The sequence below is a fragment of the Arachis ipaensis genome, chromosome B7, assembly GCF_059453495.1.
Source record: "Arachis ipaensis isolate K30076 ecotype BB chromosome B7, ASM5945349v1, whole genome shotgun sequence".
Lineage (NCBI taxonomy): Eukaryota > Viridiplantae > Streptophyta > Magnoliopsida > Fabales > Fabaceae > Arachis > Arachis ipaensis.
The window spans coordinates 68,036,718-68,108,806 of NC_142442.1; the positions used below are offsets into that span (position 1 = coordinate 68,036,718).

Genomic DNA, 72,089 nt, shown 5'->3' on the forward strand with positions numbered 1-72,089 from the left:
AGCAAATCATGGATTACAATCATAGAAGGAGAACATTGCACACAAGAAGGAAGATAAGTGGTTATAAGATGTAACCACACAATTGGCTCAAGTCTCACTTGCTTGTGTTCTCAACTCTAAACCATGTTCCAAAATACATCCCCCAAGCAAGTTTGGCAACAAATTTTCAAATTGGTAGGGTTGCCCCAAAAATTATAGTTGCTTGGAAAGAAAGTCATTACACTAACCAAGTAGACCTAACAAGAAATACTAATCATGCAAAAGGTGTTCAAAAAGCAAAACCTAACCATGCAATCTATCCTAATTACCTAAAGAAAATCAAGGTTTATTTGGGTGTTACCTACGGAGACCGGTCGAACGACCTCCCCACACTTAAGAATTTGTACCGTTCTCGGTGCTATTGGTGAGGCGCAAGGGGCGATCGGCCTTGGGGCTTCCATTATCCATTCCATCCAAGCTATCTTCACTCAAGTTCGAGGTGGAAGTGGAAATCTCCGGTTCCTCCATAGGTAGGGTCACAAAACTCAAGAGCTTCTTTACATAAGCAAACCGGCGTTAGTTCCGCCGTTCATATCGGTCCATCTTCTTATGGAGATCCTCAAGATGTTGGTAGGATGATCTAGGTGGTGCGAATAAAGTGGCGGGGATGCCCATGAGGACGGCTACGTCAAGATTTCTGGTGTCCGCCGGAGGCTTGAGATATTTTTCGGATGGGACGACATCGCCATCTACCAGAATTAGTGCCTTTCGGTCCTTGGTCTCCCGAGGGACACCAGCAGCAGCAACTAACTCAATCACCAAAGCAGGAAAGGGTAGGTTTCTTCTAGCATGGACACAACCCATGGCTTGTCAGATGAGAAGAGGGAGATTGACCCGTTTCTCTGTAAGTATGCACCAAACCAACAAGGCTAGCTCTGCGGTGATAGATGACCCGTGGGTGCTTGGAAGATCATAATGGGATAAGGTTTGGGCCCATGCTTGAGCCTCCACAGTGAGAAAACGTGCGTCAATACCCTTGGGTCGGGGTCTCATTCTTCCTTAGATCCAAAAAGATTCCGGGTTGGCAATGACTAGGAGAATGGCATCCCAATCGAAACCATATTCACTAAGTTAGTTTCTAGAGAGAGAAGCTCTCACTTTTCTCTAGAATTAGGATTAGGTTAGATCTAGATTAGGATTTCTTAAATCTAGGTTAATTTCATGCTTAGATTTACTCTTCCTTTTGTAATTCTTCTTCTTCTACATCTCCTCTCTCTAGTTTAGCATATAATTCTTGTAATTCTTTACTTTTATATTGATGCATTTTTGTTTCTTCTATTTCTCTTTTAATTCAATTTATGATTCATGTTCCTTTATTGTTGAATTGCTTTGTTGTTGTTTAATTCCTTTTATTTTCCTTTTATGCATTCCAAGTGTTTGATAAAATGCTTGGTTGGATTGTAGAATAGATTTTTCTCCTCTTGGCTTTGGTAGAGTAATTAGTGACTCTTGAGTTATCTAACTCCTTTGTTGATTGATAATTAGAAGTTGTTAATTGACTTGAATGCCACTAAAGCTAGTCTTTCCTCTAGGATTTGGTTAGGACTTGTGGAATCAAGTTAATCCATCCTCTTGACTTTCCTCCATGGTTAGGGGTTAATCCTCATGTAACCTCAACACCAATTCACCTCTCTTAACATCAATGACGACTCTTCCAGTGGCTAGGAATGGCCTTCCTAGGATGATGGAATCATCTGTATCCTCTCCCATGTCAAGTATCACGAAATCTGCAGGGTATAATAGCTCTCCAACCTTGACCAGTACGTTCTCCACTAGCCCATATGCTTGCCTCAGAGACTTGTCTGCCATTTGCAGGGTTATCCTTGTTGCCTGTGCTTCTTGGATTCGCATCTTCTTCATCACAGACAAAGGCATCGAATTTATACTTGAACCAATACCACACAATGCTTTCTCAAAAGTAATATTCCCAATAGTACAAGGAATTAGGAATCTTCCTGGATCAAGCATCTTCTTGGGTAGCTTCCTCTGTATTAATGCACTGCTATCTTTGGTCAAGACCACAATTTCATCTTCCTTCAAGGCCTTCTTCTCAGAGAGTAGGCTTTTCATAAAGGCTATATAGGGAGGCATCTTCTCCAACACCTTAGCAAAAGGAATATTGATGTGTAACCTTTTAAAGATTTCCAAGAACTGAGCGAACTGCTCATCCTTGGTCTCTTCTTAAAGCGTCTGAGGGTGTGGTACTTCAGGCTCCTGTGCCACTAATGTGGCGTGTACGAATGTACTTCTAGCCTCTTCTTGAGTCTTTTCTTCCTTCAATTCCTCAACAGCATGCACCTCCTTAGGCTCGGCATCCTTGGTCATGGCAAGGGCCTTACATTCTTTTCTTGGATTTACTTCTGTGTTACTAGGAAGAGTGTTAGTAGGTCTCTCAGGTATCCTCTTGCTCAGCTGACCCACTTGTACTTCCAGGTTCCGAATTGAAGCTCTTGTTTCTTGCATAAAGTTGTGAGCGATCTTGGAAAGTTCAGTAACTATTGTGGCTAAGTCAGGAGTGTCTTGACTCTGAGAGTGTTCTTGTTGCTGCTAAGAGGGATGGAACTGTCGGTTATTGATCCTATTCTAATTGGATCCACCCTGGTTGTTGTTGAAGCTCTATTGGGGCTTTTGTGGCTGCTCTCTCCACCCAAAGTTAGGATGATTCCTCCATCTCTGATTGAAAAAATTCGAATATGGATCATTGTTGGGATTTCTAGAAGAGTTTCACATGTAATTAACTTGCTCAATAGTGGGTTGAGCATGGCCACAAGCATCCCTTTGGTTGTAGCTTCCATTCATGTCATAGGATGCATCTTGAGTATCGACAGCTGAGACTTGCATCCCACTCAAGTGCTGAGAGATCATGCTAATCTGCTAGGACATGATCTTGTTCTGAGCTAAGATGGCATCCAGTGTGTCCACCTCCATGACTCCTTTCTTCTGAGTAGTCCTAAAGTTCATAGGGTTCCTCTCAGAAGTGCATAGATATTGGTTATTGGCAACCATCTCAATAAGCTCATTAGCCTCTTCAGGCGTCTTCTTCAAGTGTAGGAAAGCACCTGCAGAGTTGTCTAGTGACATCTTGGCCATCTCAGAAAGGCCATCATAAAAGATCTGCTACCTGGTCCATTCAGAAAACATGTCAAAAAGGCACCTCCTGATCATCAGGTTGTATCTCTCCCATGCCTCATAGAGGGACTCTCTATCTCTTTGTCTGAAGGTTTGGACATCCACCCTAAGCTTAGTCAGCTTCTGTGGTGGAAAAAAATTGGTCAAAAATCCAGTGACCACCTTGTCCCACGTGTCCAGGCTCTCCTTAGGCTGAGAATCAAGCCACTACTTTTCTCTAAGGTATTCACTCCATTTGTTTTCTTAGTGTCACAGATCTGCAAGAAGTTAGAGATGAATAAATTAGGATCCTCTTTCGGGTGTCCATGAAACTGGCAATTATGCTACAATAGAGTGATCAGTTGAGGCTTAAGCTCAAAATTATTGGCACCAATGGCAGGTACAGCTATACTGCGCCCATAGAAGTCAGCAGTGGGTGCAGTGTATGAGCCAAGTGTTCTCCTTGCATTCTCATAAGTGTTAGGGTTTCCACCATTAACATCCACAGCTTCCTTCTCAAAAGTTTTCTCGAGGTTCTCTCTGCCTTTGTAAGCTCTAGCTTGTTGCAAGCGCCGCCTCAAGGTCCTCTAAGGTTCAGAATCAAACTCAAGAAGTGGTTCTTTATCCCTGTTCCTGCTCATAAACAAACAAGAGAGAAAGAAAAGTGGGAGTCTCTAAGTCAAAGTATAGACAGCTCCTAGTGAGATATCTAAAAAAAATAAGAAATAAAATAAATTAAAGCAAGCTATTAAACTAAAATTTTCAAAAATAAGAATGAGAAAATAACTTAAAATTTTCGAAAACTAAAAACAGAAAAACACTAAAAATTTCGAAAAATAAAAAGGGGAAAACACTAAAGGGACACGAAACTTAAAATCATAACTTAACAGAAAATAAACAAAATTAAAAATCAAAAATTAAAAGGAAAAGAAAATACCCGATCTAAACAACTAGACAACTAGTAGTTGTCAATAAAAAACAATCTCCGGCAATGGCGCCAAAAACTTGGTGCGGGATTTAGAATTCTCACAACTTAACTGGCAAGTACACCGGCAAGTAATACCTCAGGTGAGTGAGGGTCGATCCCACGAGGATTGATGGACTGACGAACTGGACTTTCCGCTAGTAAAGAATTTTATAAAAATAATCACGTTGTAAGTATAGTTTCTAAACTAACAGAGAATCCTTTCGTACAAAAGTTTGGTTGTCACAAGTAATAAAACCCAATAAAATTTATAACCGAAGTATTTAAACCTCGGGTCGTCTCTCAAGGAATTGCAGGGTAGTATGATTTATTTTTGGTAATGGAAAAGTATCGTTGGGTTTTTGAAATAGGGAACAAGTAATTTAAATGGCAATAAAGAAATAAATTAATAATTAGAAAAACTCTTGGCAAGGTATAAAAACTGGAAATCCATCCTAGTTATCCTTATCAGGTGTGATGAGAATTGTTATTGCTCCCACTTAGTTAACCCTTACTAAATAAAGGAAAGTCAAGTCGACTAATCAATTTAATTCCTCAAGTCCTAGTCTACTCCTGTGGAAAGACTAGCTTTAGAGGGATCCAACTCAATCAGCAACTTCTAATTTTCGATCAACAGCTGAGTTTGACAACTCAAGTGTCACCAATTACTCAACCAAAGCCAAAAGGGAAAAAATCTAAATTATTTATATCATAAATAGAAGAAAGCAAATATAAATCTGAAATACCTCAATTTGTATTAAACATAAATTTAAATCTAACATGGGAAGTTCATAAGCCAATTTAGCTAAATAAGTAATTACCAAGAGAAATAGAGCAACTAAAGTAATATAGTAAATAAAAGTAGAAGAGAAACTAAAATTAAAGGAACATTGAACCTAAAATGAAGAAATAACCATAAACTAAGAGAAATCCTAATTCTAAAACCTAAGAGAGAGGAGAGAACCTCTATCTCTAGAAAACTACATCTAAAATCTAAAATTGTGAATTATGAATAATCGTTGAATGAATTGATTCCCCCCAATTTATAGCCTCTAATATGTATTTTCTGGGCCAAAAACTGGGTCAGAAACAGCCCAAAAATCACCCCCAGCGATTTCTGATACGTCCAGCACGCGGCAAAGTCACGCGTACGCGTGGATTGAATTTTCTCCAGGTCACACATGCGCGTGATCCACGCGTGCACGTCTCCTATCTTCGGAGAATCTATGGAAAATTATATATCTTTGCGAAGCCTCGGATGTTAGCTTTCCAACGCAACTGGAACCGCCTCATTTGGATCTCTGGAGCTCACGTTATGGTCGATTTAGTACCAAGAGGTCAGGCTGGACAGCTTTAGCAGTTCCTTCAGTTTCTTGTATTCCTTCCACTTTTGCATGCTTCCTTTCCATCATCTAAGCCATTCCTGCCCTGTAATCTCTGAAAACACTTAACACACATATTACGGCATCGAATGGTAATAAAAGAGGATTAAACATAGCAAATTTAAGACCAAAGAAACATGTTTTCAATCATAACACAAAATTAGGAAGGAAAATGTAAAACATGCAAATTCTATGAATAAGTGTGAGTTTAGTGGATAAAATCCACTCAATTAAGTACAAGATGTACCACGAAATAGTGGTACATCATGGACTGAGCAACAATGGTTATCTAACTGGCTTAGTCAGGCGAACAGAAAAAGGTTGCTGATGGTTGAAAATGCATAAAACAGTAATCAAGAAAGTAAAGAAAGCAATTAAGAGGTTTGGTGTAAAATAGTGAGAGAAAAACAGTTAAGGCTTCGGAGATGTTTACTTTTCTGGTTTAAAAGTTCTTACCAACTATTTTAACAATGCATGATTTATTCCATAGCAAACTATAAATATCTAAACCCTAATCTCTTAGTGATTTAGCCTCCTCCAACCTTCATTAACCGCCACTCTCGTGGTCACTTAATTCCGATTAGAGAGTTAAGTTCAAAAAATAGTTTATGGCCACAAAAACACTTATTACCCAAAGCTAACAGGATTATATGTTACATATCCCAATTAGTTCATGTAATTAGCAATTTAGGAGGAATTTCTTTTCAAGTTGTTGTTCAAGCGAGATAACTCTCTCGAGAATCACAAGAACTCATGTAGAAAAAGGGGTCATACTCTCGTTCCACTAAGATTCATAAGATTAAGAACGAAAACAATCCTTAAAATTGAATCAGTACATTAATTAAAATAGAAAAATAATAGTCTTAATCCATATAAATAAATAGAGCTCCTAACCTTAAGCAAAGAGGTTTAGTTGCTCATGACTTACAAACAAAAATTAGGGTTCTGAAAAGTGCGAAAAAGATAAGATACAAGAGATCTTTTCCCTTTTATACTAACCTAATTTGATTCAGAAAAATAAAATAAAATAAAATAATAAATCCTAAAACTAAAAGATATTGTTTGTAAATAAAAATTACAAAAAAGAGAGGGAATTCGGACTGCTTGGTTTGGCGCTAAACATTGGCCGGGCATTTATCACCCTTGAGGGGCAGCAATGCTTCTGATTTTAGGTTTTGCTAGCGCTAAATGTTGGCTGGGCGTTTAACGCCCAGGGGGGGATGCTGCCAGCTTCTCCTTTTCAACTCAAAACTCTGCCAAATTACTCCGAATTTTACCTGAAATTATAAAAATACTAAAGCAACTCAAAGTAGCATCCAAAGAGGATTTTTGCACTAAAATTAAGTAAAACTAGATAGAATCTAACTAAAAACAACTAGAAAATGATAAGAAAAAAGGTACAAGATTCTCATGCATCAATGACAGTCAAGGGGCTTCGGAGATGTTTATACTTTTAGAGAAATCAAACCTTATTTACTTATCTTGAAGTTTGCAAAGATCTTTCACGACAAATCTTTAGTAACTGATTTTGAATTCCTTGGTTCTTAGTTTTTCAAGCATCAATTAGTCGTCAATTAATTAATCAAGAGATTAAGCATAAAAACTAATTTAGTTTTCTAATAAGATTTAAAATAGTCCTTAGGTCGAATTATATGTCACATATTCAAGCTAGTCCTGTCTAGTTAAATATTTAGAAGAAAAAATACAATTTTCAAAAGTTGTTCTAATCCAAATTATATGTCACTTATTCAAAATTAGAGTGATTGAAAATCATGCATGTGTCGCATACTAATTGAACCACTATTCCTCAAATTGTCATGTGAAAGAGTTTTCAAGCTTTAATTATTCAAATATCAAATTTTTCAATTATAATAAAAGAATTTAAAAGAGATTAGCATATCTTTCAATACCACTAATCTGAATGAAGAACGAATAACCCAATCATGAACTAGATTAATACAGAACTTTAAAATAAAATAAACGTAGATTAATAATCCATAGAAAACATAAACAGAGCTCCTAACCCTTTTGACAAAGGTTTAGTTACCCATTGAAAAGTGAAAGAAAACAAGAAGAAAAAACTATGATGAGGAACTAAATGTGTCCCTCTGTGAACTATGTTCACTTATTTGTATCCTAAATCTAGAATTCAAATTTAAAACTATCCTAATCTTATCTTTTAGAAAGAAAGATAAGATAACTACTTACTGAATTTAATTTCAAATTCAAAAATAATAATTCAAATCAAATCGTAACAACCAAATCTCTTATTATTCTAGAAGGAATTAATAACTAATCTTCTAGAGTCTTCAATATTTTTGACATGATTAAAGCTTCCAATGATATTGATAATTAAGCTTGGGCCTTAGTTGTTAGTTCTTGAGAGTTGTAATTGTGTTTAAGTAGGCTTGTATTAGAGAAAACTGGGCAAAAAGCCCAAAATTCACCTCCAGGATGTGCACATACGCCGGGCGTGGAGGCTAGGCTGCCGGGTGTGGAGAAGGCATGGCTGGGAGTCCGCCGGGCGTGGAGTGAAGAATGCCGAGCACGAGCGCAGTCCACCAGGCGTGCTCCATTTCCTTGATCCTTTAGGGCATGCTTTCTCTTCTTTACGCCACGCTTTTGCTGTCTTTATGTTTTTCTGATGAAAAAGCTTTAATTTTTGTTTGCTTTTTGAGTCAAAAGCTCCTCAAAACATAAAAACACTATCGCAACTCCAAATATTTGATTATTATTAAATTTATTTAGAAAACATAGTGAATTTGATTAAAACTAAAGAAAGTAAATGAAAAAGAACATAAAAATCGCTTAAGATGACGTGTCATCAGCGTACACTTGCTCTCATACTACGGGGGTAACTGTTCTGGTCCTGGGGTCTGGGGCCCCGAACGGCCCGACGACGACCCAAACCCCAAACCTAAGTTATCCTTACTGCCCAAACTGCCCAGAAAGCTGAGAACCAATAACTAACATTCAAATTCAAATACATCCCTTATCTTAGCTAATTAATAAGATAAAATAAGATAACAAAACAAACTATATAATGGGAGTCAAGAATTCCCTCGGATACGTTACACACTTCTAACTCATACTTATATCTCCTAGACTCATTCTGATTTGACTATCAGAATATCTTCTTAGGTACCATCCTCCATCATTTTATAGGTCCAATCACGTCATCACCAAAACCGACAAATCTGTGATCCTTTCCTCAATCCATACTAATGAAATCTCGTACACAATTAAAAGCAAGTCATATGGGGCGTTATTTTCTCGGAGGTATGTTGATCCAACAAATCTTATTCTTATGAAGTTCTATTCATTCATTGGTTCCACTAAAGTATTTATTATTAATTCACTAACGCAAGTCACAAACAATTTTTTCATCAAATGTGAAAAAGAAACATCCAATTATTCTAAAAAAAAAACATCCAAAAAATCAATTAAAATTTTTAGTTGCAAGAGCACCTAGCATCAAAATCTAATCAAAACAACCAAAGTCTCCTATCTAGCCCCTTCTATTTTAATAATAAATTTGTAACCAAATAATAATTCAGCAGTTCAACTGATTTTCTTATTATCATTTAGTGAATTTAGTAATACAGACACTCCAAGTTATCATGGTTATCTTTATTATTAAAACTAAATCAAAATCATTGCTATATTCTTTTTTCTTTTTATTTCATTTCATATATTGGTTTTTAGAGTAGGTAATTTTGATCATCCGCAAAAGCTGATATGAACAAAGGCGCAGCGTGGCAGAATAATATTGTATTCTAAGAGATGCATGGTGTGTTCAATAATAAAGATAAATTTTTTAACGTGTTGAATATAAATAAAGTTTTGTAGGCTTGCGCTGTTATAACGATCAACCAATTTAGTAGTCAATTCGGCAGCCAAATAGATCGACAGCGTAGGCAAGTATAGTTTTGGAGGATATGGATGCAATTAAGTAATCAATAATGAATGCTTGAACGTACTATGCTCTACTTTTACAACGCCGGAAAATGGTTATTCAACCACCAGAAAAGTGGGTCAATGTATATTATATTGCCACATTCCTTATTATTATTAGACTAATTTTATAGTATTTTTTGTTTGGTGTCTAATTTTTGTATAAATTATTTTTTATAATAATTTTTAAATATTTAATTTTTATAATTTTTACTTTTAAATTTAAAATTAATTGTTTAATTTATTTTAACAATTTGACCATATCTTTTAACTATCATAGCAAACACCTTATTATTAGAAGCAAACGGAAGTTTAAAAAATTATATTTCCTTCCTAAATGTTTTAGTAAGGACGAATGCTAATATATTCAGATAAAATATAGAATGCAATACTTCTTATTTTATAAAGACTGTTTAAAGGCAAGATTGCTATTACAAACCTGTCTTCATTTATAATGTTAATTAAACAACAAAGGTGGAAGCATAGAAAAAGAGGGATAGGGATGATAGATTGCTTACATAGAGGGTGCTATTTTGGGTAATTAATAAGTGAGGAAAGATGAGTACGGTATGCATGCATAAGATAGAAAGTAGCAGTTAAGTTTTAGCAGTGGAGTTCTTCTTGTAGTTGGGTGTGGGAACATGGCCAGACTCAATGTGTTTGATATCCTCCAAGAGGATCTCATAGTGCCTCTTAACCTCCTCAGCTGTTTTATTCCCACCAACTTCCCTTGCCACATTATGCCACCTATCTGGTGTGTCCTTGTCGTACTTGGCAAGCGCCTTCTCGAACAGCTTGTTCTGCTTTGGGGTCCATGATGACTCTCCTCCACCACTGGAGTTTGAAGAAGCAGCCATCAACACAACTAACTCAGACAACAACTACACAAACTCGATCAAACTTGTGTGTGTATGTTGCATGGATATAATGCATGCATGTTGTGCTTAATTTATAAATGAACCTTTGGGAATGATGAGGAGTCACATATATGCGAATCTCAAACACTGGTACGCCCAAGGGTCGGATTGGGAATATGAGTTTCAAAATGAATCTGGTTCCGCTTCCAGATTTCAAATTAAAATAATGTTATTCCTGGTACAGTTCAAATAAAAGTTGTGTATGGTCAACTTGTTTTTGTGGACAAGGAACTTCCTGGTTTGATTGATGGGCTCTATATGTGGATTATAACTTCCTGGTACTCAAGAATTTTAACATTTCTGCCTCAAACACACACACCTACCAACATCTTAGCGTTTTATATATTTCAAGTGGTTTATTATTAATGAGATGTTTTATTTTAGAAAGCATCAAGCTGGCAGGGGAACGGACAGCATTCAGGACTATATCTTCTCTCTCAAGCTATGTGTGGATTATTCAAGTGAAAATTCTAACACTTTCTATCTGCAAATGCAATCCATATAGCACATAGCTGTATGTGCCTGCCTTGTGCTGATTTTAGTCTTGGTTTTACTATTTATAGTGCATCTATATATACAACCACATATGTTCATGTTAACGCAGAATATTTCTAAATCTGGTTTTCTCAGGTGACATCTACGGAATTGTGATAATCATAGTAGAGTAGGCACACTCTACTTTTCGTTGATTTTGATGTACGCGAAGATGACCACCAACAATAATATAATAACCATATATACCTTTTGTTTCGTTTTGTTTTCGGTTAACCAACATTCCAAAAGGTTATAATACTACTACTGCTGCTACTACCTTTATTCCTCCACTTTCAAACATTTATTTAATTGTTTGTGCCATTTATGGTATTATTGCACGCATTATTCTTATAATAACTCCACTGAGTGAGTGCTTCGACATGTATAGTATAGCGTCACAAAATTAAAAAGCAATTGAGTGAGACAATTCAGACCCGTTTGTTACCCTATAGAAAACAATTATCCCAAACATGATATATAGCGAGATCAACCCACTTATTGTGTCTCAAAAAAATGTTGGCTTTTGTATATTATAAACTTAAATGTTATAACAAGAATAGTAAAAATAATTTTGGTGAAGAAGTAATTTGAATAAATGATTGGAGAAATTTAATAGTTATATTATTGATAGTTAAAGAGTATATAAAAATTAGTGAGACTTGAGTGTGAGTCACCAAACACATGATACTCAAGAAGATGGTGAATTGAGTATAAAAAACAATCATAACTTTTTACAAAATTTAAATGAATTTGAAATAAAATGTACAAATAAATTTGTATTGGTATTTTTTCAAGAACTTAAGTCACTTCTTAAATATTTACAAGAAGCTTTTACTTTTTATACCACTTATCAAAATATAAATAACAATGAATATAAAAGAGATCGAATTTAGAGAGATTGCAAACGGCGATATGTATTCTGGTTTGGTGTAACTTCTTTGTCTACGTCCAGTCCCTCTACTAAGGTGTCAAAAATTTTTACTATATTACCAATCATCTAGAATGCTTCACAAACTGCTATAATAATGAGCACTTGATGTATATCTCACGGTATATCATTACCACTTGTATATTAAGCCACTCCACCCAAAACTACCTTCTCTAAGAATTTCTTGAGTGCTTAATATACCTCTTAGGTATCCTTAACGAATATAGTGTATAAACAAGAAGTCTAAAAAACATGGAGAATCACACACCAAATCACTCAACAAAAAAAGCTACAAAATTCTGCTTTCACAATATCAAGAAAAAGCATAAATTGACACTACAAAATTCTTGTTTGTTTGTGGAAGTTTTTTAGTGGGAGTTATTATAAACCTCCATAATATATTTTAATGGTGACAATTTATAAAACCTCCCTAAATCATTAACAATAACTCCAATCAATACTCAAAAAATTTCTAGCCCAAATAAATATTAGCCCATAACAAAAATTGTAAAAAAAAGAACATTCAAAAGAGGGACTTTGAGCAAAAACGAGAGAGAGGGAGAGAGACCTCTCTGAAACCCTAAAATCTCGAGGTCATTGCTGCCGCCATTCATCTCCTTGTCGCCGTCGTCTCCTCCGTTAAAGCGTTATGAACGGAGGACGAGGTGATCATGGAGCCTATGAATTTTCGTTGACCTCTCAGAGTGACGATTTGATTCAGATTGTTGAAGTAATGCTTTAAATCTTCCACTTCTGCGTCGTCTTTCACCGCGGGTTGTGCCGCTGGTTCTGCTTTTCTTCTGGCTGCTTGAAGCACTCAAAGTGCAGTCTCGACACGAATTCAATGGTGTGGTTTGGGCGCGATTCGGTGGTGCTAGCTGAAGAAATCAAAAAGGCGAGCTAGCGAGTCTCTGTAAGCTTCGATTGAAGCTACGTTCAAAGCTATCAGATCTCGTTGAACTATGAGGATTTGTTCCTAATTTTTTCTTGTTCTTTGCTTTCCTCAATTCTTCAATTCTTCAAATTTTTTCAAAGATATTATTTTTTGTGATAATTTGATGATATAGCTTTGGCTTTGTAGCAAGAGTCCTATAAACTAAGCAACATCAAAGGCTATGCTGACATAGATGATCAGCATCATCTTTAGGAGAACAGAAACCAATCCGGTGGGGGCTTATTTGATATAATAATATTCGATTGTGTCTTATACAAAATTAAATTTTAGGAGGTTGAGTTACTTATCTTAGACAAGTTTGATGAATTTTGCAGCCCCACATTTTCACAAGCAGCAGTAATTTTGTTCTTCAATAGTCTTGCAGATGGTGGCTTGATGGCTTCATTGCTGGTAACTTTCTTACTTTTCTCTAACAAGATTAGAGTCCATAGAGTAGTTACGGTAAATCTTGTATAACAGAGATTAGATTAAAATAAATGAAATTTGCCATGGGATGCAGTATTTTTTGAAAGCACATTTCTAATTCGACAAGAACCAGTTTGCAGATTTGATGATGATTTCAGGAATAGGAGCAACTCTTACACAAGTAATTAAGCTTTAATTAGTACTCACACCCTCTTAATTATTCAAAATCAATAATTAATCATTCCCTAATAAATTTCACTTTGGCATGCAGCTACTTTTAATGCCAATATTAATACCTACTCTAGAGAAGAGAAGTTGCTCTCAACAGGGCTCTTAGTTAGCTGCATCAATGTAAGTTTAATTTCCACATATTTCTTGTTTGATTTGTAACATTATATAATATAATACTAACGAAGTTTTATTAACAATTAATATATGGTTATGTAGATGTTTGTGTACAGCATATCTTGGGCAGGATGGGTAATAATATTTTTCTTCCTTCTAAAATCTTCTTATTTTGCTTATAGTATTATACATTCAAGAACAATCGTTGAAAACCATGCAGGTTCCTTATGCTCTAGCAGGTTGTTCTATTTTTGGGGTTTTTGTGCGCCCAAGTGTAAGTATCCGTTCCTATTTGGTAACTTATAACTAACTTTGAAATAATAATTTCATATCTCACATTGTGCTTGGTACAGATATACAGCATTGCATCCAAACAAGTTGGTCCTAATGAACAGGTACCCTTACTCAAGTTCCTTATTTATGTCTCCACCCAAAGAAGGACACCATAAAAAAACATTGTTTATATTATCTTGATTGTTGGTTTCCCTGGGAAATCATCATTATATTATTTATTAATGATTTCGAAAAGAAAAAAAACACAAGAATTTTGCAACGAAGAACCATAAATTTATAAGTCTTAGATAAAAAAATATTACAAAGTTTTAAAAAAAATTGCTTTACTCTGGACCAAGTTACAGGTCCATTTGATTTTCCGTGATATACTTGGTCCATTAGATCTACAAATGTAACTAATGTCAAGATAATGTAAAAAAAAACTTACATATCCTTTTGTTTTGATGCTGATATTTGTATTTAATGCTGTTGTTACAATTCAGAGAAAGTCTCAAAGTATGTGTCATATCTTTTTGCAAATCTCATAGAAGTTTTTAGTAAAGACCACTGTTGATTTAATGTGTTTAATATGTTTCTGCACTACTCTTTTTGTTTTCAAGGTAAAATAGACATCTTTTTTCCACTGATAGTGTTTAGACCACTGGACAGTTTAGAGTTTTCCATCGACCAAAAGTTAGTGTTCTTCGGTATGATGTTCTTCCTGTTGATTAAAGTTTCTTGTAAGATAGGTTAAAGACCTTAAATGATATGTTGTTTTTCCATTGTTTTTTTTTGGTATGATTAATTTGTTTTAGTGTTGGTGTTTCGAGGGTTACCTGAAACAGAGTGGTCGATCTCGGGTGAGACCTTCTAGTCTGGTTATAGCTGTCGCATCCGACTTGTTGTAGCGGAGGAGTTGCTCAGTCCTCGATCACCGGTGGGTGGTGGTACCTGCAAGAGACTCCGATGCTTAAGTCAGTACGGGCTTTAGGCAGGTTCTTTGTAGAATTGGAGTATGAGTTATACCTGGGTGCTTCAATGTATTTATAGTAGTATTTGGTGATCTTCCCTTGAGATAAGTTTGTTATCTTATCTTTATCTTTCGTGGGTGAGATCATTATCTTTGGCTAACCGCCCTCTAGTGGGCGGTGATTCTTTTACCGTGGGCCTCTGTGGCGATTCGTCCAAGCTCTTTATGAAGAGGTCGGCGGTGGACAAACCTTTAAAGAGGTCGGTCGCTTTGTTTTTGTCCGACCCGGACCTTATAGCTCGGTCCAAGGTATGAACAGTGCCCCAGCTTTGAGCTTCGACCTTTCCATAAAATCGTGCTTTCTGAACCTCGATCTCTTTGGCGAAGTCGTGCTCAAGCATCTTTCTTGGTTGTTCCCGGTTTGCTTCCTTCTGGTGCAATTTTCGCGTTCTTTGATGCTTTCGAAACGTGAAGCGTTTTTGCTTTTAAATGCGGCATTATTTCTGAGTGCATTAACTTCTTTGGGAGCGTGCGAGTGCTTTTAAAGCCTATTGATTGGGCTTTTATCCCCTTTTCCGTTTCGTTTCTCTCTTTGCTTTTTGATTGAAATCAAAGGGGTTTTCTTTTCTTCAATTTCTTTTGCTTTTATCTGTTTCACTCTGTCTCTCTGTGAAAAGCTTTTTCGTCTGGCTTTTTTGATTTTGATTCAAGCTCTCTTCTTTTCTGAAGTCTTTGAGGCGCTCATGGATCGTTCACATCTTTTGCTGGGAATTTCGTTGCTATCTCTCCTTTCTTCATCGCAGGTTGGTATTTCTGCTTTGCACGTTTTCACGTTCCCCATCCTGGTCATGATTTCTCCATTTGATGTTTTGTTTTATGGTGCATGCTTCTGTTTTTCTTTCAACATTTTGATCTTGCTTTGTTTTTTTGGTTTCAAAAAAGGTTGAAGCTTTTTTATTTCCTGTTTGTTGGTGGGGCTAGGGTTTTTTACTTTCTTTTCTTTCTGTATCTGCATTACCTCCAAAGGGTGCCTCTGGGTTTTGGTGGTGATCCTTGAGTTTGATAAATCCTTGGTGCGCCCTTTGTTTGTTACGTTTGCTTTTTGTTGGCTATATTTTCATCTCCTTATTTGTGGCCGAGTTATTTGGTAGTGACGCCCCTTTTGTTTTCTTGCTGTCGGAGTAGTTTTTATGTCTTCTCGTAGAAATATTGTTCAAATGTCCACAAAGGTTCCTCCTGGTATGGCTGACTGGTTAGATTCCATAGTTTTAGGGTGTGTTTTTGTAGCGGATCCGGAATACTATGAGAAATTTAGGAGATTTCATAGGATGTTTGAGAATAGGGAGGACGAGAAAAACTACAAGCTGGTGTCCCCCGACCCCGAGGAGAGGGTTAGTTTTCCTCCTTTAAGTCGAGCGGAACGTCCCTTCTTTTATACATATGACTGCTTCTTCACCAAGTTAGGTGTTACCTTGCCCTTTACTGAGTTCGAGTCCGACCTCCTTTGGAACTGTAACCTTGCCCCTTCTCAGCTTCATCCTAACTCTTGGGCTTTTATGAAGATTTTTCAGCTGCTTTGCCAGGAGTTGGGTGTCCGACCTTCCCTTAGTCTTTTTCTCTATCTGTTCGTGTTGACCAAGCCGGGGGAGGCCAAGAAGAAGGCTTCTTGGATCTCCCTCTGGGCTACCCAAGAAAAGAAGGTGTTTTCTATTTTTGATGATTCCTTCGATGATTTTAAAAACATCTATTTCAAAGTCCGAGCTGTTGAGAAAGTTCACCCCTTTTTCCTGGATGAGAACAATGAGCCAATCTTCCCTCTTTGGTGGCAAAAAGAGCCTGTAGTTTTTAAGTATCCTCTAGAGAGTCTTGATGAGGTGGAGAGGGACTTTGTGGGTGTTTTGGAGGAGCACTGGGGAGAGCCTCCTCATCTGGATACTAAGAGATTTTTAGGGAATCCTGCCCTTCACCGCTCCGAGCTAGGTAGTGGCTGACTTCTTTTTAGAAATTTTTCTTTTGTTTGCTGTGATTTTGTCGCTATCCATTGTGTGATTGTTTTCCTGGTTTCTTTCAGAGATGGTGTCGAGCTCTGATTCAATGAAGGTTTTCCACAAGACCAAGAAGGCGGTGGCTGCCTAGAATTTGTCTAGGAAGACATCGGGGATGGCTCTTCTCAACTTCCACCGAAGAAGCCGGACTCGGGCCCTCAGGGACCGAGGAAGATTATCCTGATTCCTCAAGTTCAGGTGGCCTCTTTTGATCCTCCCCTTTCGACTTCTGGTGCTGCCTCTTCTCCTCCTCCCTCTAGGCCTTTTTCCTAAGAGGCCGAGAACTGCAGGGACCTACAACCTAAACGACAAGGAGTTTGACGATGTGGCCTTTGTTGCTGAGCACATCGCCACTCATGGTCATGTTCCGACTGATGACGTGTCTATTCTGCACCACCTTGACTTCATATCTAGTAATAGCCTTCGGATGGCTAACCTTAGCGCTGCTCTCTTGAGGGAGTTCAAGAAGTCTCCGATCCATGCCACTAGCGCCTTTCTTGAGAAAGCTAAGGCTGATTACGACAGGGTGGAGGGTCTAAGGCTAGAGCTCGAGGCAAAGAATGTTGGACTGGAACTTATGGTGGAGAGGGAGAAGGCCCGGGCTACCGCGGCTGAGGCGGCTACTAACTTGGCCGAGGACATGGCGAAGAAGGCTAAGGAGGGCTATACTCGAACTTATGGGGAGCTCCTGGTGGTTAAGGAGAAACTCCAGTCTTCTTATGACGATTATACTGAGCTTCAGAGCCATGTGGTGAGTGGTATGACTACCCTGTATGAAAATTTGAAGGCTCAGGTCCGGGTTCTTGCCCCAGATGCCGACCTTTCCTTATTTAGCATGGATAACGTTGTACCTGGGTGCTCCAGTGTATTTATAGTAGTGTGGAGTGACCTCCCTTCGAGATAAGTTAGTTTATCTTATCTTATCTTTTGTGGGTGGATCCCCTTATCTTTGGCTAGCCGCTTTTAGGTGGGTTGTGATCTCCTGATTTGGGCCTATTTGGGCCCTTTGGCCGAGCTCTTTGGGCAGAGGTCGGTGACGTCCATCCTTTATAAGATGTTGGTCATTTTTCTCCTCATTCAACTCGGCTCGCCTAGCTCGACCCATGGTGTGAATAGTGCCCCTGCTCGAGCTTCAATCTTCCCTTGAGGTCGTGCTTTCCTAGCTTCAATCCTTTAGGAAAGTCGTGTTCGAGCATTGATTTGACTTTGGGTTGCTCCTCCTTGTGTGATTCTTGGCGCTTGTTTTTTGCGAAGTGTTTTAAACTCCTTGGGAATATGCGCTTTTAATGCCCATTAATTAGGCTTTTATTTTTGCCGTTTCGTTCCCTCGCTTTATTTTTTGAAATTGAAAAAAGGCTTTAAACCTTGGTTTTCAGTTTCTTTGCTATCTTCCGTTTCATTTTCTCAGAGAAGAAAAAACTTCCTTTTGTTCGCCCTTTGCTTTCTGAAAAAAGCTTTTCTCCTTCGTTCTTTTCCTTCAGTTTTCACCTTTCTTTCTTGGGAAGATCACCATTTTGCTAAAGTTTTGCCCCGAGCGTTTCTTCTTTGCCGCTTTGAAGCTTTTGTTGGACTGTTCGCTTTTCGTTGCACCTCCGTTGTTACTTCTCATTCTGCAGGTTGGTACTTATACCCTTTCTTCATTCTTCCTGCTTTGTTTGTCTTTTTTCTTATTGCTTTTCCTCTTGCATGCTTTCTCTTTGCACAAAGTTTTGGTCTTTATTGAGTCTTTAGTAGAGAAAGGTTGGCACTTTCCTGGTGATTCTTTGCGTAGTCTGGTTCCCATGATAATTATGGTCTTTTTGACATTGTTGTTTGTATGGAGAAATGCTAGCAAAATGGTTGAACTCTTTGTATCTTCTTTTGTTTGGCTGGTTAGGGCACAAATTTTTACGTCGTCTTCCTTTTTCTAGGTTCTTGCACTGTCGTTGCCTCCAAAGGGTGCCCCTGGACTTTGGTGGTGGTCCTCTACTTTTTGCGAGTCCTGGGGTTTCCCTTTTCCTGTCGTATCTGACACTTGTTGATATTTTATTGTGCCATTCTTTTACTGTCCGAGTTGTTTGGTAGTGACCTCTTCTTCCTTTTTTCTTGCTGTAGGGATAGTTGCTTATGTATTCAGGAAAAAACATTGTTGAGATGTCTACCAGAGTTCCTGCAGGTATGGCCGATTGGATGGATTTAATAGTCTTAATGTTTGTGATCGTGGCTGATCCCAAGTATTGTATAAGGCTTAGGAGGTTCCATAGGATTTGTAGTGATAGGGAAGACGAAAAGAATTACGAGCTAGTGTCGCCTGATCCTGAGGAGAGGGTTAGTTTCCCTCCCTTAGCTCAGGGAGAACGCCCCTTCTTTTATGCTTATGACTATTTTTTTAGTCTGCTAAACATCACCATTCCTTTTACTTCTTTTGAGACCGACCTGTTATGGACTTGCAATGTGGCCCCTTCCAAGCTTCATCCGAACTCTTGGGCCTTCATTAAGATTTTTCAACTGTTGTGCCAGGAGTTAGGTGTCTGACCTACCGTATCTCTTTTTCTTTATCTGTTCGTCCTGACCAAGCCTACAGTAGCCAAGAAGAAGGCTTCTTGGGTTTCGTTCTGGGCTACCTGATGAGCGGATAATTTATACGCTTTTTGGCATTGTTTATAGTATGTTTTTAATATATTTTAGTTAGTTTTTATTATGTTTTTATTAGTTTTTAAATAAAAATCACAATTCTGGACTTTACTATGAGTTTGTGTGTTTTTCTATGATTTTAGGTATTTTCGGGCTGAAATTGAGGGACCTGAGCAAAAATCTGATTCAGAGGCTGAAAAAAGACTGCAGATGCTGTTAGATTCTAACCTCCCTGTACTCGAAGTGGATTTTCTGGAGCTACAGAAGCCCAATTGGCGCACTCTCAATTGCGTTGGAAAGTAGACATCCTGGGCTTTCCAGAAATATATAATAGTCTATACTTTTCCCGAGATTTGATGGCCCAAATAGGCATTCCAAGTCAGCTCAAGAATTCTGGCGTTTAACTCCAAAACTGACACAAAAGCTGGAGTTAAACGCCCAAACTGGCACAAAAGCTGGCGTTTAACTCCAAGAAAAGTCTCTACACATGAAAGCTTCAATGCTCAGCCCAAGCACACACCAAGTGGGCCCGGAAGAAGATTTCTGCATTAATTACTTATTTCTGTAACCCTAGGCTACTAGTTTTCTATAAATAGGATCTTTTGCTATTGTATTTTCATACTTGGATAGACCTTTTCACGTTTGGGGGCTGGCCTCATGGCCATGCCTAGACCTTGTTCTTATGTATTTTCAACGGTGGAGTTTCTACACACCATAGATTAAGATGTGGAGCTCTGCTGTTCTTCATGAATTAATATAAGTACTATTGTTTTTCTATTCAACTCAAGTCTATTTCTTCTCCAAGATATTCATTCGTTCTTCAACTTGATGAATGTGATGATCCGTGACACTCATCATCATTCTCACCAATGAACATGTGCCTGACAACCACCTCTGTTCTACTAGCGATGGCTTGAATGCGTATCTCTTGGGTTTCTAATCTAAGATTGGAACCTTCGTGGTATAGGCTAGAATTATTGGCGGCCATTCCTGAGATCCGAAACGTCTAAACCTTGTCTGTGGTATTCTGAGTAGGATCTGGGAAGGGATGACTGTGACGAGCTTCAAACTCGCAATTGTTGGGCGTGTGACAGACGCAAAAGGATCAATGGATCCTATTCCGACATGATCGAGAACCGATAGATGATTAGCCGTGCGGTGACAGCGCATTTGGAACGTTTTCACTGAGAGGACAGGAAGTAGCCATTGACAACGGTGATGCCCAACATAAAGCTTACCATGGAAAGGAGTATGAATGATTGGAAGAAGGCAATAGGAAAGTAGAGGTAAAGGAGGAACAAAGCATCTTTATACGCTTATCTGAAATTCCAACCGAAGAATTACATAAGTATCTCTATCTTTATTTTATGTTTTATTTATCTTTTAATTATCAATTCTCCATAACCATTTGAATCCGCCTGACTGAGATTTACAAGGTGACCATAGCTTGCTTCAAGCCGAAAATCTCTGTGGGATCGACCCTTACTCACGTAAGGTTTATTACTTGGACGACCCAGTGCACCTGCTGGTTAGTTGTGCGGAGTTGTGATAAGGAGTTGAGATTATAATTGTGCGTACCATGATGATGGCGCCATTGATGATCACAATTTCGCGCACCAAGTTTTTGGCGCCGTTGCCAGGGATTGTTCGAGTTTGTACAACTGACAGTTCATCTTGTTGCTTAGATTAGGTACTTTTTAGAATTTTTAAGAACGGATTCTAGAGTTTCAAGGTGATGTTCTTATCATCACAAAGGCTGATTGATTCTCATCAATTTAGCTGCTGAATGTAATGTGCTGCTGAAGCTCGGCCAAACATATCTAATCTTTTTAGACTGAAGCTTTAGACTAAGATTGCATGATTCCTGGAATTCTTATTAAAAGTTTTGATTCTCTTTATTTTCTTTTCCATATAAGTTTCGAAAATCACAAAAAAAATTATAAAACCATAAAAATCAAAAATATTTTATGTTTCTTGTTTGAGTCTAGTATCAATTTTTAAGTTTGGTGTCAATTGCATGTTTTTATTCTTCTTGCATTTTTCGAATATATGCATTATGTTCTTCATTGATCTTCAAGTTGTTCTTGATGATTTCAGTGCTCTAATCTTTAAATTCTCTTGTTTTTTGTGTATTTTGTTGTTTTTCTTATGCATTCTCAATTTGTTAAAGCCTCTAATACAAAATTTCTAAGTTTGGTGTCTTGCATGCATTGTTCATTTGATCTTAGTTGCATTTTTTATTGTTGTTTCTCATCATCAAAAATTCAAAAATATTTTCAAAACTATGTCTTTTCAAGTCAATAATACAGAGAATTGAAGATTCAGAACATTCAGCAGAGGAATCAAACAGAAAAAACTGGGCATTCAAAACGCCCAGTGAAGAAGGAAAATTGGCGTTTAAATGCCCAGCCAGGGTTAACGCCCAAAAAGGTAGGATTGTGGGCGTTAAATGCCAGAATGGATGCCATTCTGGGTGTTTAACGCCAGGATGACACTAGAGGGAAGATTTTGTTTTTAATTTAGATTTTTTTCAAATCTTCATAATTTTTCAAAATCAAATCTTTTTCAAATAATATCTTTTCAATCATATCTCTTCAAAATCAATTTCTTTCCATTTTTTTTATTATTACTATTTTCGAAAATCCTTGCTAAAATTAATGATCTACTTCAAAATTTTCAAGTTGTTACTTGCCTATTAAGAAAGGATCAAATTTTAAATTTTAAGAATCATATCTTTTAATTTCTTGTTAGTCAAGTAATCAACTTTAATTTTTAAAACTTTCTCTTTTTAAATTGATCTTCAATCATATCTTTTCAATCATATCTTCTCAATCACATCTTTTTCAAAATTAACTCTCAATCATATCTTTTTGATTTCTAATTTCAAAATCTTTTTCAAAAATCACTTAATTTCTTTCCCAATTTTAGTTTTCGAAAATCATCAATCAATTTTTCAAAATTTCTTTTAATTATTTCAAAATATTTTACTTTATTTTCGAAAATTCTTCCCCTCTTCTCACATCCTTCTATTTAAAGGACTAACATTCTTCCTCAAGGTGCAATTCGAACTCCCTCCTTCTTTATATGTTCGAATTCTCTTCTATCTACCTCCTCCTTCTATTCTTCTTTTCCTCTGACACCTCAAGGAATCTCTATTCTGTGACATAGAGGATTCCCTACTTTCTTGTTCTCTTCTCTTTCACATGAGCATGAACAAAGATAAAGGCATACTTGTTCAAGCTGATCCTGAACCTGAAAGGACCTTGAAGAGAAAGCTAAGAGAAGCTAAAGAATATCTCTCTTTAGAGGGGCTAACAGAGCTTTTCAAGGAAGAAGAAACCATGGCAGCCAAAAACAACAATGCCAACAATGCAAGGAAGGTGCTTGGTGACTTTACTGCACCTACTCCCGACTTCTATGGGAGAAGCATCTCAATCCCTGCAATTGGAGCAAACAACTTTGAGCTTAAGCCTCAATTAGTTTCTCTAATGCAACAGAATTGCAAGTTTCATGGACTTCCATTGGAAGATCCTCATCAGTTCTTAGCTGAATTCTTGCAAATCTGTGACACTGTCAAGACCAATGGGGTTGACCCTGAAGTCTACAGACTTATGCTTTTTCCTTTTGCTATAAGAGACAGAGCTAGGACATGGTTGGATTCACAACCTAAAGAAAGCCTGAACTCTTGGGAAAAGCTAGTCAATGCCTTCTTGGCAAAGTTCTTTCCACCTCAAAAATTGAGCAAGCTTAGAGTGGAAGTCCAAACCTTCAGACAAAAGGAAGGAGAATCCCTCTATGAAGCTTGGGAAAGATACAAGCAATTGATCAGAAGATGTCCTTCTGACATGCTTTCTGAATGGAGCATCATAGGTATTTTCTATGATGGTTTGTCTGAACTATCCAAGATGTCATTGGATAGCTCTGCTGAAGGATCTCTTCATCTGAAGAAGACGCCTGGAGAAGCTCAGGAACTCATTGAAATAGTTGCAAATAACCAATTCATGTACACTTCTGAAAGGAATCCTATGAATAATGGGATAGCTCAGAAGAAAGGAGTTCTTGAGATTGATACTCTGAATGCCATATTGGCTCAGAATAAAATATTGACCCAACAAGTCAAATATGATTTCTCAGAGTCTATCTGGAATGCAAGCAGCAACAGGCAGTACTAAGGAAGCTTCCTCTGAGAAGAAGCTTATGATCCTGAGAACCCAGCAATGGAAGAGGTGAATTACATGGGAGAACCCTATGGAAACACCTATAATCCTTCATGGAGAAATCATCCAAATCTCTCATGGAAGGATCAACAGAGACCTCAACAAGGTTTCAACAACAATAATGGTGGAAGAAACAGGTTTAGCAATAGCAAGCCTTTTCCATCATCTTCTCAGCAACAGACAGAGAACTCTAAGCAAAGCCACTCTGACTTAGCAACCATTGTCTCTGATCTAATTAAAACCACTCAAAGTTTCATGACTGAAACAAGGTCCTCCATTAGAAATTTGGAGGCACAAGTGGGTCAGCTGAGTAAGAAAATTACTGAACTCCCTCCTAGTACTCTCCCAAGCAATACAGAAGAAAATCCAAAAAGGGAGTGCAAGGCCATAAACACGTCTCACATAGCTGAACCTGGAGAGGAGGAAGAGGCAGTGATCTCCACTGAGGAAGACCTCAATGGACGTCCACTGGCCTCCATGAAGTTCCCTGATGAGGAACCATGGGAATCTGAGGCTCACACTGAGACTATAGAGATTCCATTGAATTTACTTCTGCCATTCATGAGCTCTGATGAGTATTCTTCCTCTGAAGAGGATGAAGATGTTACTGAAGAGCAAGTTACTAAGTACCTTGGAGCAATCATGAAGCTAAAGTTCAAGTTGTTTGGTAATGAGACTTGGGAGGATGAACCTCCATTGCTCATCAAAGAACTGGATGACTTGACTAGGCGGAGATTACCTCTGAAGAGACAAGACCCTGGGAAATTCTCAATCCCTTGTACCATAGGCACCATGACCTTTGAGAAGGCTCTATGTGACCTAAGGTCAAGCATAAAGATCATGCCTCTCTCTGTAATGGAGAAGCTAGGGATCATTGAGGTACAAGCTGCAAGAATCTCACTGGAGATGGTAGACAATTCAAAGAAACAGGCTTATGGACTTGTAGAGGATGTCTTGGTAAAGGTTGAAGACTATTACATCCCTGCTGATTTTATAATCCTAGAGACTAGGAAGTGTATGGATGAATCCATCATCCTTGGCAGACCCTTCCTAGCCACAGCAAAAGCTGTGATTGATGTTGACAGAGGAGAATTGATCATTCAAGTGAATGAAGACTCCCTTGTGTTTAAAGCTCAAGGATATCTCTCTGTCACCATGGAGAGGAAGCATGAAGAGCTTCTCTCAATACAGAGTCAAACAGATCCCCACAGTCAAACTCTAAGTTTGGTGTTGGGAGGCCACAACCAAACTTTAAGTTTGGTGTTGAACCCCCACATTCAAACTCTAAGTTTGGTGTTGGGAGGTTGCAACATTGCTCTGAACATCTGTGAGGCTCGATGAGAGCCACTGTCAAGCTATTGACATTAAAGAAGCGCTTGTTGGGAGATAACCCAATTTTTACTTATCTATGTTAAATTTCTATTTTCTTTTGTTATTTTATGTTTTCTGTAGGTTGATGATCATGAGAAGTCACAAAAACAATTGAAATAGCAAAAACAGAAGGAAAAATAGAATGAAAAATAGAACACCCTGGAGGAGAAACTTACTGGCGTTTAAACGCCAGTAAGGGTAGCAGAATGGGTGTTAAACGCCCAATCTGGCCCCATTCTGGGCGTTTAACGCCAGAAATGGGCACCAGACTGGCATTTAACGCTAGGAATGGGCAAGAAGCTGGCGTTAAACGCCAGAAATTGGCAGCAGCCTGGCGTTTAATGCCAGGATTGGCAGCAAGGGGCGTTTTGCATGCCATATGGTGCAGGGATGAGAAATCCTTGACACCTCAGGATCTGTGGACCCCACAGGATCCCCACCTACCCCACCTCTCTCTTACTTCTTCACCCATTCACCAATCACCTCAATACCTCTTTCCCAAAAACCCCTCACCTATCAAATCCCACCATTCTCTTCACCACTCACATCCATCCTTCATAACACTCCACCTACCTCACCATTCAAATTCAAACCACTTTCCCACCCAAACCCACCCATAATGGCCGAACCACACCCCCCTCTCCACTCCTATATAAACCCATCTTCACTCCTTCATTTTCAGACAACCTAAACACTACCCATCCCCCTTGGCCGAAACACAAAGCCCCCTCCATCTCCTTTATTTCTTCTTCTTCTACTCTCTTCTTTCTTCTTTTGCTCGAGGACGAGCAACCTTCTAAGTTTGGTGTGGTAAAAGCTAAAGCTTTTTTGTTTTTCCATAACCATTTATGGCACCAAAGGCCAGAGAAACCTCTAGAAAGAGGAAAGGGAAGGCAAAAGCTTCCACCACTGAGTCATGGGAGATGGAGAGATTCCTCTCAAGGGTGCATCAAGACCACTTCTATGAAGTTGTGACCAAGAAGAAGGTGATCCCTGAGGTCCCTTTTAAGCTCAAAAAGGGCGAATATCCGGAGATCCGACATGAGATCCGAAGAAGAGGTTGGGAAGTTTTCACCAACCCCATTCAACAAGTCGGAATCTTAATGGTTCAAGAGTTCTATGCCAATGCATGGATCACCAAGAACCATGATCAAAGTGTGAACCCGGATCCTAAGAATTGGCTTACAATGGTCCGAGGGAAATACTTAGACTTTAGTCCGGAAAATGTAAGGTTGGCATTCAATTTGCCTTTGATGCAAGGAGATGCACACCCATACACCAGAAGGGTCAACTTTTATCAAAGGTTGGACCAAGTCCTCATGGACATCTGTGAAGAGGGCGCTCAATGGAAGAGTAATTCAAGAGGAAAGTCGGTTCAACTAAGAAGGCATGACCTCAAGCCCGTGGCTAGGGGATGGTTGGAGTTCATCCAACGCTCAATCATTCCTATTAGCAACCGATCTGAAGTTACTATAGACCGGGCTATCATGATTCATAGCATCATGATTAGAGAGGAAGTAGAAGTTCATGAGGTTATATCCCAAGAACTCTACAAGGTGGCGGACAAGTCCTCCACTATGGCAAGGTTAGCCTTCCCTCATCTCATTTGTCACCTCTGCAATTCAGCTGGAATTGACATAGAGAAAGACATCCTCATTGATGAGGACAAGCCCATCACTAAGAAAAGGATGGAGCAAGTGAGAGAACCTCACCAAGAGCATGAGGAAACTCTTCATCATGAAATCCCTGAGATACCTCAAGGGATGCATTTTCCTCCACAAAACTATTGGGAGAAAATCAACACCTCCCTAGGAGAATTAAGTTCCAACATGGGACAACTAAGGGTGGAGCACCAAGAGCATTCCATCCTCCTCCATGAAATTAGAGAAGACCAAAGAACCATGAGAGAGGAGCAACAAAGGCAAGGAAGAGACATTGAGGAGCTCAAGCACTCCATAAGATCTTCAAGAGGAAGAACAAGCCGCCATCACTAAGGTGGACCCGTTCTTTAATTTCCTTGTTCTTTATTTTCCTGTTTTTCAAATTTTTATGCTTATGTTATTTATGTTTGTGTCTTTATTACATGATCATTAGTGTCTAAGTGTCTATGCCTTGAAGCTATGAAAATGAATCCATCACCTTTCTTAAATGAAAAATATTTTTAATTGAAAAAGAAAAAGAAGTGCATGAATTTCAAATTTTAAAACAGTTTAATTATTTTGATGTGGTGGCAATACTATTGTTCTTCTGAATGAATGCTTGAACAGTGCATATTTTTGAATTTGATTGTTTATGAATGTTAAAATTGTTGGCTCTTGAAAGAATGATGGGAAAAGGAGAAATGTTCTCTGATGATCTGAAAAATCATAAAATTGATTCTTGAAGCACGAAAAAGCAGTGAAAAGCTTGCAAAAAAAAGGATATATGCGAAAAAGAAAGAGAAAAGAAAAAGAAAGAAAAAAGAAAAGCAAGCAGAAAAAGCCAATACCCCTTTAAACCAAAAGGCAAGGGTGATAAAAAGGATCCAAGGCTTTGAGCATCAGTGGATAGGAGGGCCTACAGGAATAAAATCCTGGCCTAAGCAGCTCATCCAAGCTATCCCTAACCATGTGCTTGTGGCGTGAAGGTGTCAAGTGAAAACTTGAGACTGAGCGGTTAAAGTCGAGGTCCAAAGCAAAAAGAAGAGTGTGCTTAAGAACCCTGGACACCTCTAATTGGGGACTCTAGCAAAGCTGAGTCACAATCTAAAAAGGTTCACCCAGTTATGTGTCTGTGGCATTTATGTATTCGGTGGTAATACTGGAAAACAAAGTGCTTAGGGCCACGACCAAGACTGATAAAGTAGCTGTGTTCAAGAATCAACATACTTAACTAGGAGAATCAATAACACTATTTGGATTCTGAGTTCCTATAGATGCCAATCATTCTGAACTTCAAGGAATAAAGTGAGATGCCAAAACTATTCAGAAGCAAAAAGCTAAAAGCCCCGCTCATCTAATTAATACTGATCTTCATAGATGTTTTTGGAATTCATTGTATATTCTCTTCTTTTTTATCCTATTTGATTTTCAGTTGCTTGGGGATAAGCAACAATTTAAGTTTGGTGTTGTGATGAGCGGATAATTTATACGCTTTTTGGCATTGTTTTTAGTATGTTTTTAATATATTTTAGTTAGTTTTAATTATGTTTTTATTAGTTTTTAAAAAAAAATCACAATTCTGGACTTTACTATGAATTTGTGTATTTTTCTGTGATTTCAGGAATTTTCTGGCTGAAATTGAGGGACCTGAGCAAAAATCTGATTCAGAAGCTGAAAAAGGACTGCAGATGCTGTTGGATTCTGACCTCCCTGCACTCGAAGTAAATTTTCTGGAGCTACAGAAGCCCAATTGGTGCGCTCTCAATTGCGTTGGAAAGTAGACATCCTGGGCTTTCCAGAAATATTTAATAGTTCATACTTTGCCCGAGATTTGATGGCCCAAACAGGCGTTCCAAGTCAGCTCAAGAATTCTGGCGTTTAACTCCAAAACTGGCACAAAAGCTGGAGTTAAACGCCCAAACTGGCACAAAAGCTGGCGTTCAACTCTAAGAAAAGTCTCTACATATGAAAGCTTCAATGCTCAACCCAAGCACACACCAAGTGGGCCCGGAAGAAGATTTCTGCATTAATTATTTATTTCTGTAACCCTAGGCTACTAGTTTTCTATAAATAGGACCTTTTGTTATTGTATTTTCATACTTGGATAGACCTTTTCACGTTTGGGGGCTGGCCTCACGGCCATGCCTAGACCTTGTTCTTATGTATTTTCAATGGTGGAGTTTCTACACACCATAGATTAAGGTGTGGAGCTCTGCTGTTCTTCATGAATTAATATAAGTACTATTGTTTTTCTATTCAACTCAAGTCTATTTCTTCTCCAAGATATTCATTCGTTCTTCAACTTGATGAATGTGATGATCCGTGACACATCATCATTCTCACCTATGAACATGTGCCTGACAACCACCTCTATTCTACTAGCAATGGCTTGAATGCGTATCTCTTGGGTTTCTAATCTAAGATTGGAACCTTCGTCGTATAGGCTAGAATTATTGGCGGCCATTCCTGAGATCCGGAGCGTCTAAACCTTGTCTGTGGTATTCTGAGTAGGATCTGGGAAGGGATGACTGTGACGAGCTTCAAACTCGCGATTGTTGGGCGTGTGACAGACGCAAAAGGATCAATGGATCCTATTCGGACATGATCGAGAACCGACAGATGATTAGCCGTGCGGTGACAGCGCATTTGGAACGTTTTCACTGAGAGGACGGGAAGTAGCCATTGACAACGGTGATGCCCAACATAAAGCTTGCCATGGAAAGGAGTATGAATGATTGGAAGAAGGCAATAGGAAAGTAGAGGTTCAGGAGGAACAAAGCATCTTTATACGCTTATCTGAAATTCCAACCGAAGAATTACATAAGTATCTCTATCTTTATTTTATGTTTTATTTATATTTTAATTATCAATTCTCCATAACCATTTGAATCCGCCTGACTGAGATTTACAAGGTGACCATAGCTTGCTTCAAGCCGACAATCTCCGTGGGATCGACCCTTACTCACGTAAGGTTTATTACTTGGACGACCCAGTGCACTTGCTGGTTAGTTGTGCGGAGTTGTGATAAAGAGTTGAGATTACAATTGTGCGTACCATGATGATGGCGCCATTGATGATCACAATTTCGCGCACCACTACCCAGGGGAAAAAAGTGTTTTCTATGTATGATGATTCTTTTCAGGATTTTAAGAACTATTACTTTAAGGTCCGAGCTGTTGAGAATGCCCGACCTTTCTTTTTAGATGAGAATGACGAGCCGACCTTCCCTTTGTGTTGGCAAAAAGATATAGTGGCCATTAAGTATTCTTGGGAGAGTCTGGATGAGGTTAAACAGGCCTTTGTGGGTGTTTTAGAGGAGAACTGGGGGGAGCCTCCTCATCTAGACAAAAAAGGTTTCTAGGAGATCCTTCCCTCCTCCGTGCTGAGCTGGGTAGTGTCCGACTTCTTTTCCATTGGCTTTTTTCTGTTATTTGCTGATTTATCCCTTACTTATTTGTAACTCTATTTTCCTGGTTCCTTTTTCAGAAATGGTGAAATATACGGACTCCATGAAGGCCTTCCGTAGGGCTAAGAAGGTGACGGCTGCTAAAAACTTATCGGCAAAGGCTTCGGGGGAAGGATCTTCTCAGGTGCCTCCGAAGGGGCCGGCTTCTGATGCTACTAGGCCGAGGAAGATCATTCTGACTCCTCAAGTTCGGACGATTCCTTCTGACCCTGTTTAGCCAACTTCTGGTGCTGTCACTGCTATCAGTCCTCCCCAAAAACGTCAAAAAACTGTTGGTTCTTATGATCTGAATGCGAAGGACTTTGATGGTGAGGGTTTTGCTACCGAACTGATTACTCCTCATGGTAAGATTCCCTTAGATGATGTGTCGATCCTTCATCACCTTGACTTTATTGCTAGCAATAGTGTTCGAATGGCCAACATGAGTGTGGCCTTATTTCGTGTGGTTCGGGATTCTCCCGTTCACATGACTAAGGCCTTTATGGAGGATGCCAAGTCTAAATTTAAAAAAGTTAAGGGTTTGAAAGATGAGCTTGAAGCTAGGGTGATTAAGTTGGAGTTGGATGTGGAGAGGGAAAAGTTCCGAGCTACTACTGCTGAGGCGGCTGCAAATCTGACTGAGAAGACAGCAAAAAAGTACAAGGAGAGCTATACCCGGACCTATGGCGAGCTCCTGGAAGCTAAAGAGATGTTCCAATCGGCCCAGTATGATTATGCCAAGCTTTAGAGACATATGGTAAGTAGTATGACTGATATGTTTGAGATCCTAAAGGCTCAGGTTCAAGTTATTGCTCCCGAGGCCGATCTCTCCTTGTTTAGTATGGATAATATAGTGGTGGATAGCAAGATCGTGCCTGCTCCTGATGATGAGGATGAGGGTCTTCCTTTTATGCCACCAGGGAAAGCCTCGGTGGCTTCAGCCTCTTCCGTCCATTCAGAGGTCGACCAGCCAGAGTCTGAGCCTGACGTGCAGATTTTGAACAGGCTGGATGAAACTATTGATGCCATCCCACTCGCGACCATTCCTCCTCCTCCTGCCAAGGATGCTACTACTGGGAAAAATTTAGATTCTTTATAACTCTTTGTGTTTGTATTATAGTCCGGTTTGTGGACTTTTGGACTTATTTTTTGTAAATCTCTTTGTGGTTGACTTCTGCGACGCTTAGTTGCTTCTCAGCAACTCTTGTTTTGAAAAACATTTTAAACTCTGGGGCTATCTTTTAGGTGGCCCTTTGAGTCTTTAATGTTCTACTTTGATGGATGCGTTTTGATGAATATTTTGAGGTTTACTTTTTGCAACCTTTCGGGAGTTTTGTAGAGGCTAGGTATTTTCCTAGTCTGGTCTCCTTTGATTAGGATCACGCCTGGCCTTGTATTGGAGCTTGCTATTTCTTTATCAAGTCAGGAAATCTTTGCGGCTTGGCATGCAGCTTTTAAGTAGCTTTGTTCGATAACTTTTTAGTGTTCTATAGAACCTTTTTAGTTTATTCGAACGATTTTGAGAGCCCTGTTTTGAGATTGTGCCTTCTTTGAGCGGAGTTTGCACCCTTTTTTAACTAAGCACTCCTGAGCCTTGAGTTGTCTCTCAACCCTTTGGCTTTGTTCTCTCTTGAGATCGGCCTGCGTGACTTTGTTACCCAGGCTTTTTAGTCCCATTCCAACAAATTTTTAGGTAGTGTTCTAGGGAGGAACCTTTTCTGTATAGTTTTGTTTGGAAGACTTTTTAGCGCCATTTTGACTTCGTGCTTTTGCTTTTTAAGTAGCATCTTTTTTGTAACACTTGTACCTTTTAGCAAAGCACTTTTGGCCTTTCTGAGTTGTCTTCGTCCCTTTTTAGTGATCCTTTCGTTAGTCCGACTTCTCTGTCGGGCCTTATTAAGTTATTTTTAGTAATCCATTTTTTGTCAGACCTCGTCAGGTCACTTTTTATGGGTTACTTTTTATAGCTTCTTGCATTAATCTGCTTCTATCGCTTTCACCTTGCCGACTTCTTTGTAATCGGTCGATAAAGTTTGTTTTCACCTTGTCGACCTCTTTGTAATCGGGCAATAAATTTTTGCGTTTTATGAGCTTAGATTAATGCGTCTTGGTAGGAAACTTTTTAGGGAATTTGATGACTTTTATTGAAATAATAATAAAATAAAAACATAAATATAAGTATGTACATGTAAGTGCTTACTCTTAGAGGTCGGGTAATTTCTTGTATCTCGGCCTGGCGCCTCATTAAAAAACCTTTTCAGGAAAAAGAGTGCCCCTTGACCTAAGATCTTTACTTTTTTCTAGCTATAGTACCTTCTTAGGTTACAGGCATGCCATGACCTTGGTAGCTCTCACCCTTCGAGGTCGGACACCTTATAGTAATCTTTCCCCAGTACTTCTGCTACTCGGTATGGTCCTTCCCCAGTACTTCTCCTGACCGACTTGCTCCGATATCATTTTGGATTAAAATGAGGTCATTGGTGGTGAAGCTTCACTGGACTACCTTCTTATTATACCTCAGAGCCATTCGATGCTTTAGGGCTTTCTTTCTAATCCGAACTCTTTCTTGGACTTCTGAAAGTAGGTCGAGCTCTTCCCTTTGAGCTTGGGGGTTGGTATCTTCATTGTAGAGGATCGTCCTAGGAGATCCCTCTTCTAACTCCACGGTAATCATTGCCTCCATTCCGTAAGCAAGTCAGAATGATGATTCTCCCATGGTTGAATGTGGTGTTGTCCGATATGCCCATAGAACTTGTGGGAGCTCTTCTGCCCAAGCTCCCTTGGCGTTTTGTAATTTCTGTTTTAACCCAGCCAGTATAACTTTGTTGGCGGCTTCTATCTGTCCATTGGCTTGTGGGTGCTCTACAGAAGTGAACTGGTGCTTATTTTTAAATCAGCTACCAGATTTCTAAAGCCTGTGTCGGTGAATTGAGTACCATTATCTGTGGTGATGGAGCATGGGACCCCAAACCTTGTGATAATATTTCTGTATAGAAATTTCTGACTTCTTTGGGTGGTGGCGTTAGCTAATGGCTCTGCCTCAATCCACTTTGTGAAGTGGTCTATGCCTACAATGAGAAACTTGACTTGTCCGGACCCCTAGGAGAAGGCTCCAAGGAGGTCGAGCCCCTACTTTGCGAATGGCCAGGGTAAAGTAACGCAGATGAGCTCCTCAGGTGGAGCTATGTGGAAGTTGGCATGCTTTTGACATGGTGGGCATGTCTTTACAAACTCTATTACTTCCCTTTGCAAGGTCGGCCAGTAGAAACCAGCTCGGAGTACCTTTTTGGCAAGGGCTCGTGCCCCAAGGTGATTGCCGCACATGCCACTATGGACTTCTTCGAGAACTTCCCCTGTAGCGGAGGTCACGACGCATTTTAGGAGAGGTGTAGAGATTCCTCTCTTATATAGGACGTCTTGTATTATGGTGTAGTACTGTGCTTCTCGTACTAGCCTTTTTGCCTCCTTTTTGTCTGTGGAAAGTGTTTTTGACTTGAGGTAGTTGATTATGGGAGTCATCCATCCTTGATCCTGTCCCGATATGGCTAGGATCTTTTCTTTCTCCAAGGTTGATGGAGTTCAGAGTGTTTCTTGGATGAGACTTCTATTATTGCCCCCTGGTTTGGTGCTAGCTAGTTTTGAGAGTGCATCAGCTCGGGCATTCTGTTCTCGGGGTATGTGTCAGACCTCATATCCCTTAAATTGTCCGAGCTATTCTTTGGTTTTGTCAAGGTATTTTTTCATGGTGGGATCCTTAGCTTAATAGCTTCCTTCTATTTGTGAAGTGACTACTTGGGAGTCGCTAAAAATGGTAAGTTTTGGAGCTCCCACTTCCCTAGCCAGCCTCAAACCAGCCAAGAGTGCTTGATAAACCACTATTTTATGGTTTATCTTGTGCTAATTTGAATGGTTTTTATCAAGCCTTTACACACTTGTTCATGTAAATTGCATGTTTTACATTTTCCTTCCTAATTCTGTGCTTTGATTGAAAACATGTTTCCTGGGCCTTTAAATTGCTATGTTTAATCCTCTCTTATTATCATTTGATGCCTTGATATGTGTGTTAAGTGGTTTCAGAGTTTATAGGGCAAGAATGGCTTAGAGGATGGAAAGGAAGCATGCAAAAGTGGAAGGAATACAAGAAACTGAAGGAACTGCTAAAGCTGTCCAGCCTAACCTCTTGGTACTAAATCGACGATAACTTGAGCTACAGAGATCCAAATAAGGTGGTTCCAGTTGCGTTGGAAAGCTAACATTTAGGGCTTCACAACGATATATAATTTTCCATAGCCACCCCAAAAATAGGCAATGCGCAAGCGTGGATCACGCGCACGTGTGGCCTGGCAAAAACTCAATCCACGCGAACACGTGGACGACGCTCACGTGTGACTTTGCCGCGTGCTGGACGTACCAGAAATTTCTGGGCTATTTTTGACCCAGTTTTCGGCCCAAAAAACACAGATTAGAGGCTATAAAGTGGGAAAATCCATTCATTCATATATACAACATTCATAATTCACAATTTTAGGTTTTAGATATAGTTTTCTAGAGAAAGAGGCTCTCTCATCTCTCTTAGATTTTAGGATTAGGATTTCTCTTAGTTTTAGGATTGTTTCTCCTCAATTCCAGGTTCAATGTTCCTTTAATTTATGTTTATATTTTACTTTTATTTACTCTATTACTTTAGTTGCTTTATTTCACTTGCTAATTACTTATGTTGCCAAATTGGCTTATGAACTCTTCATGTTAAATTTTAATTTCTATTTAATACAATTTGAGGTATTTCAGATTTATGATTGTTTCTTCTATTTATGATATAAATAATTTAGATTTTCCCCCTTTGCTTTGGTTGAATAATTGGTGACACTTGAGTTATCAAACTCAGCTGTTGATTGAAAATTGGAATTTGCTGATTGATTTGGATACCTCTAAAGCTAGTCTTTCCTTGGGAGTTAACTAGGACTTGAGGAATCAAATTAATTAGTCCACTTGACTTTCCTTTATTTAGTAAGGGTTAACTAAGTGGGATCAATAAACAATTCTCATCACACCTGATAAGGATAACTAGGATGGGATTTCTAGTTCTTATACCTTGCACTGGTGTTCATGATAATTAATTTACTTTATTGTTAATTTATTTTTCTTGTTCTTTATTCAAAAACCCCAAAAAGATAATCTTCCATAACCAATAATAAAAACACCTCCCTGCAATTCCTTGAGAGACGACCCGAGGTTTAAATACTTCGGTTATAAATTTTATTGGGTTTTGTTACTTGTGACAACCAAAACTTTTGTACGAAAGGATTTTCTGTTGGTTTAGAAACTATACTTACAACGGGAATTTATTTGTGAATTTCTTTACTAGCAAGAATCCGCTCGTCAAAAATGGCGCCATTGCCGGGAAATTGCAAACGTGTGCCTTATTATTGGTTATTGTAAATATTTGCTTTTTCGTTTCTTTTTTTAGTGTTTCTAGTTTTAGGAATTTATTTTTATTAATTTTTATTAATTTTTGTCTTTAATTGCTACTATGAATTTTCACCGCTCTGGCTTTAAGTTTGGTTCCAATGTTGTTGCAAGGAATGGAAACTACAATGAAAATAGGCATCAAAGTTGGAAGAATCAAAGATGGGAGGAGCCACAAGGATTTGATCAACCCTCTTGGCAACAACCCCCTCCAAAGCGCTATAACCAACAACCATTCTGTGAAGCATACTGTTCACACCCTGGGTCGAGCTATACGATCCGGGATGTTCAGTAACAAAGCGACCGACCTCTTTAAGTCAGGCTATCCGACCTCTTCTCAAAGAGCTCGGTCAAATCAACAGGAAAGCCCAAAAAGGGGCCCAACTTAAGGAATACGACCCAAATCCAAAGACATCCCAAGCCTACAGAGAGAAGGGCGGTTCCCTTGAAGATAAGCCGACCTCACTCAAAGATAAGATAAGATAAAGATAAAATAACTAACTTATCTTATCTAAGAAGGTCACTCCACACTATTATAAATACACTAGAGCACCCAGGTATAACTCATACTCTGATTCTACTAAAAAACCTGCTTAATGCCCATGCTAACTTAAGCATCGGAGTCTCTTGCAGGTACCCCCCACCCTCCGGTGACGAAGGATCAGCAGTGTAGCTAGATCAACAAGTCGGACACGACAGCTCCGGCCGCCACTCATCAGCCGGACACGTCATCACCGACCAGTAAAGGAAATCTTGTCCGAAATCAACCTCCAGTTTTAGGTAACCCTCGGAACATTGGCGCCATGGCCGGGGAACCTGGAAGTCATCCCATCACCATGGCGGACGACCATGACAACGACCACGATTCGGATCTAGAGGATAGAACACTGCACAAAAACGTAGGCAATACGCTGAAAGATACCCCGGAATCTAACGGGGACAAAAACTCATCAAATCTGGGAGTGATAGAAGCGCTTCAAGATCGTTTAAAGCAACTTGAAAAAAAAACCAGCACCAACGAAAAGTTGGGAAGGATCTACAAAGAGAGGTAAGGCAACGCCGAGAATTAGAAGATAAACTTCTAAGACTCGAAACCGATCTCAAAGCCAAAGCTACTCGGTCCACCCCTGAGGATAACTCTCGCAAGGATCAAGATCCATTCACTAAGGAAATCATGAAGACCAAAATCCCCAAGGACTTCAAACTTTCGGATATGACTTTGTACGATGGCACTACAGATCCCAACCATCACCTCAGCAATTTCAGAAGTAGAATGTACCCCACCAACGCCTCAGATGCAGTTCACTGCAAAGCTTTTCCAACAACTCTCATAAAGACAGCAATCAGATGGTTTGACAACCTACCTCCGAAGTCCATCTCAAGCTTTGATGACTTAGCCAAAAAGTTCCTGGCCAGATTCTCCAGGCAAAAAGATAAGGCTAAACACGCCCCCAGCCTATTAGGAATCAAGTAAGGAGATCGGGAAAGCCTTCACAACTACATGGAAAGATTCAACAAAACATGCCTAGATATACAAAGCCTACCAACAGAGGCCGCCATCATGGGCCTCATCAATGGCCTAAGAGAGGGACCTTTTAGCCAATCTATATCAAAGAAGTACCCCACATCTCTGGACGAAGTGCAGGAACGAGCGTAGAAATACATCAACTTGGAAGAAAATTCTTGACTAGGAGAAACCTCAAAATCCAGATTCACCTACCGAGACAAAGATAAAGAGTCCAAAAAGAAGGAAGATGGACAAGGGGAAAAAATTAAAAAATATCATAATTACACCCCTCTTAGGGTGTCCCTGGTTGATGTTTACAAAGAAGTCTGCCACACAGAAAAAATACCCCCAGCTCGACCACTCAAAGGCAAAAAAGGAGGAGGAAACCGGAATGAATATTGTGAATACCATCGAGTTCGTCGGCACTCCACCAACGAACGCTTCGACTTAAAAAATGTCATAGAAAAATTAGTTAGAGAAGGAAAACTAGATCGGTATCTGGCCACCCGGGACGATGAGCAAAGAAAAAGGAGAAGAGACGAGGAGGTTGGACGAACCGAGCAATCACCTCGAACACCAGAAAGACATGTCCATATGATACACGGAGGGTTCGCAGGAGGAGGAATCTCCAAATCATCTCGCAAAAGATATCTCAAAGAAGTATATCATGTCGGAGGAAAGGAGGAAGCACCCGACATCCCTGCAATTACGTTTATCAAGGAAGATGCATCCGACATCATCTCAGGACACGACGATCCCATGGTCATCACCATTATACTGGCAAATGTAAATCTCCACCGCACACTGATAGACCAAGGGAGCTCCGCCGACATCTTATTCAAAACTGCCTTCGACAAGCCCGGCCTGGAAGATAAAGAACTCAAAGCATATCCAAACAGCCTGTTTGGACTGGGAAACACTCCAGTGCAACCACTGGGATAGGTCCCACTACACACAACCTTCGGAAAAGGAAACCAATCCAGAACACTCAAAATAGACTACATCGTGGTCGACGTGAGTTCTGCCTACAACGCCCTAATAGGTCGGACAACATTAAATCAACTCGGCGCAATAGTTTCAACTCCACATCTATGCATGAAATTCCCAACTGCAGAAGGGATAGCTACGATAAAAGCAGATCAGAAGATGACACGCCGTTATTATAACGAAAGTCTAAACCTCAGAAGCAGAGGAGAAGAATTCCACACAATCGAACTTGGTGGAGTTCAGAGGTGAGAAGAACTCCGTCCACAACCTGAAGGTGAAATAGAGAAAGTCCAGATCGGAGACATCCCGGACAAAACAACCAATATTGGCACGACTCTAAAAGGAGACATAAAAGAATCACTCGTACAGTTCTTATGAGACAACGTCGACCTCTTTGCGTGGAAGGCTGCAGACATGCCAGGCATAGACCCCGAGTTAATATGTCATAAGCTAGCAGTCTACCCTGGATCTCGGCCAGTACAACAGAGGCGTAGAAAGCTTGGACCCGAAAGATCTCAAGCTGTGGAAGAGCAGGTACAAGCTCTGCTGGAGGCAGGATTCATAAGAGAAGTCAAGTACCCACTATGGTTAGCTAATGTCATCTTGGTGAAAAAATCAAACGGGAAGTGGCGAATGTGCACCGACTATACAAATCTCAACAAAGCCAGCCCAAAAGATCCTTATCCACTCCCAAGTATCGACGCTCTGGTAGATGCTTCCTCCAGATATAAATACCTCTCGTTTATGGATGCATATTCCGGATACAATCAAATCCCCATGTATCCACCCGATCAAGAGAAAACCTCATTTTTAACACCAAAAGCGAATTACTGCTACATTGTGATGCCTTTTGGTCTCAAGAACGCTGGAGCTACTTATCAAAGGATAATGAATAAAGTCTTTTCAGATCATATTGGAAAAGTCATGGAAGTCTACGTGGACGACATGTTAATAAAGACACAAAGTGAAGAGACATTATTGTCCGACCTGGTCCAAGTGTTCGACACTATAAGGAAGCATGGCATGCGACTCAATCCTGCAAAATGCACCTTTGCAGTAGAAGCAGGCAAGTTCTTAGGTTTTATGCTCACACAAAGAGGAATTGAGGCAAATCTGGATAAATGCCAGGCCATACTCAATATGAAGAGCCCAACTTGTGTCAATGAGGTACAACAACTCAACGGGAGACTGGCAGCCTTATCCAGATTCCTAGCAGGATCAGCGATAAGATCTCTTCCCTTCTATGCTACTCTAAGGAAAGAAAAGAAGTTCGAATGGACAACAGAGTGCGAACAAGCCTTCCAAGATTTCAAAAGATTTCTAGAACGGCCACCTATCCTATCTCGGCCACGAGAAGGAGAACCACTCATATTATACCTCGCGGTAGGGAGTCCGGCAGTAGCCTCAGCACTAGTTTGAGAAGAGGACAGTGGGCAACAACCCGTATACTTCATCAGTAAAGCATTACAAGGATCTGAGCTGAACTACCAAAAAATAGAAAAGTTTGCCTATGCTCTCATACTAACATCTCGATGACTTCGCCCGTACTTCCAAGCTCACACTATTAAGATTCGGACCAACCAGCCCATAAAAGGGATATTGCAGAAAACAGATCTAGCAGGCAGAATTTTACAATGGGTAGTCGAGTTATCCGAGTTTGACCTCCAATATGAAGCTCGGGCAGCCATCAAATCATAATACTTAGCCGACTTCATTGTAGAATTTACAGACACCCCAGAAACCCCCACAGAATGGAATCTCTACGTGGACGGTTCCTCGAATAAGACTGGAAGCGGCGCAGGTATGATAATTGAAAGCAATCAAGGAACCCAAATCGGACTCTCTCAAATTCGGGTTCCCTGCCTCAAACAACCAGGCGGAATATGAGGCACTACAAGTTGGTTTAAAGCTGGCTAAAGAGGTCGGAGCTCAAAGACTCATTATCTTCAACGACTCACATGTGATCACTTCACAAATAACGGGGAGCTACCAAGCCAAGGACCCTAATATGAAAAAGTACCTAGGCAAAACCAGGGAACAACTCGAACAATTCCGGGAATATGAGATCCGCCACATACCCCACAAGCAGAATGCCCGAGCTGACGCACTCTCAAAACTAGCTAGCACCAAATCAGGAGGCAACAATAGAAGCCTCATCCAAGAAATACTATAGAACCCGTCAATCTCGGAAGAGGAAAAAGTCCTAGCCATAACAGGTCTAGATCAAGGATGGATGACTCCTATAATTAACTACCTCAAAACAGAAACACTTCCTATAGATGAGAAAGAGGCAAAAAGGTTAAAACGGGAGGCACAATACTACACTATCATAAACAATACTCTATAAAAAAGAGGAATTTCAATACCATTGTTAAAATATGTACCGACTTCTAACACGAAGGAAGTTCTAGAAGAAATACACAGTGGCATCTGTGGCAATCATCTCGGAGCACAAGCGCTCACCAAAAAAGTACTCCGGGCAGGATTTTATTGGCCAACTCTACAAAAGGAGGCCACAGAGTTCGTAAAGACATGTCCATCATGTCAAAAACATACTAACTTTCACATCGCCCCGCCAGAGGAGCTCATTAGCGTAACCTCACCTTGGCCATTTAAAAAATGGGGACTCGACCTTCTCGGACCTTTTCCTCAGGGATCGGGACAAGTTAAATTCCTCATAGTTAGGGGTAGACTATTTCACAAAGTGGATCGAGGCAGAACTCTTAGCTAACGCCACTGCTCAAAGAAGTCAAAACTTCCTATATAGGAACATTGTCACAAGGTTCGGGATTCCATACTCCATCACCACAGACAATGGCACACAATTCACAGATGCAGGCTTCAGAAAATTAGTAGCCGACTTGAACATAAAGCACCAGTTCACTTCCGTCAAACATCCCCAAGCCAATGGATAAGCCGAAGCTGCCAACAAAGTCATATTGGCTGGGCTAAAATGGAGATTACAAGACGCAAAGGGAGCTTGGGTCGAAGAGCTCCCACAAGTCCTATGGGCATATCGAACAACGCCACATTCCACCACAAAAGAATCACCCTTCCGATTAGCATACGGGACGGAGGCAATGATCCCAGTGGAGATCGAGGAAGGGTTGCCTAGAGTGGTCCATTACAATGAGGAAGCCAACTCCCAACTTCAAAGGGAAGAGCTCGACCTACTTCCTGAAATCCAGGAAAGAGCTCGGATAAAGGAAGAAGCACTAAAATGTCGAATGGCTTCCAGATATAATCAAAAGGTAGTGCCAAGAGGTTTCGCTGAAGATGATCTCATCCTAATCCGAAATGATATTGGAACAACTCAACCTGGAGAAGGAAAGCTGGTAGCAAACTGGAAAGGACCCTACCAAGTCATAGAAGTACTTGGGAAGGGCTACTACAGACTATCCGAATTCGATGGGTGAGAGCTTCCTAGGTCGTGGCATGCCTGCAACCTAAGAAGGTACTATAGCTAGAGACGGTAAAAGATCTCAGCATAAGATGCACTCTTTTTCCTGAAAAGGTTTTTTAATGAGGCACCAAGTTAAGATCCAGAAATTATCCGACTCAAAAGGATAAAAACTCTGTATGTACATATTTTCATTTTCTTTTAAATAAAATATATTAGACGTTCTACAAGTTTTCAAGTCGCATTAATCTGAAACATTCATTGTCCGATTATAAAGTAACAGATTGGCAGAAAGTGAAAAACAAATTCACTGCACGATCACGATAAAGACCAACAGAGATGAAAACCAAATTCATCTAAAGGTTAACTAAACGAGGATTGAACTCACCTTTTACAAATTGGCAAAGATGAAAATAGAATAATGCAAGAAGTTATCGAAAGTGATCCGGAGAAAAGTCCTGACCCTCTTAATGGATTGCTAAATAATAACTTAAAGACTAGCCGACGTTAAGAAGTCGGACCAAGTCAAACCAAGTTATAAGTAAACCCTGGAAAGAGGTCTGGCCAACCCTATAAAAGAGGATTACTTTAACTTTGAAGGGCTCGACATGATGAAGTCGGCCCAAGACATAAAAGTTATAAAAGTAATCCCTAAAAGAGACCTGAACAAGGTCCAAGAAAGAGGATTACAAAAATAACTTAGAAGGGCTCGACATGACGAAGTCGGCCCAAAACATAAAAGTTATAAAAGTAATCCCTGAAAGAGACCTGAACAAGGTCCAAGAAAGAGGATTACAAAAATAACTTAGAAGGACCCGACATGATGAAGTCGGCCCAAAACATAAAAGTTATCAACAATAGCTCGGACAAAACCAACATAATGAAATCGGCGACCTTAGTGTTATACGACGAAAAGTTCCAGCACTACTAAAAACCTAAAAAAAGCGCCAAGATAAGATAAATATTGACATGATATTAAAGGCGTGGAGATATAATAAAAACAAGTTCAAAGAGGCTACCCAAATCAGCCCCAAGAACTTGGAAGCTATTTTTTGTTTTTTAAAATAAGGTTGTTAAACAAGCAACTAAAAAGTATCAACAGTCAGCAAAACACCAATTCCAAAATAAAGAGTTTAATAGCCCACAAGCCGGGCAATATACACAAACAAAGAGAAATTTCAGCTAAGATCCGAAGCCTTCTCGGCAGCATCAGCACGGGGTGAAGGAGGGTGAGCCTGGAGAGGCACTGCATCCACTGTGCCATCATCCCTATTCAAAATTTGGCAATCAGGATCTAATTCTGGAGGAACTGTAAAAGTCGACACTTTGGCAGCAGGCGCAGAGGGAGGTTCGACATCATCATCATCCGGGTCGTCAGGGACAATCTTACCATCCCTCACAACATTGTCCAGGCTGAAGAGAGTAAGGTCAACCTCAGGAGCAAGAACTCGAACCTGCTCCTTCAGGTTCTCATAAGCAGCATTTACACTGCCAACAAGGTGACCCTGGAGCTAGGAGTAATCAACTCGGGCAGACTCCAACTCCTCCCTCAGACGCACTACCTCCCGATAGGATGTGACATAGCTGTCTTTATGCCTCAATGCTGTGTCCTCGGCCAACCTCACAGAATCCGCCAAGGCAAGAGAGCTAGCCTTCTCGCTCTTCAGCTCCTTCTCCAGTTTGGTCACTTTCACTTCAAGCTCCTCATTCAAGCCCTTCATCCGATCGAACTCCTGTTTAGCCTCCTCTATGAAGGCTTTGGTAGCATGAAGGGGAAGATTTTGGGCAGTTCGATACAGGGCAGCTCCCATATGTGCCATCTTAATGCTGCTCCGAGTTATAAAATCTAAATGGCGAAGGAGTGATACATCATCCATAGGGAGGGCACCATAAGGACCGATCTGCTGATCGACAAACTCCACCGCATCAAAGTTAGGAGCATCAAGGTTGAAAGGCTCAATTGTTTTTTATTTTTTGTTGGGAGGAGCACCAGAGGTAGCGACAGAAGTCTGTGGAGGGTCGGCTAGACGAACCCAAGGAGTAGGGATCACCTTCCTCGGCCCAGGTGAACTTGGCACGGGCGGCTTCACCTGAACTTGAGAAGATCCCTCTCCTGCCACCTTGGCCGATATATTTTGAGCAGCAGCAGCCTTCCTTGCCTTTTTGAAGGCCTTCATAGAGTCATTATTTTAGACATCTCTGAAAAACAGAATCAAACACAGTAATGGGTTACAATCACAAAAAGAGGAAGCAAAGCTAAAAACAAGTATAAAAACAAGTCAGACAGTACCCAAAGCAGTTTGAACCAGGGACGGGTCCCCCAGAAACCTTTTTGTATCAAAGTGGGGCGGTTCCCCCCATATCTTTAAGAACAATTACAAAAGCCCGCTCAACCTCGTCAAGCATCTCCCATGTATAACGAGACACTGACACATTCTTTTGCCATTCTAGAGGAAAAGCAGGCTCATCATTCTCATCAAGAAAAAAGGGGCGGGCCCCCTCAACAGCTCGAGCTTTAAAGAAATAGTTCTTCAAATCCTTAAAAGACTCATCATACATGGCAAAAACTTTATGTCCCTGGGCAGACCTAAAAGAAACTCAAGAAGCTTTCTTTTTGGAAGAAGCCCTAGGCTTGGCCGAAACAAAAAGATAAAGGAAAAGAGTCTGAGAATGTGTTACGCCTAACTCCTGACAAAGCAGCTGAAAGATCTTGACAAAACCCCAGGAATTCGGGTGAAGCTGAGATTGGGCAACGTTACACGACCACAACAAGTCGGTCTCAAAAGCAGTAAAGGGAAAAGTAATGTCCAACTGGCTGAAGAAATACTCATAGGCATAGAAGAAGGGACGCTCCCCTGCGACCGAGGTTGGAAAACAAACCCTCTCGTCAGAGTTGGGCGCTACAAGCTCAAAATCCCTCTCCTGGGCACCGCTACCACAAATCCTATGATATTTTCTCAGCTCTACACAAAACTCAGCATCCACCACAGAGACACACATTAAGACAAGGGAGTCCAGCCAATCGGACATCCCCTCAAGAACTTTAGAAGACATTTCTACAATACTTTTGCGAGAAGACATGGCCAAACTAGTCCTACAAACAAGAAAAGAAGATTGGATTACTAAAAAACATCTCGGACGAAATCAGAATAACTCGGCCAACATAATCCAGTACAGTACAAGCAACAAAAGGAAACCCCAGGACCTATACCAAAAAGATCTAGGGGAATCCTTTGGAGGCAGTCGACAGGACAAGGACTCAGGGAAACCTACAAGTCTACATCTCTACACATCTTAACAGGAAGATAACACTTTGAGAAGAAATCCACGAGCTACAAATCAAATAAAGTCATCAAAATAACTACCTCCCAAATTCACAGTCGCAGACGGAACTACCAAGCAATGAAAGTATCAATAAGGAGTCATCAAAGACGCCACCTTTTTCAGAAAATAAACACCACAAACAAACAAGCCACTAGAAAAAATCGTTACTTTCTACAAAGGATCATCAATAAAATCATCAACAGAGCAAAAGTCATCAAAATGAGCAACCTTCTGGGCAAAGTAAAACAGGTTCATAAAAAACCAGAAAAACATGCAGCACATCGACAAGCGAGCATGACAATGTAAAAAGATTCAAGCTTTCCAAACATGCATTCAAAGCCAAAACTTTACCAAAGAACCGAAGGAAAAAACAACAAAAGAAGCACAAAGAAAGAAAAACCAACCTGAACGAAGGAAGAAACTTCGAAGGAGAGTGAAGATGGAAAGACAGAATCGCCCAAAAAATCACCGAATGACGCCGCAACGCAAGAAAGGCAAAATGTAGGCAAAAACAGAAAGCGAGAGAGTGAAGGGAGAGGTTACAAAGAAAAATGAAGAAGAGAAACCGTTTCTGATTGCAAAATTCAAAATAAAAAGCCAAGGGAAACGGGGCAATTAAAACCAATTAATGAAGGTATTAAACCCTCGTATGTTCCCAAGAACAGAGCAGTGATATAAAAGCACGCGCTTTCAGAGGAAAACATTCCACATTAAAAAAATTTCTACAAGGAAAGAAATCGACAAATGCTCGAGTTCGGCTTCACTAAAGAAGGATCGAAGTCAAGGACTCGACCTCAAAAAAGAAGACCGAGCTCAAGCAAGGGCACTGTTCACACCCTGGGTCGAGCTATCCGATCCAGGATGTTCAGTAACAAAGCGACCGACCTCTTTAGGTCAGGCTATCCGACCTCTTCTCAAAGAGCTCGGTCAAATCAACAGGAAAGCCCAAAAAGGGGCCCAACTTAAGGAATACAACCCAAATCCAAAGGCATCCCAAGCCTACAGAGATAAGGGCGGTTCCCTTGAAGATAGCCGACCTCACTCAAAGATAAAATAAGATAAAGACAAAATAACTAACTTATCTATCTAAGAAGGTCACTCCACACTATTATAAATACACTGGAGCACCCAGGTATAACTCATACTCTGATTCTACTCAAAAACCTGCTTAATGCCCATGCTAACTTAAGCATTGGAGTCTCTTGCAGGTACCCCCCACCCTCCGATGATGAAGGATCAGCAGTGTAGCTAGATCAACAAGTCAGACACGACAGCTCCGGCCGCCACTCACTAGCCGGACACATCATCACCGACCAGTAAAGGAAATCTCGTCCGAAATCAACCTCCAGTTTCAGGTAACCTTCGGAACACATACCAAGACAACAGTTATGGTGAACCCTTTCGTGACAACCAACCTCTACCAAACTACTATGGTCAAAAGCCATTCCAAGGTGCGTACCAAGATGATAGATATGGTGGACCCCCTTGTAGTTACCAACAAGCCCCAGCATATGCTTATGAACCACCTCCATATAATCCTAACCCTTATCCACCCTAATTCCAATTCAATTATCCCAAAGAACCACCACTTCCATATGCACCGTACCATGTCAATATCCATCGACCCAAGAATCACAGGCTCGCCTCAAGGAAACAGTAGATCAATTTCATGCAACCCTTCATCAACTGGAGCAAGCAATAAATCAATTAGCTTCCCGACGTTCGGACACTCAAGGAACCCCCATGGCTTCATGTGGAGAATCTAATGAAGAACATAGCATGAAGGAGACACTAGAAACTCCGGTGGACAGTGAGCAGCATGACTTTGTATTGGAACAATTGGAGGAAGCCGTAATCGTTAAAGAGGAAGAAGTGGTCGAAGACTTAGGAGATGCGGAACGTCCATGGGAAAGCCCATTCATAGAACCCCCTTCTAAGGAGTTTGAATTTGATGTTGAGGAGGGTGTACAACCTTCAAGGCATATCATGGTTGAAGACTTTGAAGGGGATGATCAAGAGATGGATTCAATCATTGATGAATTCTTATCTATATTTGAATCCTCTCCCATTGGACTTGACATGGAGATTTGTTCACACCCTGGGCCGAGCTATCCGACCCGAGATGTTTAGTAACAAAGCGACCGACCTTTTTAGGTCAGGCTATCCGACCTCTTCTCAAAGAGGTCGGCCAAATCGACAGGAAAGCCCAATAAAGGGCCCAAATAGAGGAACATGACCCAAATCCACAGGCCTTCAAAGCCTATAGAGATAAGGGCGGTTCCCTTGAAGATAAGCTGACCTCAACTCAAAGATAAAGATAAGATAAGATAACTAACTTATCTTATCCAGAAAGGTCACTCTACAACCACTATAAATAAACTGGAGCACCCAGGTATAACTCATACTCTGATTCTAAAAAAAACCTGCTTAATACCCGTGCTAACTTAAGCATCGGAGTCTCTTGCAGGTACCCCCACCCTCCGGTGACCAAGGATCAGAAGTGCAGCCAGTCCAACAAGTCGGACACAACAGCTCCAGCCACCACCAGCCAGCCGAACACGTCATCTCCGACCAGTACAAAAGATCTCATCCGAGACTGGCCTACAGTTTCAGGTAACCCTCGGAACATTGGCGCCGTTGTCGGGAAACCTGGAAGTCATGCCATCCCCATGGCGGACGACCATGACAACGACCACGATTTAGATCTAGAGGACAGAACGCCGCACAAAAACGCGGACACTACACCAAAAAATACTCTAGAATCTAACGGAGACAAAAACTCATCAAATCCAGGAGTAATAGAAGCATTTCAAAATCATTTAAAGTAACTTGAAAAAGAAAGCCAGCATCAACGAGAAGTTGGCAAGGATCTACAAAGAGAGGTAAGGCGACGTCGAGAACTAGAAGATAAAATCCTACAACTCGAAGCCGATCTCAAAGCAAAGGCTACTCGGACCACCCCTGAGGACAATTCATGCAAAGATCAAGATCCATTCACTAGGGACATCATGAAAACTAAAATTCCTAAGGACTTCAAACTCCCGGATATGACTCTGTATGATGGCACTACAGATCCCAACCATCACCTCAGCAACTTCAAAAGCAGAATGTACCTCACCGACGCCTCAGACGCTGTTCGCTGCAAAGCTTTTCCAACGACCCTCACGAAGACAGCAATTAGATGGTTCGACAACTTACCTCCTAAGTCCATATCAAGCTTTGACGACCTAGCCAAAAAATTTCTGGCCAGATTCTCCATCCAAAAAGACAAGGCCAAACACGCCCCCAGTCTACTAGGAACCAGGCAAGGAGATTGGGAAAGTCTTCGCAACTACATGGAGAGATTCAACAAAACATGCCTAGACATACAAAGCTTGTCAACAGAGGCCGCCATCATGGGTCTCATCAATGGCCTACGAGAGGGACCTTTTAGCCAATCTATATCGAAGAAATATCCCACATCTATGGATGAGGTGCAGGAGCGAGCGGAAAAATATATCAACATGGAAGAAAACTCTCGGTTGGGAGAAACCTCAAAATCTAGATTCTCCTTCCGAGACAAAGATAAAGAATCCAAAAAGAAGGAAGATCGAGAAGGGGAGAAAATTAAAAAATATCATAATTACACCCCTCTTAGGGTATCCCTGGTAGATGTCTACAAAGAAGTCTGCCATACGGAAAAGATACCCCCAGCTCGACCACTCAAAGGCAAAAGAGGAGGAGGAAATCGGAACGAATACTGTGAATATCACCGAGTCTGAGGGCATTCCACCAACGAATGCTTCGACTTAAAAAACATCATAGAAAAATTAGTAAGAGAAGGAAAACTAGATCGGTTTTTGGCCACCCGAGATGATGATCAAAGAAAGAGAAGAAGGGATGAAGATGTCGGACGAATCGAGCGATCACCTCGTACGCCAGAAAGACATGTCCATATGATACATGGAGGATTTGCAGGAGGAGGAATCTCCAAATCATCCCGCAAAAGATATCTCAAAGAAGTATATCATGTCGAAGGAAAGGAGGAAGCTCCCGACATCCCTGCAATCACATTGACCAAAGAAGATGCATCCGGTATCATCTCAGGACACGACGACCCCATGGTCATCACCATCATACTGGCAAACGCCAATCTCCACTGCACATTAATAGACCAAGGGAGCTCCGCCGACATCTTATTCAAAATTGCCTTCGACAAGCTCGGCTTAGAAGAAAAGGAGCTTAGAGCATACCCTAACAGCCTGTTCGGACTGGGAGATACCCCAGTACAACCGCTGGGATACGTGTCACTACATACAACCTTCGGAAAAGGGAACCAATCTAGAACACTCAAGATAGACTACATCGTGGTCGACGTAAGTTCAGCCTACAATGCCCTAATAGGTCGGACAACACTAAATCAACTCGGCGCAATAGTCTCAACTCCACATCTATGCATGAAATTCCCAACTACAGAAGAGATAGCTACAATAAAAGCAGATCAAAAGATAGCACGCCGCTGTTATAACGAAAGTCTAAACCTCAGAGGCAGAGGAGAAGAGTTCCATACAATTGAGCGTGGTGGAGTTCAGAGACGAGAAGAACTCCGTCCACAGCCAGAAGGAAAAATAGAGAAAGTTTAGATCAGAGATACCTCAGACAAAACAACTAATATTGGCACGATCCTGAAGGGAGACGCAAAAGAATTACTAGTACAGTTCTTACGAGATAATGTCGATCTCTTCGCATGGAAAGCTGCAGACATGCCAGGCATAAACCCCAAGCTAATGAGTCACAAGTTGGTGGTCTATCTAGGATCTTGGCCGGTACAGCAGAGACGAAGAAAACTTGGGCCAGAATGATCCCAAGTTGTGGAAGAACAGGTACAAGCACTACTAGAGGCAGGATTCATAAGAAAAGTCAAGTACCCACTATGGCTAGCTAACATCGTCTTGGTGAAAAAATCAAATGGGAAATGGTGAATGTGCACTGACTACACCGATCTCAACAAAGCCTACCCAAAAGATCCTTACCCACTCCCAAGTATTGACGCTCTGGTATATGCTTCATCCGGATATAGATACCTCACGTTTATGGATGCATATTCTGGATACAACCAAATCCCCATGTATCACCAGATCAAGAAAATACCTCGTTTTTAACGCCAAAAGCAAATTACTACTACATTGTGATGCCTTTCGGTCTCAAGAATGCGGGAGCTACGTATCAAAGGATAATGAATAAAGTCTTTTCAAATCATATCGGAAAAATCATGGAAGTCTACGTAGATGACATGTTAATAAAGACACAAAGCGAAGAGACATTACTGTCTCACCTGGCTCAAGTGTTCGGCACTATAAGGAAGCATGACATGCGACTCAATCCCGCAAAATGCACCTTTGGCAGTAGAAGCAGGCAAATTCTTAGGTTTTATGCTCACACAAAGAGGAATTGAAGCAAATCCGGACAAATGCCAGGCCATACTCAACATGAAGAGCCCAACTTGTGTCAGAGAGGTACAATAACTCAACGGGAGATTAGCAGCCTTATCCAGATTCTTAGCAGGATCAGCGATAAGATCTCTCCCCTTTTATGCCACTTTAAGAAAAGGAAAGAAGTTCGAATGGACAATGGAATGCGAGAAAGCCTTCCAGGATTTCAAAAATTTCCTGGGACGACCACCTATCCTAACTAGACCACGAGAGGAAGAACCACTTGTATTATACCTTGCGGTAGGAAGTCAGGCAGTAGCCTCAGCACTGGTTCGAGAGGATGACAAAGGGCAACAACCTGTATACTTCATTAGTAAAGCGCTGTAGGGATCCAAGCTGAACTACCAAAAAATAGAAAAATTCGCCTACACTCTCATACTGATATCTCGACGACTTCGCCCATACTTCCAGGCTCACACCATTAAGGTTCGGACCAACCAGCCCATAAAAGGGATACTGCAGAAAACAGATCTAGCAGGCAGAATTTTACAATGGGCAGTCGAGTCATCTGAGTTTGACCTCCAATATGAAGCTCGGACAGCCATAAAATCACAATACTTGGCTGACTTCATTGTAGAATTCACAGATACCCTGGAAACCCCACAGAATGGAATCGCTACATGGACGGGTCTTCAAATAAGACTGGAAGCGGCACAGGTGTGATAATGGAAAGCAACCAAAGAACCCAAGTTGAGCTTTCCCTCAAATTTGGGTTTCGGGCCTCAAACAACCAGGCAGAATATGAAGTGTTACTAGCTGGTTTGAAGCTGGCTAAGGAGGTTGGAGCTCAAAAACTCAACATCTTTAGTGATTCACAAGTAGTCACCTCACAAATAACAGGGAGCTACCAAGCCAAAGATCCCACCATGAAAAAGTATTTGGATAAAACCAAGGAACAGCTCAGATAACTCGGGGAATATAAGATATGCCACATACCCCGCGAACAAAATGCCCGAGCTGATGCGCTCTCAAAACTAGCCAGCACCAAACCAGGAGGCAACAATAGAAGCCTCATCCAGGAAATGCTGTAGAATCCATCAATCTCGGTAGAGGAAAAAGTCATAGCCATAACAAGTCAGGATCAAGGATGGATGACCCCATAATTAATTACCTCAAAACAGAAACACTCCCCACAAATGAGAAGGAGGCAAAGAGGTTAAAACGGGAGGCTCAGTACTACACCATCATAAACAACACCCTATATAAAAGAGGGATTTCAATACCACTACTAAAATGTGTGCCGACCTCCAACACAAGGGAAGTTTTAGAGGAAGTACACAGTGGCCTTTGTGGTAATCATCTCGGAGCACAAGCTCTCATAAAAAAAGTACTCCGGGCGGGATTTTATTGGCCAACCCTACAAAAGGAAGCTACAGAGTTTGTAAGGACATGCCCACCATGCCAGAAACATGCCAACGTTCACATCGCCCCGCCAGAAGAGCTCATCAGCGTAACATCGCCCTGGGCTATTTGCAAAATAGGGACTCGATCTCCTCGGCCCCTTTCCTCAGGGATCGGAACAAGTTAAATTCCTCATAGTCGGGGTAGACTATTTCACAAAATGGATCGAGGCAGAGCCCCTAGCCAACGCCACTGCTCAAAGGAGCTGGAAATTCCTATATAGGAATATTGTCACAAGGTTTGGGGTTCCATACTCCATCACTACAGACAATGGCACCCAATTCACAGACGCAGGCTTCAGAAAGTTAGTGGCCGACTTAAACATAAAACACCAGTTCACCTCCGTTGAACATCCCCAAGCCAATGGACAAGCCGAAGCGGCCACAAAGTCATATTGGCTGGGCTGAAATGGAGACTGCAAGAAGCAAAGGGAGCCTGGGCCGAAGAACTTCCACAAGTCCTTTGGGCATATCGAACAACGCCACATTCGACCACAAACGAATCACCATTTCGACTAGCATACGGAGTGGAGGCAATGATCCCAGTAGAGGTCGAGGAAAGGTCGCCTAGAGTGGTTCATTAAAATGAGGAAGCCAACTCCCAACTTCAAAGGGAAGAGCTCGACCTACTTCCTGAAATCCAAGAAAAAGCTCGGATCAGGGAAGAAGCACTAAAACATCGAATGGCTTCCAGATATAATCAAAAGGTAGTGCCGAGAGGTTTCGTTGAGAATGATCTCATTCTAATCCGAAATGATATTGGAACAACTCGACCCGGAGAAGAAAAGCTGGCAGCAAACTGGAAAGGACCCTACCGAGTCATAGAAGTACTTGGGAAGGGCTACTACAGAATGTCCGAACTCGAGGGACGAGAGCTTCCCAGATCATGGCACGCCTGCAACCTAAGAAGGTACTATAGCTAGAGAAGGTAAAAGATCTCATCATAGGATGCACTCTTTTTCCTGAAAAGGTTTTTTAATGAGGCACCAAGTTGAGATCCAGAAATTATCCGACTTAAAGGGATGAAAAAACTCCCACATGTATATATTTGCACTTTCTTTTAAATAAAACATATTTTAGATATTCTACAAATTTTCAAGACGCATTAATCTGAAGCATTCATCGTCCGATTATAAAGCAACAGATCGGCAGAAAAGTGAAAAACAGATTCACTGCACGATCGCGATAAAGACCAATAGAGATGAAAACGTGATTCATCTAAAGGTCGACCAAACAAAGATAGAAACCACCTTCTACAAATCGGCAAGATGAACACAGAATAATGCAAGAAGTTATCGAAAGTGATCCGGAAAAAGAACCTGACGAGATCTTATGGATTGCTAAATAATAACTTAAAGACTAGCCAACGTTAAAAAGTCGGACCAAGTCAACCCAAGTTATCAGCAAATCCCTGGAAAGAGGTCTGGCCAACCCTATAAAAGAGGAATTGCTATAACTTAGAAGAGATCAACATAAAGAAGTCGATCTCCTACAACGGACAAGTTATAAAAGTAATCCCTAAAAGAGACCTGACAAAGGTCCAAGAAAGAGGATTACAAAATAACTTAGAAGAGATCGACATAAAGAAGTCGGTCTCCTACAACAGACAAGTTATAAAAGTAATCCATGAAAGAGACCTGTAGAGATCGACATAAAGAAGTCGGTCTCCTACAACAGACAAGTTATAAAAGTAATCCCTGAAAGAGACCTGACAAAGGTCCAAGAAAGAGGATTACAAAATATCTTAGAAGAGATCGACATAAAGAAGTCGGTCTCCTACAACAGACAAGTTATAAAAGTAGTCCCTGAAAGAGACCTGACAAAGGTCCAAAAAAGAGGACTACAAAAATAACTGGAAAGAGGACTGATGGTGTTTTTGTGGAAAAACGAATTCCAAACACACAAATCTAACCGGCAAGTATACCAGGTCGCATCAAGTAGTAAAACTCACTTAGAGTGAGGTCGATCCCACAGGGATTGATGGATCAAGCAACTTTAGTAGATGATTAGTTTAGTCAAGCTAACATTGAAGTGAATTGTGTGAAATTGTAACCAACAGAATTTTAAATGACAGGAAATTAAAGTTGCAGAATGTAAATGGGCAAAAACTTAAAGAACAAGCAATGTAAATTGCAGAAACTTAAAGGACAAGAAATGTAAATTGCATGAAAAGTAAAGGGGGCCTGGGTGCTGGAAATTAAAGAAAGCAATGGATCCAAGGCAAGAAAAGTAAATTCAGATTTGCAGCAAGCTCAAAGTTAAAGTGTAGAATGTAAATGTGCAGGAAATGTAAATTGGAAGCAATGCAGTAGAAAGTAAAAATTGCAGAGAAGGAAATTGTAGCAGAAAAGTAAATCAGCAAGAAAACTCAAATTAATTGTGAAATCTAGAAAGACAAGTGAAGATCTCAGGGGCTCAATGAGACTAGAAAACAAGTCTAGATCTCAAGTCCTTCCTTGATCCAATAAAGAACAATTTGCAAAAGAAATGAAGATGAAAGCAGTAAATAGAGTGTTGATTCAAATCCTTAATTCACTGAAATTTTGTAGAAGAAGAACAAGAGAAATCTCAAAATGAGAATGAAACAGAATTCCTTCAATTCTCAACCCAAGATTCAAAACAAAGAGAAAAACTAAAGAGAGAGAGTTCTCTATTCCTAATGCTCCCTCGTGGAGCCAGCCTCCTTACAAAGATGATGAGGATGCCTTATATAGGCTTTTCCAAATGAAAATGAAAATGAAATTGAAATTAAAAACAAATTAAAATTGAATGAAATTCCTAATCTAGCTTCTCTGTGTGCCTTTGAGTGATGGTAATGAGCTTAGCTTGCTTTTAATTTGAGGAAGAATGGATCTGGATGGCCTTGATGGAATTGGGATCATTCACGTTTGAGTCAATGTTTGAGGCAAACGTTGACTCAAACGTCTTGTAATGGCATGATGCAGAATGGGGGTTTGCTGTCACTCACGTTTGAGGTCAAACGTGAGCTCAAACGTTAAGTCCTCCTGGGTGTGTTTTTGAAGTTCAAGTCTTGGGACGCTTCTTTGTCCTCTTGTCAACGTTGCCAATTTCATGCCCACTATAGACTATTATATATGGTTGGAAAGCTCTGAATATCAGCTTTCCAACGCAACTAGAATCACCTCAATTGGACATCTACAACTCAAGTTATGCTCCTTTGAAGAGGACAGGGTCGCTGGCTTTGGTGTGCAACGTTTGAGGCGACGTTTGCCTCAAATGTGGACGAAAACGCCAGGTTCTGGAGGCTCAAATGCATTTTCCACCCCATACTATTATATATTTTTAGAAAGCCCTGAATGTCTACTTTCCAATGCCGTTGGAAGCGCATCAATTGGAGCTCCACAGCTCGAGTTATACTCCGTCGAAGGTGCAGAGGTCAGTTGGCCTCACTGCAGGTTGACACCATGTTCGTTTATGCACATTTCGGGGCAGTTTTCTCCCTCAATTTTATTGTCCACCATGCAGTGCCATATATTCTTGGAAAGCTCTTGATTCCTACTTTCCAATGGTTTTGGAATCACTTCATTTGGAGCTCTGTAGCTCAAGTTATTCTTGTTGGAAGTATGCCCCTTCAGGCTTTGGGGAGCAACATTTCCCAAGGTATTCCTTAGCCAACGTTTGACCTCACATTTGAGGAAAATGTTGACGCAAACGTTGAGCTCCTGGGTGACTGTGCTGATGAAGCTTCCTTGATTTGGTCATGGGCCACGCTTTTAAAAGCGTGGCCTAAGACTCCAAAGTGTGCTCCAACTTCAAAGTGTGTCCCAAAGCTCTTTTTTTCTCCTTTTTAGCTTATTTTGTGCTTCTTTGCTTCTTTTTCTTCTTATTTCCTACAAAGTTTATAAAATCAAAAGATCAAGGAAATATACCATTTAAGCACAAAAGAATGCAATATTTAAGCACTAATTATCAATTACTTGTATGAAAAAGCATAGAAAAACATGACATGGTGACATGTCATCAAGGACCAACGTAAAGAAATCGGTTATGGATGGCCAGAAATAAATACAAGAGCCAGAAAACCAAAAACGAGTTGGATCCACACATCCACAAAGGATGAAAGCTACAAGCAATAAGTACAAAGCAATCCAAAGAGGCCGAGCAGCAAGGCTTCAGCATTCTCAAAACCCAGAAAGGTGCCAAGACAAGTGCAAACAAGCATGATATAAGATACAATATTATAAATAAGCTTCAGGATCAGGCCCAAAGCTTGAAAGCTACTTGTTGTTTTTTCAAAATAAAAAGTTGCTAAATAAGCAACCAGAAGGAGTATCAAACAATCAGCAAAACATTCAAAATTACAGAATAAAGAGTTTAAAAAAGCCCACAAGTCGGGCTATCTACACAAACATCCAAGAAAAATCAGCTGAGATCGGGAGCCTTCTCGGTAGTATCAGTCTGGGGTGAAGGAGGGCGAGCTTGGAGAGGCACTGCATCCACCGTACCGTCGTCCCTATTCAGAATTTGACAATCAGGATCTAATTCTGGACGAGCAATCCCAGTAGGAGGAACTATAGAGGTCGACACTTTAGCAGCAGGCGCAGAGGGAGGTTCGACATCATCATCTTCTTGGTCGTTGGGGACAATCTTACCATCCCTCACAATGTTGTCCAAGCTAAAAAGAGTAAGATCAACCTCAGGAGTGAGAAGTTGAACCTGCTCCCTCAAATTATCATAAGCAGCGTTTACGCTGCCAACAAGGTGACCTTGGAGTTCGAAATAGTCAACTCGGGCAGACTCCAACTCCTCCCTCAGACGTATCACCTCCCGATAAGATGTGACATAACTATCTCTATGCCTCAGCGTAGTGTCCTCGGCCAATCTCACAGAAGCTGCCAGGGCAAGAGAGCTAGCCTTTTCATTCTCCAGATCCTTCAGCAGTTTGGCTACTTTCACCTCAAGCTCCTCTTTCAAGCCCTTCATCCGGTCGAATTCCTGTTTTGCCTCCTCCATGAAGGCTTTGGTGGCATGGAGAGGAAGATTTTGAGCCGTTCGGTACAAGGCAGCTCCCATATGTGCCATTTTTACACTACTCTGAGTTATAAAGTCCAAATGACGAAGAAGTGATACATCATCCATAGTGAGGACACCGTATGGACCGATCTGCTGATCTACGAACTCGACCGCGTCAAAATTAGCGGCATCAAGGTTGAAAGGCTCAATTATTTTTTGTTTTTTGTTGGGAAGAGCACTAGAAGTAGTAGTGGAAGACTGTGGAGGCTCGGCCAGGCGAACCCTAGGAGTGGGAATTACCCTCCTCGGGCCAAGAGAACTCGGCACGGGCGGCTTCACAGGAACTTGGAAAGATCCCTCTCCCGCCACCTTGGCCGAGATATTTTGAGCAGCTGCAGTCTTCTTTGCTTTCTTGTAGGCCTTCATGGAATCGTTGTTTTTTGACATCTCTGAAAATACAAAATCGACCACAGCAATGGGTTACAATCACAAAAAGAAGAAGCAAAACTAAAAAGCAAGTATAGAAACAAGTCAGACAGTACCCAAAGTAGTTCGAATCAAAGATTGATCACTCAAAAATCTTTTCGTATCAAGATGGGGTGGTTCCCCCCATAAATCTTCAAGAACAATTACAAAAGCCCGCTCAACCTCATCAAGCATCTCCCAGGTATAGCGAGACACTCTCACATTCTTTTGCCATTCTAGAGGAAAGGCAGGCTCATAATTTTCATCATGAAAAAAGGGGCGGGCCCCCTCAACAGCACGGACTCAGAAGAAATAATTCTTAAAATCTTTAAAAGATGCATCGTACATGGCAAAAACTTTATGCCCCTGGGCCGACCTGAAAGAAACCCAGGAAGCTTTCTTTTTGGAAGACCCTCCGGGCTTGGCAGAAGCCAAAAGATAGAGGAAAAGAGTCTGAGAAGGTGTTATGCCTAACTCTTGGCAAAGCAGCTGAAAAATCTTGATAAAACCCCAGGAATTCGGATGAAGCTGGGGTGGGGCAATATTACACGACCACAACAAGTCGGTCTCGAAAGCAGTAAAAGGAAAGGTAATGTCCAACTGGCTGAAGAAATATTCATAGGCGTAGAAAAAGGGATGCTCTCCCTCAACAGAAGTAGGAAAGCAAACCCTTTCGTCAGAGTCGGGCGCCACAAGCTCATAATCTCTCTCGGGCACCACCACCATAAACCCTATGACGTTTCCTCAGCTCTACACAAAACTCAGCATCCACAACAGAGATACACATTAAGACAAGGGAGTCCAGCCAATCGGACATCCCCTCGGGAACTTTAGAAGACATCTCTACAATGTTATGATGAGAAGACATGAGGCCAACTAATTCTACAATAAGAAAAGAAGATTGGATTACTAAACAACATCTCGGACGAGGGGCAAAACAACTCGACTAATATGATACAGAAGAACAAACAGAAAAGGAAAACCCCAAGACTCAAACCAAAGCCCTGGGGCATCCTTTGGAGGCAATAACAAAGCAAGGATTCAGGAAAAATCTATAGTTTACGTCCATATCTCAAACAAGAAAAGTCAAATCACAAACATTTCAGAAAGTCAAAACACAAAATTCATCAAAGCCACTATCTTTTTACAGTCTATCAGCAAAAAGCATCGACAACATGAAACACGCCAAGCGGAAATCGTCAAAGGCACAACCTTTTTTCAGAATCAAACAAAATCATCATCAAAGGCATAAACAGAAACGGTGATAACATGCAGAAGCCTTAAGAACATCAAGCAACAGGAAAGACGAAAAGGTTCATGCAAAAGGGCGAAGAAACTCCCAGAACACACATTACAACAGCAATCAGGCACAGCAAAAGCAGAAAGATCCAAACTTTCTCCAAACAAAATCAAAACTTTCTCAAAACCAGACAGGAAAATGACGTGAGAAAGGAAGAAAAACCAACCTGAACAGAGAAAGAAGCTTCAAAGGAGATTGAAGATGAAAAGATGGAATCACCCAGAGAATCGCCAAAATGATGCTGAGGCAAAATGCAGGTGAAAACAGAAAGTGAGAGAGTGAAGGGAGAAGTTACAAAGAAAGACGAAGAAGAGAAACCATTTTTTGATCATGAATTTCGAAAATAAAAGCCAAAGAAACGGGCAATCAAAACCAATTAATGAAGGTATTTAAAGCTTCGCATATTCCCAAAGCCAAAGCGCTGATATAAAAATGCGCGCTCTTAGAGGAAAGCGTTCCACATTCAAAAAGGTTCTACAAAGAAAGAAATCGACAAAATGCTCGAGTTTGGCTTCACTAGAGAAAGATCGAAGTCAAGGACTCGAGCTCAAAGCAGAAGACCGAGCTCGAGCAGGGGCACTGTTCACACCCTAGGCCGAGCTATCTGACCCGAGATGTTCAGTAACAAAGTGACCGACCTCTTCAAGTCAGGCTATCCGACCTCTTCTCAAAGAGGTCGGCCAAATTGACAGGAAAGCCCAATAAAGGGCCCAAATAGAGGAACACGATCCAAATCCACAGGTCGTCCAAGCCTATAGAGATAAAGGCGGTTCCCTTGAAGATAAGCTGACCTCAACTCAAAGATAAAGATAAGATAAGATAACTAACTTATCTTATCTAGAAAGGTCACCCTACAACCACTATAAATACACTGGAGCACCCAGGTATAACTCATACTCTGATTCTACAAAAAACCTGCTTAATACCCGTGCTAACTTAAGCATCGGAGTCTCTGGCAGGTACCCCCACCCTCCGGTGACCAAGGATCAGAAGTGCAGCCAGTCCAACAAGTTGGACACAACAGCTCTGGCCACCACCAGCCAGCCGGACACGTCATCTCCGACCAGTACAAAAGATCTCATCCGAGATCGGCCTACAGTTTCGGGTAACCCTTGGAACAAGATTAAAGAAGAAGAAACACAACCTCCCATGTCCTTGGTGAACAATGAAGAAGTGATCGAATTGGAAGAAAGCTACCAAGAGGAAGATGTTGATATTGAAGAAGCTTGCAAAGAGGTGGAAGTTGTCAAAGAAGAGCCCAAGGGAATGGAGCTAGAGATCACCTTGCCAAGGTTGTTGGAGACCTCTTCACCAAAGCCATCACCATCCATCCCTTCATTCAAGTGGGTAAATCTCTCATCTCTAAGCTTAATTAGCTCACTTGAATATGCTTTGCTTGAGACGGATGGGCAACTTAGATCTCTTTGTGGCTATAAGAGTAAGAGGGAGATGGTTAGTGGTTGGCAACACAATCCTAGGTTCGTTGTGGTAGTAAGCTCACGGCCGAATTATCATGGTTGGAAGAATACTGAATTGTATGGGTTTAGGAAGCTGTTTGGATGCCTCAGTGAGAATTCGGATTGCTGACCACCCGGTTGGAACAATGATGATCAGCACAAAGACGGGTGCAAAAGCAAGGTTTGGGACCCCGGAATTCATTCTAGCAATCAACACTCTTGGGGCCTTGTCACTTGCTTTAACTTGCTTGAAGGCTTTATGCAACTAGTGTGGGATCCCGGAGGCTATTGGAATTACAAACACTGGTGGGGTTTCCTGGATGAGTTCAAGCACAAGCCTCTATGACAAGAAGCTCCCCAAATGTCCAACTTAAGGACTTTAACTAAAACTGCTAGGTGGGAGAAAACCCACCATGGTATGATCGTTCTTTTTCAATGTTAGTTTTATTTTGTTTTGTTTTATTCTTAGTTTTATTTTATTCTTTTTTTCCTAGTATTCATTCATCATGTCTGCATCAGCATCTGCATTCTGCATATTGCATAAAAAAAATGCACGCGACGCGCAAGCATCGCTGACGCGTCCGCGTCATATGTGCATTCGAAACAAGGAAGAAAAGAAGCAAAGACTCACGCGGGAGCGTGGCTAGAGGTGTGCCTTAGGCATAAACACGCCCACGTGAACGCATCCCTGACGCGTTTGCGTCACTTAAAAAATCAGCCTCCCATGAGTGCGCGTCACCCACGCGCACGCGTGACCTTGAAAAATTAACGTAAAGAGGTGTATGGCAGAGAGTTATGATGGAGTGGGGCTGGAATGATGCTGGAAGCACAAGCCCTATCACGCGAACGTGTGCCACACGCGTCCGCGTCATTTTTCAAAAACAGGCCATTCACGCGTGCGCGTCACCCACGCGCACGCGTCACCCTAAATTTTGGCAATATACGAACGAAACAGAGAGTTGTGCATACGCGAGGCTGCACTCGCGCCAATAGCACAAAACAGGTCACACGTATGTGTCATGTAATAGCCCAGATCACCCGCTAGCACGATATTGTCCGCTTTGGCACACAAGGCCTCACGGTTTTGCCTTTGACGATAGGGATGATAGCCGAAGCCCCCCACACTCACTCGTCAAAATGCGTCATGCTAGGGAGAGGTATCCACACCCTTATAAGGCATGCTTCGTTCCCCTCCCCAACCGATGTGGGACCTTACAATCCACCCCCCCTAAGGGAGCCCAGCGCCCTCGCTGGCACATCGATCCGGGCTCCGGCTCTGATACCATCTGTAACAGCCCAGATCACCCGCTAGCACGATATTGTCCGCTTTGGCACCCAAGGCCTCACGGTTTTGCCTTTGATGATAGGGATGATAGCCGAAGCCCCCACACTCACTCGTTAAAACGTGTCATGCTAGGGAGAGGTATCCACACCCTTATAAGGCATGCTTCGTTCCCCTTCCCAACCGATGTGGGACCTTACACGTCACCCACGCGTCCGCGTCACTCACACGTCCGCGTCACCTGAAAAATATCGCCAACCACGCGAACGCGTGCTCCACGCGTCCGCATCGCCTGCGCCGCTCAGTTTATCTAGATCAACGCCAGAATTCCTATCTTTTCTTCCCTAATCCTAATTCTTCTCCCTCCTTCTTATTTCTTTCTCCTTTCTTACTTTCTTCTTCTTGATCTCTTTAACTTCTCATCCTTCTTCACTTTCATTCTATTTTACTTAATTTATTTGCATACTTTCATTCATTGCATTTTAATTTTGTGCATATTTTTATTTTCTTTTCTAAAGTTATTATTTTTCCATTGGTGTTAAATTTTTTTTCAACTGTTGTATCTTTTCTGGTATTATTTGGTGCTTAGTGACTTGTTTTACACTGTTGGATGATATTTTGTATCTGTCACTGCCAATCTTTTATGTTACCTGTATCCCTTTTGCATTGACATGAATTTATATTTTCTTACATTACCTACACTCTTCCCCCATTGTTGCAAATTTTTTGCACTCTTGATTTACCATGTGCTTCTACTGTTTTCTCACTTGCATGTTGTAGCTACCATGTAATTGAGACTCTCATCATTTGGCATTAACCCAACCATATTTTAAATTGTTTCCTATCTTTGTTTTTGGGTTACTTTTCTTCTTTTTCCTCTTCTTTCAGGATGGCCACCGAGGAAGGGAAACGGAAAACCTTTACATGGGGCGATAGACAAGTCCATCTACACAAACTTTAGAAAAAGGCGTTAGTTGTAGCCACCCATCCACTTGCACATCTTAGCATGCACCGAGGATGGTGCAATCTTAAAGTGCGGGGAGGTCGATACCGACTTCCGTGGGTCAGTTATTTTCTTCTCAACACCAAGGTTTTATTTTCTTTGTTAGTTAATTGTTGCATTTGCATGTTTGATTGCATGTTTGTTTGATTTTGTGCATAATTTACCACTACATGGTTGAAGTAATAATTTCTTGATTCAAGAAACTTTTTATAGCATTTCACTAATTTAAATCAAAACTTTTTTGTTAAACTTGCTTGAAGAAATATTATTTTGGAATATGGTTTAGAGCTCGAACACACAAAACCCAGTAATATTTTGAGCCTACTTGATAGGTTGCATCTTATCAACCAATATTTTATTTTTTGGTGTGTGTTGTTCTCTCTAAAATTGTGATCTTTGTCTTGCTTAATTCTATATTTCCATTGTTTGATGTATGCATGCACTTATATGATTGAGGCCTTGTTTCATTGAGCTTACATACCCATATGGCCTTACCCTTTCATTATCTTTTGCAAACCAATGTTGAGCCTATTTTACCCCCATTTGTTCTTTATTTTAGCACATCATTAACTCTAAGCAAAAAACAATAATGTCCTTAATTTGAATCCTTGGTTAGCTTAGACTAATGAGAGTGTCCATGATTTAAGTTTGGAGAAATTGGGTTTGGAAACATTTGGTTTGAGAATTGGGTATGTTAGAATCTTTATGAAAATGTGAAAGAAAGTTTAAGACATTTTCATGCATTCAATAATTTAATCATATGCATTGAGAAAAATAAAAGAAAAAAAGAAAAAAATATATATATATATATAAGCAAAAAAAAAAGAAAAAAAGAAAAAAAAAATATATATATATATATATATATATATATATATATAAAGGAGAAAAAAGAAAAGAAAAAGAGCAAATAATAAAAGGGGACAAAATGCCCCAAAGTAAATGGTGATAGCAATGTATATGTACTGTACTCGAATCAGGATGCATGAATATGTGGAAAACATGGATAATGGATAGTTAGGTTTTGTACTTTGATTACATGGATTGTCTTAAGTTAGGTGGAAAAATTTTAAGTTAATTAAGGATTCAGATTTTAGTCCACTTGACCAAATACAATCCCACCTTGATCCTAACCCTATTACAACCCTTAAAAGACCTCTTGATATGTGTATCTGTGCATTAATTCTTTGTTTATTGGTAGAAGAAAAGCAAGCCTTAGAAAGCAAGGTTAGTAGATAATTGAGAGAATCGAACTTTAAACACCTGAGTGATTAGAGTGTATACACTTCCGGTGAGGGTTCGATGCTCGATTCTTTGTTCCCTGTTTTCATGAGCTATTTTCTTCTTGCAAGTTCACTTGTACTTTATTTTGTGATTTGAATTAGTAGAATTTAATTTATGTTTGTCTTGAAGAGCTTATTTACTTTTAACCAAGTAGGTAGAAGTATTTTTGCATTTAGTTACATTCATATAGATAGGTTGCATTTCATAAGTTTTACCATTCCCCTTCACTCTCTTATAGCTTCTCTTGAGCTCAGCATGAGGACATGCTAATGTTTAAGTGTGGGGAGATTGATAAACTACTATTTTATGGTTTATCTTGTGCTAATTTGAATGGTTTTTATCAAGCCTTTACACACTTGTTCATGTCAATTGCATGTTTTACATTTTCCTTCTTAATTTTGTGCTTTGATTGAAAACATGTTTCCTGGGCCTTTAAATTGCTATGTTTAATAATCTCTTGTTACCATTTGATGCCTTGATATGTGTGTTAAGTGATTTCAGAGTTTATAGGGCAGTAATGGCTTATAGGATGGAAAGGAAGCATGCAAAAGTGGAAGGAATACAAGAAACTGAAGGAACTGCTAAAGCTGTCCAGCCTGACCTCTTAGTACTAAATCGACGATAACTTGAGCTACAGAGGTTCAAATGAGGTGGTTCCAGTTGCGTTGGAAAGCTAACATCCGGGGCTTTGCAACAGTAGATAATTCCCCATAGCTGCCCCGAAGATATGTGACGTGCACGCGTAGATCACGCGCACGCGTGGCCTGGCAAAAACTCAATCCGCGCGAACGCGTGGACGACGCTCACGTGTGACTTTACCATATGCTAGACGTAGCAGAAATCACTGGAGGCAATTTCTGGGCTGTTTTTGACCAAGTTTTTGGCCTAGAAAATACAGATTAGAGGCTATAAAATGGGAGAATCCATTCATTCATATATACAACATTCATAATTCACAATTCTAGGTTTTAGATGTAGTTTTCTAGAGAGAGAGGCTCTCTCCTCTCTCTTAGATTTTAGGATTAGGATTTCTCTTAGTTTTATGATTATTTCTCCTCAATTCCAGGTTCAATGTTCCTTTAATTTATGTTTCTCTTTTACTTTTATTTACTCTATTACTTTATTTGCTCTATTTTACTTGTTAATTACTTATGTTGCCAAATTGGCTTCTGAATTCTTCATGTTAGATTTTAATTTCTATTTAATGCAATTTGAGGTATTTCAGATTTATGATTGTTTCTTCTATTTATGATATAAATAATTTAGATTTTTCTTCCTTTGCTTTGGTTGAGTAATTGGTGACACTTGAGTTATCAAACTCAGCTGTTGATTGAAAATTGGAATTTGCTGATTGATTTGGATACCTCTAAAGCTAGTCTTTCCTTGGGAGTTGACTAGGACTCGAGGAACAAATTAATTAGTCCACCTGACCTTCCTTTATTTAGTAAGGGTTAACTAAGTGGGAGCAATAAACAATTCTCATCACACCTGATAAGGATAACTAGGATGGGATTTTCAGTTCTTATACCTTGCACTGGTGTTCATGATAATTAATTTACTTTATTGCTAATTTATTTTTCTTGTTCCTTATTCAAAACCCCCAAAAAGATAATCTTCCATAACCAACAATAAATACATCTCCCTGCAATTCCTTGAGAGACGACCCGAGGTTTAAATACTTCGGTTATAAATTTTATTGGGTTTTGTTACTTGTGACAACCAAAACTTTTGTACGAAAGGATTTTTTGTTGGTTTAGAAACTATACTTACAACGAAAATTTATTTGTGAATTTCTTTACTAGCAAGAATCCGCTCGTCAGTGCTTCATACTCAGCTTTATTATTTGAGGCAGGGAACTCGAACTTTAAGGAGAGCTCGATTTGTGTTCCCTGATCGTTTAGGAGCCATCTACATAAAGGCTCCACTTTGTGGGGTTCCTGGGGTGTCAGTATAATTTGCGATAAAGTCGGCCAGGTATTGGGATTTAATAGCTGTTCAAGCTTCATACTCGATGTCGAATTCGGACAATTCGACTGCCCATTGTAGGATTCTTCCATCTAAGTCTGTTTTCTGTAAGATCTCCTTTATTTGGTTGGTCCGTACTCTGATGGTGTGAGCTTGAAAGTATGGTTGGAGTCGTCGGGAAGTGAGTATGAAGGCGTAGGCAAACTTTTCTATTTTTTGATAGTTTAATTCAGCCCCTTGTAAAGCCTTACTGATGAAGTAGATGGGTTGTTGCCCACTTTTGTCTTCTCTAACTAGTGCTGATGCCATTGCCCGACTTCCTACGGCGAGGTATAATATGAGCTTTTCACCTTTCTGAGCTCGGGTAATGACAGGTGGTTGCCCCAGAAATTTCTTGAAATCTTGGAATGCTTGTTCGCATTCTGGGGTCCACTCGAACCTTTTTCCCTTCCTTTATGTTGCATAGAAGGGGAGAGATCTTAAGGCTGATCTAGCTAGGAACCTAGACAGAGCCGCTAGTCTTCCGTTGAGCTGCTAGACCTCCTTGACATAGGTCGGACTTTTCATCCGAAGTATGGCCTGGCACTTATCTGGGTTTGCTTTAATTCCTCTTTGGGTCAGCATGAAGCCCAGGAATTTGCCAGCTTCTACCGCGAAGGTGCACTTTGCGGAGTTGAGTCGCATACCATGCTTTCTCATGGTGTCGAACACTTCAGTGAGGTTGGACAACAACAATTCCTCACTTTATGTCTTTACCAGCATGTCGTCTACATAAATCTCCATTAACTTCCCGATGTGGTTGGCAAATTCTTTGTTCATTAATCTTTGGTATGTAGCTCCTGCATTTTTGAGTCAAAATGGCATGACTATGTAGCAGTAATTTGCCTTTGGAGTTAGGAACGAGGTCTTTTCTTGGTCGGGTGGATACATTGGAATTTAGTTGTATCATGAATAAGCATCCATGAAAGAGAGGTACTTGTATCCGGAAGAGGCATCCACTAGAAGTGTCTATATTCGGTAGCGGGTAGGGGTCTTTTAGGCAGGCTTTATTGAGGTCGGTGTAGTCGGTACACATTCGCCACTTTTTATTTGATTTCTTTACCAAGACGACATTAGCTAGCCATAATGGGTACTGGACCTCTCTTATAAACCCTGCCTCCAGTAAGGCTTGTACCTGCTCTTCCACAGCTTGGGACCTTTCTGGGCCAAGCTTCCTACGCTTCTGTTGCACTGGCCGAGATCCAGGATATACCGCCAGCTTATGACACATTACCTTGGGATCTATGCTGGGCATATTTGCGGCCTTCCATGCAAAGAGATTGGCATTATCCTTTAGGAGCTGTATCAGTGGCTCCTTTAAGTCTTCCTTTAAGGTTGCTCCTATATTTGTTGTTTTATCCTGGGCATCTCCGATCTGGACTTCTTTGGTTTCGCCTTCTAGCTGAGGGCGGAGTTCTTTGCGAGCTCGAATTCTCCCGAGTTCTATAGTATTGGTTTCTTTTCCTTCGGGGTCGCCTTTAAGGTTCAGACTTTCGTTGTAATAGCGTCGTGCGAGTTTTTAGTCTCACTTTATGGTAGCGATCCCTTTCAGAGTGGGGAACTTCATTCATAGGTGTGGAGTGGAGACCACCGCGGTGAGCTTGTTCAGCGTTGTTTGACCTATCAGAGCGTTGTAGGCTGAGCTCACGTCAACTACGATGTAGTCGATGCTTATTGTCCTAGATGGAGTTCCTTTCCCAAAGGTCGTGTGTAGTGGGATGTACCCTAATGGCTGAATTGGGGCATCTCCTAACCCAAATAGGATATTTGGGTATGCTCTGAGTTCTTTTTCTTATAAGCCAAGCTTGTCGAAAGCGGATTTGAACAGTATATCTGCAGAGCTTCCTTGGTCGACCAGTGTTCGGTGGAGGTTGGCATTAGCAAGTATTATGGTAATGACCACAGGGTCATCATGTCCCAGGATGATGCCCGCGGCGTCTTCTTGAGTGAAGGTAAAAGTGGGGAGGTCGACCGATCTGTCTCCTTCTCCAACATGGTACACCTCTTTAAGGTGTCTTTTGCGAGATGACTTAGAGATCCCTCCTCCAGCAAATCCTCCGTTTATCATGTGAACATACCTCTCAGGGATGTGAGGGGACATTCAGCACGTCCGACCTCTTCGTCCCTTCTTCTCTTCTTTGGTTCATCCATTTTGCTGGCTAAGGACCGATCTAATCTTCCTTCTCGGGCTAGCTTTTCTATGACGTTCTTTAGGTCGTAGAATTCATTGGTAGGATGCCCGTAGACTCGGTGGTACTCGCAATACTCTGTATGACTTCCTCCTCTTTTGTGTTTAATCGGATGAGGGGGCAGGATTTTTCAGTGTTGCATATTTCTCTGTAGACATCCACAAGGGACACCCTGAGGGGAGAGTTGTGGTATTTTCTGGGTTTTTTAGTAGGTTGGTCCTCTTTTTTCCTGGACTCTTTATCCGTGTCCCAAGGTGGGTAGGAGAATCCGGATTTTGAGGTTTCTCCTAGTCGATAGTTTTCCTCTATATTAATATACTTTTCTGCCCTTTCTTGTACCTCGTTCAGAGATGTTGGATACTTTTTTGATATGGAGTGGTGATGACGGCCCAATTTGCGCGGGTTAGGAACTTGATTATCCAAAATAGAATTAGCATTGTAAGTATAGTCCTAGCCCAACAAGTTGGCCACCAATCAAAATTGGAAACTCACAAGATATGTCACAATTCAAAACTAATTCAAAATCGAGAGTATTTGACTTCCGAGTCGTCTCCCAAGGAGCACTTTAGAAAAATGAGTGTGCAAATCCGGTTGTAGTGATCAAGGGGTTGTCAATGAAGAAATTAACATATAACGCAGTAAAAGAACATGCAAAATTGTAATGATTGAACTAATGAAGCAATTAAAGAACCGACTATGTAATATAAACAAGTAAAGTATAAAAGAGATTAACATAGAAGTGTATGAAAGATTGAAAGCATCAAAAAGAGTCTTGGCTTGGAGTGAGCTAAGGGTCCTTTCCTTGTTGGAACCACAACTATGACAATTATGATGGATTAATCTCACTTGATCAACCCTCACATCGAAAAGTAAGTTAAATGAGCATAAGTGTTCTCAACCCACAAATCCTAAATTGCTTGCTAATTCCTTTAGCAACAAATTGGCGTTAGTGGGAACAAGAACAATTAATAATCCAAGAATTGAAACTAAATGTTGGATATTCTAACTCTAGAAACCCAATTGCTCACTTTACCCAAGCCGAGAACCAAAAATTTAGCCTAAAACAATATTTGACATTTTGTCAAACACTTGGTGGGAAAAAACCTTAAACATGGAGAAAATGAGAAAAGGCTTGAAACTAAAAGCAATAATTGATCTCAATCAACAAGAATAATACAAAAAAGCATGAAACAAACATCCAACATCAAATTCATCAACAAGAAATTGAAATTGCAAGAGAGAAGCAAAATTGAACCATAACTTGAATTAGAAGAAAGAGTAATGACAATGTAACTATGAAGAGTAATAACAAGAGAATACTTATAATGAAAGCTAGCAAAATCCAAGGTCAAAAATGGAAATGGCACTTGAATATAAAACCCTAATATAAACTCTAATGGAGATGATGAAAAACTTAGAGAAAAACTAACTAAAAACTTCCTATCGCTACTCCTAAACTATACTAATGATATGCTATGTTATGTCCCTTATTTTCCCTCCAATATGAGCTAGAAGACTTCAGAAATAGGCCTCCAAAGCCTCCGAAATCGTGAGTCACGTGCTCCTTTAATGAAGCCATGTGCGGACACCTGTGCGGACGCACAGATGCGTTTGTCCGCACACCTTGCGAAAAATCCCGTCCTGTGCGTACGCACAAGTAGCCGTGCGCACGCACACTAGGCGATGCTTGAATCGACGCGCGACGCGCTTGAAGCAATTCACGCGCTCTGATTGGGCAGCTGTGCGTACGCACAAGCAGTCGTGCGCACGCACACGTCTCTTAACACATCTCCTTTGATTCTTTATGCTTCCTCCACTTTGCATGCTCTTCTTCCATTTTCTCCAACCTATTCCTACCTTATACACTTGGAATCACTCACAAACAACATCAAGGCATCGAATGGAAGGCAAACGGAATAAAATATATTAAATTAAGCACAAAAGAGCATATTTTCATAATCAAGCGCAATTTGGAAAGAAAGTTTAAAAGCATGCTATTCAAGGGAATAAGTGCAAGTTTATATGATGAAAATCCATTCAATTCTAACCAAAAATCATCATCAAATATGGATTCATCAATTTTTCCACACTTAAACACTAGCATGCCCTCATGCTAAACACATGCAAAGGAGATATATGAAAGGGAAAATGACTTATGCTATATACTACTTAAATGCATGCAACTATCCTAAGGCTAATCACCAATATGTACTATGATGAGATTTGGTAGAAACAAACCATGAAATTCTAATCCATCACAAGAGAACTTTAGGGCCAATGCAAAGAGTTCATGCATTAAGATCAATGTCCAAAGAATTGAATTAAAGTTATCAAAAGTATCCAATTAAACAACTTGCAAGGGAATGCAATATAAGGCATAAGAACATAGAATTGAGCGATCGAACCCCTCACCGGATGTGTATCCACTCAATTTGCTTAGTGTTTAGGGTTTAACCACTCAATTCCCCTTTTATCATGCTTTTCAAAGATTTGCAAGTCATCTAACAATCAACTAGTATTTAATGCATGAATAACAAGTATCATGAGGTCTTTAGAGGGATGTAATGGGGCTAGGGTTAGGTAGGATAAAATATGGTTAAGTAGACTTAAAGAATTAGTTCTTTGATTAGCTTGAGTGTTCACTTAATCCTACATCACCTATGTACACGTGATAATGCAACCCTTCTACCCATTTTCTTTTTTTTCTATCTCACTTTACTCATGCATTTTCTTTTCAAACATGGCATATGCATCCTTTATTTACTCTTTTTATTCATACTTTGTTATGCACAAGTTTTTTTTATAGTATGACTATGAATGCATATGTTTAAATTAGTGAAGTGCATGAGCATTACCTAATTGCCCAAAAAAAAAATTTTCACAAAGAGTTCATGTCTTTATCACCAATGCTTCCCAAAATTCCCCAACACTTAAAATTTACACACTAATCCACCCAAGCTAATCAAAGAGTAATTCAGGGACATCAATGGTTTTTCGCTTAAGGGGAGTAATGTGCTATCATCAGAACAAAAAGGGATTCATAGGCTCAAAGGGTTTCACAAAGGTGAATGCAAAGGTTGGCCATATAGATTAGTGAGTTTATCATCAAAGGTGGCCTCAATCATGTTAAATGCATCCAAACACAAATACAGGACATAAAGAATCATGCAAATCAATATTCACAATAAAAAAGGAGTATAATCACACACAAGAACAACATTATGGCTAAAAAGTGCAACCATCTATTAAAGCTCAAATCTCACAAGGTATGTTGTTCTAGCTCGTTTCCATGTTCTACAAACAAGATACTCCAAGCAAGTTGGTAAACACAATTTTTCTTCAATTCAATCAATGATATGTGATGAACGGATTTTTGACGGTCTAGAATTTCACAAATGAAACCTTGTTGCAAGTATAGTTTCTAAACCAACAAAGAATCCTTTCATACAAAAATTTGGTTGTCACAAGTAACAAACCCCTAAAAATAATAACCGAAGTATTCAAACCTCAGATCGTCTCTCAAGGAATTGCAGGAAAGTATGCTACTATTAGTTATGAGATAGTATATTTTTGGGTTTTTGAAAGGTTGAACTAGGAATATAAATGATGAGAAAATAAACTAATAATTATGAAAAATCTTAGCAAGGATTGATAATTAGAATTCCTATCCTCATTATCATCCTCAATTGTGACAAGAATTGTCCATTGCTCCACTTAGTCAACCTCTAACTATGAAGTAAAGTCAAGTGGAAATAATCAATTTGATTCCTCAAGTCCTAGTTAACTCCTAAGGAAAGACTAGCTTTATTGGAATCCAAATCAACTTGCAACTTTCAATTGCTAATCAACAAGAGACTTTGACAATTCAAGAGTCTCTAATTACTTAATCTTAGCTAAGAACATAAAAAGCTAGTTTAAAATCCAACCAAGCACTTTATCAAACACTTGGAAGGCATAACATAAAAACATAAGAAACTAGCAAGGAATATTAAATCTAAACAACCAATTGCAAGCATCAATGATAACAAATAAAAGAAGAAGCAATAAACATGAAATACTTCAAATTGCATTAAAAAGGGAAATCAAATCTAACAAGAGAATTCATACTAAATTGGCAACATAAAGTAATCAACAAGGGAAATGAATAAACTAGAATGCTAAGAGAAATAAAAGTAGAAGAGAAACTAAATTAAACTAAGATAAAAATCTAAAATTGAAAGGGAACAAAACTAAGAATCCTAAAACCTAGAGAGAGGAGAGAGCTTCCCTCTCTAGAAAACTACATCTAAAACCTAAAATTATGTAAATGAATGTTGTCTCTGATTCCTCCACTCTGCAGCCTCTAATCTGTGTTTTCGCGCTTGGAACTGGGCCAAAAGCAGCCCAGAAATTGTCCCCAGCGTCTTCTGCAATTTCTGCACGTGGCGCATGTCACGCGTATGCATCGCTTGGCAAAAATCCTTGTCACGCGTAC

General features: G+C 40.4%; 1 non-coding gene and 2 pseudogenes across 1 annotated transcript; 1 reads left to right on the forward strand and 2 right to left on the reverse strand.

Moving 5' to 3' along the window:
• Positions 1 to 10,043: 10,043 nt before the first annotated feature.
• Positions 10,044 to 10,304, reverse strand: LOC107608541 (protein RADIALIS-like 3 pseudogene; annotated as a pseudogene).
• A 131-nt stretch (positions 10,305 to 10,435) lies between these two features.
• Positions 10,436 to 14,678, forward strand: LOC107608614 (uncharacterized; annotated as a pseudogene).
• Positions 14,679 to 23,175: 8,497 nt separating this feature from the next.
• LOC148552899 (small nucleolar RNA R71) lies at positions 23,176 to 23,283 on the reverse strand. Its single transcript, XR_015893717.1, has one exon. It is a non-coding gene; the product is annotated as a small nucleolar RNA R71 (small nucleolar RNA).
• Between the last annotated feature and the right edge of the window lie 48,806 nt (positions 23,284 to 72,089).